The 64343-nt window shown below is 38.1% G+C and overlaps 2 protein-coding genes across 2 annotated transcripts; one reads left to right on the forward strand and one right to left on the reverse strand.

Moving 5' to 3' along the window:
- Positions 1-6527: 6527 nt before the first annotated feature.
- LOC131601660 (uncharacterized) lies at positions 6528-59351 on the reverse strand. Its single transcript, XM_058873526.1, has 3 exons — positions 59003-59351; positions 56382-56569; positions 6528-43775 (listed from the first exon to the last, which is right to left on the reverse strand). The coding sequence occupies exon 3, from the start codon at positions 22874-22876 to the stop codon at positions 21632-21634; it is 1245 nt and encodes a 414-aa protein (XP_058729509.1). The 5' UTR covers positions 22877-43775; positions 56382-56569; positions 59003-59351; the 3' UTR covers positions 6528-21631.
- LOC131604658 (uncharacterized) lies at positions 32151-36320 on the forward strand. Its single transcript, XM_058877088.1, has 4 exons — positions 32151-32679; positions 32712-33612; positions 36127-36184; positions 36231-36320. Exons 1-4 carry the CDS (start codon positions 32151-32153, stop codon positions 36318-36320), a joined length of 1578 nt encoding a protein of 525 aa, XP_058733071.1.
- Positions 59352-64343: the final 4992 nt, after the last annotated feature.

Raw genomic sequence — 64343 nt, forward strand, 5'->3', positions numbered from 1 at the left:
TGGCACCCTTTGTATCCATGGTTATCCATGGGCTCTTAATTTCTTAGCTCACTTGTTTGAATCGTTTGATTTGCTTGAAATGCTTGTATGTGGTTTTAAACATTTTGTAAAGAATTAACTTTGTAATGATCCTTGTGCGGATGTATACAAAGTGTTTATCTTTTGGAAGATGTTTTGATGGTTTGAAAAAGATCTTTAACCTTGTAATTATCCTTGTTTGGATTTATACAAAATATAGTCTTTTGAAATTTTGTTTTGGAAAAACAATGATGTGTGAGAACTTTTGTTGTTTTTGATTTTTCTCTTATTTGAGCAAGCAATTAGGAGGTCTACCCTAAGTTCATAAGGTCCTTTCCTATTTCTTTTAGAAAATTTTCCCTAACTGGATACAAACAGAAATTTGAATTGCATTTAAAACAGTATGATTGATTTGAAAAGAGTAACAGGGATTACCCTAAGAGGTGCAAGTGTGATTGTGTTTTTTTCCAGATATTTTTGTCTTTGAGATTAGTGATCTAGCGCTTCAATTTTTATTCTTGTCATACACGCAGTTTTATATGTACAGGAATTAAAGTGCGGAAATGTAAAATGCGGAAAGTAAATCTACGCTATTACATCGATTGTGCGAGAAATTTAAACTACGCTATTTACATGAAATTTGCAACCTAATACACTTATCTAAGAATTTAAATTGCAATAAGATAAAGGGAAAAGATTTTTTTTGGATTTTTTGGATGGTGTTTTAACTAAAATTAAAAGCATAATTAGTCTAATTAAAAGGCTAAAAGTTAGAAATAAAAGTTAAACCTAAGAATTAAGTCTAAAATATGTTCAAGTTGCTTGTTAATTAATTTTAAAATAATATTAATTTTTTTGTGATTTTCGAAATTGTTTTTGAGGTTATTAAGTTAATTAACATATAATTATGCAAATAATTATACACATAAATTAAACTTAAAGAGAAAAATAATCTAATTATGTCCAAAATTAGTCTATAATATATAAACTAAATTTACTAAAAGAAATTATTTTTTCTGATTTTTTGATAATTTAGAAATAATTAAAAAGCAAATATATAAATATATACTAATTAATTAAACAAAATATTTTAATTATAAAGAAAAATAAAATATTTTTGGTCCATAAATTAAATTATCATTTTATCAAATTAATAGTAAAAAGAAAATATTTTTTGGGTTTTTGAAAGTATTTTTAATTAAAAAAATTTTAAAAGAAATTAAATGAAATAAGAAAAGTAAGAAAATAAAATGATGTTGGGATCCTGTGTGGTGAGGTCCTGAAGGCATATGGTGTGCCAGCACATTTGGTTCTTTGGATCTGCACATATCAAGATCTGATGGTAATTGGGGAAGGTGCATGGTAAGATCCAGGGGTTTACACTCGTATAACCTTTCAGGATTTTGTGAGTCAAACGTGGGACCCAGCAAGCCACGTGCAACCAATAGCGAGAGGAGAGAGGGAAGTCTTTGGTTGACCGTCCAATGAGCTCATTTGCAGGTGCCACGCGTGCAAGTCAAACTTTCCGCCTGCACTATTCATCATCCCTAACCTATTTCCTGCGGATTTAGCTTCGAAAACAGCTACGACTTTACTTGCGAATTTTGCTTCTTTTTTTTCATGCTTCTTAAAACCTGCAAGAGACGATCTGAAACAAACAACTAAGCACCCAGATTAGCTAATTAACATGTTCTGAGTTCACTGGTGGTATTAACTCTTCATGAAAACGCGTGTAAGTATCAAAACGAAGAAATTGAAGATTAGAGCTTCAAAAATGGCACATGATGTTATAGGACTTAAAGCTTACATGTGTTACGTTGGATCTTCCCTAATTCATGTTAGGAACTCATAAAAATCATTATATTACATTGAAAAGGATTAGAACATGAGATTGAGGTGATCTGAACCTACTCTATATTAGCCCAGGAGGAGATTGAGGTGATTATTTTGGGTTGATATGAGCTTTTACAAAGAAAACGAAAAATTGAAAGTATGTGATATTTTTTTGAAGTTTTGGTGAGTTTGTTGCAAGTTCTTTGGAAATCTTTTCCTCCTCCCTTTGATGCTGAAGGATGCATGCTATTTATAGGGAAGATTGAGTGCTGATAAACTCAAGCAACCAAGCCTAGTCTTGCATACTTGAGTGCTTTGAATTTTTGAACATTTTCATTAATGGAAACCTTTGAAAAACTTGGCCATGGCTTCAAATTTCTTCAACCACTTCTGCCACTCCATTGCTCAGAGTTTTCTGTCCCCTTGAACCAATCTTGAGCTACTAGAAGCAAAGACTTTGGCCATAGTTGAATTATTTCTTTTTAATTTTATTTTAAATGAATAAAATTAAATCAAAAATGAAATAAAAACCTCATGGGCTTAAGATTGGTCGTGGATGGCCTTAAGCAACTTAGAAACATGTTTGGATCACAAAATATTAGGCCCCTTTGGAAAAAAATCAAGTTTGATCAATGTTGGTTTCATGTATTTTCCCAAAAAAATGGCCAACTTCAACAAGGCATAACTCCCTCAATTTGGATCATATAAATGTGTTCTTGTACTTTTTGGAATCCTCAAGATGTCCTCTACAAGCCACTTTGGAAGCTTTTTTGCATTTGGAGAAGTTATCTTGATGATATGGGCTTTGACAAAAAACTGCTTTTTGTTGACCTTAAAAAGGACCTGTAATGTTTTGGCTTGCTGCTCTCAAATGGTGGATCATATGATCATGGGACCAATTGCATCTTGTAGATAATTGAAAATCCTTCAAAATGAGCTTTGGTTGGAATTTTTCCGATGTTCCATGAGAGAGTTATGGCCGGTCAAAGTTCAGTTGACTTTTTAGAAAAAAAACCCTAATTTTGAAACTTGGAGTTTTGTCGATTTCTGAACTTTTCTTGATGAATTATGATCAACCATTTATCAAATGATGAATCTTTTGACAAAATATGGATGTTGACAAAAAATTGCATTTTTGACTGTCTATTGACTTTTTGGTCAAACTGGTCGTCTGTTGGCCGTTTGAGCTGTTGACTGTGCGTCCGAGCGAATCGAAGTTTGAAAATTTGTCTGGTGGTACTTTGAGACACATGGAAATCCATGAAATCCATTTGAGGTCTCAAAAACTCGTTCTCCTGAAAAAACAAAAAACCCTAGTTAGGGACTGTTTGTGTAGGAGACAGTTAGGCGTACCTGATTTTTGTGCAGTGTTGAGTCTCTGCTGATCATGTGATTATTAGGAGACATCTAGAACAAAAATCTTGGAAATTTGAAGTTCACATCTTGAGGTGCGGCAGTTGAATTGGCTGTTGATACAGATGCGGAGAATTGCGCTGATAGCGGGTTTGACTGGTAACTGGCAGTATAATCTGAAACCCCGGACTCTGCGCCTGCAAATTTTAATTTTGTACCAACTGCGTCAGCATTATTTATCTGAAAATAAATCTCAAATAAACAGTGTATGAAGTGATAAACAGTATTTGGCGTTTATGTAAGAATAAATTCAACAGCGAACCAAACTACTGCATAAAAATTTCTAAAAATTGAGTATTCATAAAATCAGGATATTTATGAAATAAAAATCCAAGATTGTATAAAACTTCAAATTTTTAGACAGAAGTCTGTTGACTTCTCTTTGAAAAAAAGACGCGGGCAAATTTTGGGGTATAACACTTCTGATCTGATTCTTCATTATTCTTTTGACCTTTAAATTTACGCCACATCGGATTACAAATTATTCTACGAATATCCTGTATCTGTTGAGTAACAAACTGAATCTTCCTTCCAGTTCTGCGGGCGCGATGTCATGAGTTGATGTCATGACATTCCATATAACATCTTGCTTGTACCTGTTTTGTTCTTTTTATATTTGCGAGATTACACTTGTATTATGTTTTACTGCTATTATGTTTTAGCCAAACATAGTGCCAATCAGCCAATAAAAGCACTAACAATCTCCCCCTTTGGCATATTTTGGCTAAAACTAAACATTCATTAAAAATGCAGCAAAACACAAATACTTCAAATTTCAAGACAACAAGGAAGAACAGAATTTTACATTCTCAGAATTGGGCTTTACCTTCTGTTCTTCAGGACTTGATCCACATCATAACATCTTCAGTCTGCTACAAAATCCTTTGTTTCTTTTTACAGTAGCAAAATCAGAAGATGATATTCTCTCCCCCTTTTTAGACATAATATGACAAAGAATAAACCGATGTCATAATATGCAGTGGAACACCTTCATGCAACGCTGATGAACACGAGGAAGACGATGGGAGAAGACCTTTGTCTTGTGTAGCAACCTGCCCTAAAAATAAAGATTTAGAGTCGCCACCTATTCTACCAGGGAGAATAGGAAACCCTACGCAGCTAAGAGACCGGGAAGGTGTTAGGCACCCTCAACCCTTTCCTAAGGTTTTGTGTTTAAGGAAAAGGCTTATGGCTAAATGTTAAGGTTTAATAGCTAAGGAAATGAACAGGGGAAAAGTGAGATTTTGGGGAAGGGGACTCGCCTTGGTTATTCAAGTGCCTACGTACCTCCTTATTGAGGATCAGAGTCTACGTAGTTCGGGCACAGGGTTGTACGCCTTTAAATTTGATATGATATGGTTTGAAGGCTTTTTGAATGGCCTACCGTAGTTTTGAATTTGTGTTTTGCAAGGCATTTTGAATTGCCTGATCAAAGGGATGAAAATCCGTAGTTTGATTTGAAGTGTTTTGAATGTTTTAGATTTGGGCGTACAACCCTCGTTTGATGTGTTTTCGTTAGGTGCGATGATCAATAGATTTGATCATGATAATTAACGAATTAGATAGGGTATCGCTGGTTATTCTGACCGATTGATTCGGTCGTCACGAGCAGCAAATAAATGTATTTTAATAATTTCAATTATTTATCATTATCCCTCATAATCAATAGGTTTGATTATTACACGATAACAAATTTCATTATTTGTGTTTTATTATTGGATTTGATTAATTAAATTAATCGATTATTAACCATCGCGACTAATAGATTTAGTCGGAACGAATAATAAATTAAAGCCTAATATCTTTGGCCAAATGGCCAGTGGGATTGGGCGAACCCTAATGCATGGACCATCTTTCTAGGCTTCGTGTGGGTTTTTTATAACAATAAAAATTAATTAAATCAATTAAGTCGAATAATCGACATAATCGAATAATCGGAAAAATCCTAAATCCTAATTTAATTTCCTAATCCTAATTATATTCTAATCTTAATTAAATAAGTTCATTGAATTAAACCTAATTAAAATAACAATTTAATCTAATAATAATAATTAAGTAAATAAATAAATATATAGAAACCTGGCTTCGGTCATGTGTTACTGGCTTCTGGGTGTCCATGATACACCTCCAGTCTTGCATGCGTCAGGTCTAAGATGATAAGGATCCAGTGGTGATGATTGAAGGCGCATGGTGGGTGTGGGAACGTTCGCGAATACCAGATCCTGTGGAAAGTCACTCCAAACAGAGAAGTAAAAATATTTGTTGGAGCCAAGGATCGATTCGGCGCTCCGCCGGTTTCCAAGGCATTTCGCTAGCCATCTGATCCACGTGCGTTTGTTGTACACTAAGTGAGAGCCACCGAGTCATATGCGAAAATAAAATCTCTGGACGGTAAGCGCGCGCGCAAGAAAGATTTTTTGAATTGGCCAATAAGCCGGTGCCACCGAGTCTTCTTCTTCATCCTCTACACCCAGAACCGTCTTCTTAGCCCTAGCCCTTCACCTACGGTTTCTGTCTGCTGCCATAGCCCCTGTCAAATGCAAAAAACACCATACGCAACAGAAAATTCAATACAAAGCGACGATTCAACTTGGTTAAATCCCACGAACACAACAGTGGTCCTCGTTTGATCTAATTTCTTTCATATCAAGAACCCCTAATTCAAAGCTTGGGACCCTGTCAATGGCGGATTCCCTACCTTGCAATGAAACACCAAATTGTCAATCCAGAAACGTTCCTTACAATCATACAAACTCAGACATAATTAAAAACCATTCATGACATCTAATTTGGCATAATCGAATGTAACGTTTTCTTGACAAACTGTGACCTATATGCGATAAATTCGAGCCTGTTAGATGCCTCTAGAGGATGAGTCTGCTTCAGGGATACTCCAAGGACGTATTCTAATCCTCAAAACCAAGTGCATCGCCCTGCAACCATAAAAATCAAGTTTCAGTTTTCCTTCCTTTTCTTGAATTCGGCCATAGCTTTTTAGAGGCCAAAAAACCCCTCCTCTGCGCATTAGGGTTCCAATACATATATATTGGATGAGTTTTAGGTTATTGCTTGGATCCAATTTCCATGTTTTAGGGGGATTGACACTTGATTGAAAATCACCATTTAAACTTTTTAAATTTTGGTCTAATTTAATTCTTTTCTCTCCAATCTCCCTTAATTACAAATTTTATCCTAATTATGTTGATATAGTCTTGATATCTTGATCACATAATAGACTTTAAAGCCAAATCTTTGATTTTTTTCCCAATATTTATTTTAATTAAATTGAATTTAAAATGAATTAAATCAAGATAAATAAAATAAATAATAAAATGGCATGGGATTGGGCCAGGAGTCTTCTAACAAGATTAGAATCATGTTTGGATCCAAGAAATATGGGCCCATTTGGAGAATTTTCAATTTTAGTCAATATCTTCTTCATGCGTTTCTCCGAAATTCGACCAACTTCTAAGCTTTGTATCTCCTTCAATTTTAATCATATGAATGCATTCTAGGATTTTTTAGAAAGCTCAAAGAATCCCCTAAACGACCTTTTTGGTTTCTTCTCGATTGGATCTTCCATGCTCAAGTTATGAGCTTTGACCTAAAAGGTGTCTTTGTGGACCTTTTTGGAGGACCTATAATCTTCTGCACCATATCTCTCAAATGAAGCATTTCTGGACTTGGCTTGTGAGAGACAAAATTGTAGATAATCCAATTTCCTCTAAAATAAGCTTTGAGTGAGAAATTTATGATACTCCATGTGGAAGTTATGACCAGTCAAAGTTGAGTTGACTTTTCCTATAAAAAACCCTAATTTGAACCTTTTGAATTTGTTCATTTCTGAGTTTTTATTAATGGATCATGGTCAATCTTTGATCAAATGATGAATGTAACCTCACATACTTGATGTCGACCAAAAGTCTTAAAGTTTGTCTGTATTTTGACTATAGTTGACTTTTAGGTCAACATAGTCGACTATTGATCGTCTGAGCCATTGAGTGAGAAATCCTTGGGATTAAAGCTTGATAATTGACATGGAGATACCTTGAGACATATGAGACACCTTGAGATCCATTTGAGGCCTTAAATATTCAAACTCCTTAGATAAATAGCAAACCCTAGTTTTGAATAGGAGAGAGTGACTTGAGAAAACCCTCGAACCTTGAGTCATTGTGTCGCACGCTCGCGAAAAATGAACAGAGTCGCCACCAATATATTTATCCCATAAGGGAAAGGAATATCAGGAAACCTAACAAAGGAAGGAACAGGGTCTTGCGACCAGAGAATCTAGGTACGGGAGTCGGTTACGCAAGGGGAAGGTATTAGCACCCCTCGCGCCCATCGTACTCGATGGTATCCACCTATGTTTGTTTCTATCTAATGGGTGTATATCTATGTCTAAGTCTAAATGCGAATGAATGCAAAATGTAGGGAAAATAAAGAATTGTACTCGCACGGGCCCTACCCCGCTGCCTACGTATCCTTTTCAGGAATCAGAGTTACCGTAGCTCGGCTAAAGATTTTCTGTTTGTTTTTGTGTTTTTTAATTGGGCGGAGTCAACGTTCACGTTCTTGCATAAGGGAAGACCTACGATGCGTACGAACAGAAATGACATTGCCATTAGGTGCCAACGAGGCAAAAGAAAAAGAAATGATTGGTTTGTGTCTTTTAGGGTAGATGAGTGGTGAACAGTTCCCAATGCCGGGCCACTCACCACTTTCTCTACTTTGCCTTAGTCTGAACCATTGTTAGGTGTTTTAAGTGTTTTTGGTTGTGTATTTTTTAAGGGAATTTACTTCACGATTCGAATCACATAAAATGTATAATGATCGAGAAGCAGATTAGGGAATGAATCCCACTCACTTCTATCCCATTATGTAATGTTCGAGAAACAGATTAGAGAATGAATCTCACTCATTTCTCTCCCATTAATTAATGTTTGAGAAACAGATTAGGGAATGAATCCCACTCGTTTCTCTCCCATTAAGTAGTGACCGAGAAACAGATTAGGGAATGAATCCCACTCGTTTCTATGCCACTGAGCGATTGAGAAATAGATTAGGGAATGAATCCCACTCATTTCTCAATCACTTGTTTAATGTGATTCGCATCTTCCGTTTATTAATGTTTTAAAGAGTTAAAAAGAAAAAGAATGCAATAGGGAACTAGATCTAACATTCTAACCTATGTTATTCTAATCTACAAATGGCCCTAAGGTCGAGGATAACTATCCTATCTCGATTCCTCTTAACAAAGAAGGAAGAGTCTAAGGGAACATGGCAAGCAATAGTAAGGAGTAAGCAACATCAAAGCAAGAAATGAGAGGCTAAGCATGGAAACAAGAGAGGGAAGCCCCAAGTCAGTAGCAAAACAAGGGATTGAGTGTCCCAAATCAAATACAAAAGCATCACGGTATCATACAAAAATATCCACAAGAAGTTACCAAAGTACCGCATGCGTCGTTACTTATCAATTAGCGGACAAACATCAATTAATCAAAACAAAAGCAAGTGAACACAATGAGCTAGGCCTCAATTCAGTAGCAAACTCAATCATCTAGTTCTAATATCCTATATTAATCTATATTAGTCAATTAGCATGAAGCAATACGAAACTCTAACCAAAACTAGACAACACTAGGTTAATACTAGCTAAACGATTTCAAATTGTGAATGAAGTTAGAAACATGTAATCAAATGGTACAAGTCAGTAGCAAATAGCCTCTACTAGATGCCTAAACAACCACAAAATCATGCCGAAGAGTTTCACACAAAATTACGGGTCATTTGTACAAGTTACGGTGCAATCGTCGACCAAAAACAAGTTATTTACATGTGAGAAAGAAAAATCGAGTAAAATGGGAAAACATGATCTAAAATTTTCAATTCCAGGTCTTAGGACCTCTAAACATCCCTAATCATATGTACAAAAAGGAACCGACATTATTGCATGAATGCATTTCAATTTGAGAGCACAAACGTCACAATTGTCTATTAGAAACGCGTGTTAATCGAGTCAAACAACGCTAACCAAATACCAATCAAAACAAAGAATTAGGAGTTCATATTTTATACACAACATCATGGGTTAGTCTACAGAAATCATACAAAAATTGGTAGTTAAATTCTGATCCTAAGGTGTTAAACGAAATTACTTTGCAAAACATAGCAAAACCGAAAGAAACACGAACGTACCCAAGTAAATGACTTATTAAAAATGCACAACTAATTTCTAAAAAATCTACAAAAATATCACAATTATGTACACACAAAATCCTACTTAAAATCTATTTTTATTTATTTTTTATTTCAGTGGAAACTGAATTACAAGTCAAAATTTAGAGAAAAAAACAATTTCTAAACATTCTCAAAATCTGTCAGCCAGGGGGGTAAGAAAGTAAATTCAAAAATGAGCTGTATCCTGATTATTGGCGCAATGGGCCTAAATACTGGGGAGTGTAGAAAGAAAAAGTACGAGGCCCATATGCGAATGGCTGCGTGGTCCAGACATCAATAACCCAATCCTCCCCTTTGTTTGATTTTAATTTGTTCATTTCATATGGGTATGTCACGTTTATTAATTAGACTATAGTCTGAAAAAAAAAAAGCATGACACATAGTATTAACCTTATATCAATTGGACCCTTATTATTTAAGTCACAAGATGACAAAATGATATGCTCAGCCAATCATAACACGCCACAGTGCCATCCCTATCATAAGAATAAAACAAACGTTGCAACTAAATGGGAGCCTCAGCCAGAAGAAAGGTGCCACGTGGGCAAATATGAGTCAGAATGCATGGAAATCGCGTGGCGGCCGGAGATGACTTTCAGTCGTCTTCTCCGGCGAGAAACACTACCGGAGTTCAACAAAAATGCAGAAAATCTCATGACCGGTATCATTTGACTCGGAATTTGCCACTGAGTTCAAATCTGTGCTCGGTTTTATCTCAATCGCACTCTAACAACATGAACAGAAGCCACAAGATTATGCTACAACTCACCGGCTTTCACGAAACGATCTTAAACTATCCTAAACGATTAGCACAACTCACAGGATCAAGATACACTGAATATATACAAGGAAACAAGCGCGTATACTGTAAATCAATTGCAATCGAAATCTGAACAAGCAACGCAGCTAACAAACACTATACGAACCTAACATGGAAGCTAAGGGTTTAGAAAGATCCAGAGATCACACCTGAGAGAAATTAACGTTTCCAGAAAGCTCCTCTACGCTCTGTTGTTCTTGACGTGAGTAGCGATGATTCTAGTCGATGCGAACCGTTTCGTTTTGCTTTCTTTGATTATGGCGGTTGATAGTGATCGTTTGGAGTTGGTTTGATGATGGTGAAGGTGGTTACGGTGATGACGGTGGTGGAAGAGGGAAGGCGAAGGTGGAAAGTAAAGATGAATGATGGAAGCGTTTTGTTGATATGGTGGTGGTGGTGGTTAAGAGTTTGTTATAGTTTGTAACCAACTCTCGGGGGGTGTATGAGGAGTGAGAGAATAGGAGAGAGGAGAAGAGATATGGCTGTGAGAAAGGTGGAGGAAATGAGCGTGTGTTTCCCGATTTGTGAAGAGTTTTTGGCTTTATATGGTGAGTGTGTAGGTAGGTTATGGTGTGGTGCGTTGCATTAGATCTCTCCTCCAAACTTAATGAGCAAGAGTTTCTTCCCATGGTAATTTTGTTCATAGCTTTTTCAAATATATGGTATGCATGGCTACTTGTAGTAAAATGCATTGATGACATGCTGGGCTCCATACATGCCATGCCATGCATAAAATCATGTTGCCACCCTACCTTTGAGAATCACCTCTGAAGCAGACTTTGAAGCTATACATCTCTTGCCATGGCTCATGATATGACTCATTCTCGAGCTTGTTACGAAGAGGACATGAGATGGACTGACTTTGATGTTTGGAACTTGATGAGATGAGGTTTATAAGTATGAGAAATATGGCCCTGAACTTAGAACATTAATGCTGCCAATGCCTCATGCGTGTGTGACAGGAGTTTGGCTTACGTCCCAATCGAAACGTGGCTTGGCGATGGCATGACTTTAGACTCATGTACCTCATTCTATACTTGGTCAATTTCCATGATCATTGTCTTGTTGTGTAGGGGGCATGGGAGAGATTATATTGCCATTGAGTTTGATTTAAATGAACGCTTGTAACTTCCAGCCAACGAGTTTGAAAATGGCACGTTACGTGCTTGATGAAATGCCTGGCGTATGACTAAGACTCTGGCCCAAACTCTTGCTCACGCGTATCTTGGTGAGGTCACGACTTTGAATATCTCCAATTTGTTCAATACTTGCTCAATCGACTCAATTCTTGTTTTGTTACATAGAGGACATGGCAAAGAATGGGAGCATACCAAGTTTGCTTCCATGGAATTTTTATAGAACTCTAAAATTGGCTTGAGATATGGCACACCACATGTTTGTCAAAATGCTTCACGTATGACCAAAAATCTGCCTAGTTGAATGACTTGAACAAATGCATTTCTTCTAACTTCAAACCAACATAACTCTCGAATCAAGCTCCAACTGGAAAAACTCCCAACTAGAGAATTGTAGAGGGCTATGATTTGAACACTTTTGATGTTGAGCTTGTCTTAAAATTCTGTCGTTTTCAACATGATAATCGAACCTGAAGTCAGCTGCCCAGCCAATTGGAAATTCACTCAAAAATTCTTTAAGTATAGAACTTTCCTCTTTTGGCAAGTTCCCATTTCAACTAACTTTCCAAATTTGGCAGTTTTGATTATTTCTTGATTCTTCTCATTTCTTTGACTTTATTTGACCGGTTTTCCACCAAAAGTCAATATTTGAATAATTCTTCTGATTTTGACCCAAAAGTCAACTGTTCTGATTTTCTCTGATTATTGATGAAATTCCCGATTAAATTTTCTCCAGTCAGATTCAGTCAAACGAATGTGTCCTATATGGTCAATATGAAAGCTTCTCACTCACAAGATCCGTTCTTGATTAAACGTTGACCAGAAAGTCAACTGGTTGACTTTGGTCAAAGAAACCCTAATTCAGAATAATCAGATAAGCATCAAGCTTGTATTTCCCAACCAATGCCTTGACTTGAAGGTGAGAAAACCACTGATTCAAGAGTGCCCTCAGAAGGATAGTGCCACGAGACCAGACCTCAGATCCTCATATTTAATCAGGAGTTCTTTGCCATAAAGGCTCTTTTCTTTCAAGTCTTCGATTGGTAACCATGATATGAATGCATGAGTTGAGTGACCTATATGAAACATGAATGTAAACCAGATAATTAAGGGTAGGACAAATTTGGGGTATGACACATTGGAGATGAAAAGAGGAGGTCAAATTTTGGGGTATGACATCTTGGAAGACCAATGGTGGCATAAGAGACCCCTTCCTTTATCTTGAACCAGAAACCAAATCATAGCTTAGACCCTGAGAGACGACTTGAGTGAAAACTGTCCACCGGTCCTAGTAACTCATAACACAAATCACAATTGTGTTCATAACTCAGATCACATATCACAACGATAATAGTTCCTATACTGAAGGTTGTATATGGTGGAACATCGTTGTTGTTATTGAAGAAAAATCCATGGTAGAGACCATCAACATCCCTAGCCCGTGTTTTTCTTTTTCTGAAGAGGTTTTGGTACAGCAACCCATCACAATACCAAACCCAGACACGACTCATAAGAACACATACGAACGACATCTTGAGAGAGTTTGATTTCTGTAATCCATGGAGATGCCATTATATAGCCATTGGAGATTATAGGAAATATCGATGGTCTTTGGTCTTGTTCAACGGTCAAACGGTTAATTAGGAAACAGTTCCAAAAGTAATTACTCTTTCCACAACAGTTTTTGACTGTTTTTCTAATAGGAGTTATCTTGAAATACCAGTGCATGCATAGTCATTGATTGTACTTTACACCGACCACTGATGTGTAGATAAACTTCAAGACATATTTCCTTGTTCGACTTAGAAGATTCAATGTCTTTAGACATGTCATGACATCCTGTCAGACATTGTCACTTTTCTTCCTTTTAAGAACATAGCTCAAGATTCTTTAAAAGATTAAGACAAAGCATCCTACGGACCAAGTAACAGACTCCCCATTTACTCACTAGACATAGACATAGACTTCTGTTGTTCTGAACACCTTGAGACTGTTAGACATACAGCTACCTCATTAGTGTAGAGAAGGGATTGTGGTTTCCAGTTGCACATGGTTAGATTTAACCATTGACAAATAACTGACAAAAATGTCACATTTTCTTCACGATGTTAAAGTATTTTTAACCAAGAAACTTTTCTTGACAAAAGAAGTTACTCCCCCTATCTGAGATAGTCCGAGCTTCTTCAAGGAATAAGCTTGAAATGATGAATGGAAAATATAAGACGCATCTTCATATCTTCAAGAGCCGCACCCTCTGTTCAACTATCCTGCTGAACACACTCACTATAGCAAAGTTGCTCCTTTACATTAAAAACTTACACCAGAAGTAAGATGTCATAACATTGTGTCTGACATTTGTACTACTAGTTTTTTTCACAAGGTTCATCTCTTTCTTCAACATACCCTTGTCTACTAACTTATCTCCTCCAGAATTGATCAACTGATGACCTTTTGATACTAGAAGCACGCACAGAGAGGTTGCCACAATCTCAACATACAGAACTGCCACTTCTTGAACTTTGTTGAGCATAACCTTAGTTAACATAACCAGATTGTAAAGTTTATAAGATTCCCCAACTTTTAATTACCCCTAAACAGGAGTCAATGATACCTGGGATCACATATGTTTAGTTAACATAACCAGATTGTAAAGTTTATAAGATTCTGTAAAGGAACAGCTAACACTTCTAGACCTAATGTTATAAACGATGTCATAACATCCAAGAATGAACAAACAATACAATGCAGAAGACAAATAACACAATTAATTGTTAACCCAGTTCGGTCTAACTACCTACTCTGGTGGCTACCAAGCCAGGAAGAAGATTTCACTATCAGTAGTACTATTTTATGTAAACAACTTCAGGTTTACAGATAAACAACCTCTGGTTTACCTAGTCACTACCCAATGCAACCTTTATCTCAGATATCCATCCAAGACAAGAGAACCTCTGCTCACTCCCAAGTGATACCTAACTGTTACAACCCTGCAACAACTATTTACACAATTAACAATGAACAATAACTTGATCTTGCCTCACAGCTTCAATCAAGAATAAAATACTAGTCTCTTACCTACAGGTTTCGAGTGAGAACAATCACTTCTCTTACCTACAGGTTTCGAGAAGGACATGGCAGCCATCCCACAACCTGGGCGTTCTACCTATAGAAACCCTAATGACTACATCTTTTATAAACAAGGTTTTCTATATAAAACTAGGTTACAAAGATTTCTATTTATAACCTATTCCCAATTGTACTTGAGCTTACAAATCGCAGCACTCCTTGCTGTTACAAATCTGCAGAAATCTTCTGCTACAATCAAGGTCTTTTTAATCATGAGTTTCCTAATTTATCTCCTAAATTAGAAACTGCTGAGTCTTCAATCTTCTGATCTGATTATTCTTAAATCTTCAATCTTCTGATCTGATTCTTCGATATTCTTTTGACCTTTAAATTTGCGCCACATAGAATTACAAAATATTCTACGAATATCCTGTATCTGTTGAGTAACAAACTGAATCTTCCTTCCAGTTCTGCAGGCGCAATGTCATGAGTTGATTTCATGACATTCCATATAACATCTTGCTTGTACCTGTTTTGTTCTTTTTATATTTGCAAGATTACACTTGTATTATGTTTTACTACTATTATGTTTTAGCCAAACATAGATGCCAATCAGTCAATAAATGCACTAACACATATGACCATGGTATAAAGCCGTCATTCTCTTTTCTTCTATCAAATTCAATTGATCAAACCTGCTCTGACACCATTCAGCCTCAGATAACCTGGTTTCCATTAAAACTCTCAATGATGGAATCTCAACCTCAACGAGGAGCACTGCTTCCATACCATTGTCGCACGCTCGCGAAATATAAACAGAGTCGCCACTAATATATTTATCCCAAAGAGGGAAAGGAATATCAGAAAACCTGGAATGAAGAAAGGATAAGAGAAGGTCTTTCGACCAGAGATCAGGTAAGAAGTCGGTTACGCAAGGGGAAGGTGCTAGCACCCCTCACGTCTGTGGTACTCCACAGGATCCACTTATGTTTGTTCTATTCTAAGGGTGTATAAATCTAAAGCTTAATGCTAAGGGAATGCATGCAAATGAAAGAAAAAGAAACACGGGGAAAATAAGGTTTATAAATAATTGTGCTCGCTTAGGCCCCGCGACCTAATGCCTACGTATCCTTTTCAGGAATCAGAGCGCCGTAGTTCGGCTCTTTAGTTTTTGTTTGTTTTTGTGTTTTTTAGTGGACGAAGTTACATTCGCACTCCGCTGCTCGACCTCTGGAGTCTTAAGCTGGGAATGGAGCGGAAATAACGTGTCCGGTTAGGAGAAAAGAATGCCCTGAAGGCAAGGGAAAGAATGCCTCGGAGGCAAGAGAGAAAAGAGATTGGTTTGTGTCTTTTATGTGTGATTCCATGATGGACGAAAACCTACTACAAGGCATCGCATCACTTCCTCACTTTGATTAGCTCTGAACCTACTACAAGGCGCCGCCGTGATGAACGCACCACCAACGACCTCTCCTTCCTAATTTCGAGTTTAGCCTAACGTGATTCCACATTAATCTCTCGTTCTCACTCTCTAATCCTCAAAACGGAACGAACAAAAACCTAAGTGATATCAACCGGTTTACACAACAATTTCGATCCAATTAGAAGCTACCACCATAGGGATTTTGGTCAACAGAACAAGCTCTAGCACCTCGTAGATGAGAAAGAATGCAAGAATCGGAAAGTTATAGTGTTTACCTGGAGAGTATGAAGCTCGATGATAGTTATTGAGGAAAACCAGAGGGGAGAATCAAAAGCTCTTCAGTGTGCGCAATTGATGAATTCTTCAGGTGATTTCTGAGTTCTTTAACTTCTTCTCTTCGTGAACTCCTTCTTTTTCTCTTTTTTGATTCTTCTTTTCTCGCTATGCTTCTGTGTGATGGACGGCGTTATGCGGTGTTATTGAGAGGAAGATTGATGCGTGAGGATGATTTGATTTGAAGTTGATGAAGATTGATGAAGGAGATGGAGCGTGAGGTATGAAGTTGCAGTATGAAGGTGAAGGTAGCAAGATGGAGGTTGAAGAGCTTTGAAGTGATGAAGATGGTGGCGATTTGAAGGTGATTGAAAATGGTGAAGAAGCTGAGAAATTGGAAGAATGGTGGAGGGTGAACAAATGGTCGAGAGCTCATGAGAATGGTGGGGAACCTGTTATATAGAGGTTGGTTAATCCTGTTTTTCTGTTAAACTGTTAGTTATGTGTTATCCTCTGGAAGTTTCGGTTAGCAAGTGGTTAGAATCAGTTACAAAGTTGGTTAGGGTGGTTAGTAATTCTGTTAGAGTTTGTAACTGAATCGGTTATAGGTTGTTATAATTCTGTTAAGAATCAGTCAGCATAATTGGTTAGGAAGGTTTAGAGTGGTAGGGACTGATTTAGAAATAGAATGGAGGTTAGGAATAGTGAGGGGGTTGGTTGAAAATCTGTTATAGGTTAAAATGGAAATAGGTTAGAGGTAGTTATAATTCTTTTCTGCTGTGGCTCTGTTTTGTGGTTATGCTGGCTGATTGGTTTTGGACAGAATTAAATATACATTTGGTTTCCTTCATGCTTTGCCTTGAACTGATCTTGGTTAGTAGTATTTGGTTTAACATTATGAATGGATTGCATCACTTGAATTTGTTCTTCTGCAGAATGATGTGAACATGTATGTGTATTGTGACTTTGATATATTTTTTTTGATAATGACGTATGTTCTGATTTGATTGCAGGTTAACTGAAGTACTGTTGTGAAGTGAGGTTAGAAATTGATGTTGGCAACACACTTTTAAGAATGGTCATAGATTATAAAGTGAAGTTTGGAGCAGTGATTTGAAGATTTAGGAACAAATGATTTCATGTATAGAAGCAATGTAGTAGCATGAGGTTTAGATTTCTAGATGTGTATTTTTTTTGTAATATGACTTGGACCATGGCATTGTATGAACATGTATCGTTATTTTGTTTGAACTTTGAGGTGGGTGAAGCTTGTAATGATAATGATGAATCTTAAGAGGCCAACTATGAGCAAATCTTGTATGTGATAATGATGAATCTTAAGAGGCCAACTATGAGCAAATCTTGTATGTGAAACTTGTATGGAGTTTTGAATGGGATGAAAAGGAGTTGGATAGAATTTTCTTGAATCATATTAGTATAAATCTTGAATGAAGACCTTTGAATCAAGCTTGTGCTCCATAATAATTAAATTCAAATTCAATACTTAATGTCTTGATCAAATCTAAAATCCATGATATTTTGTATTTGAAGCAAACTGGATATATATGAGACTTTGGTTTGAAGCACCAAAAGATAAATGGACTCATTATAGCCTTACCGCACAAACTAGGGTTCATTTCATGTGCCTCAAACAATTGTATGAACCCCTTAAATTGGTGATAGATAGAATCAGATAAATAGAGTCAGAGAATGACTTTTATTCAGCATATGAATAGTTATTAAGAGCCATAAAGGAGTCCTTACACCCAAGATCCTCAATCTTACTTCAAATTATTAACGAATGCGTGATTTTATTGATGACCCAAAAATGCAAATGAATGAGATATGTAAGCCAATTAAGAATAATTAGATGGGCAAATTTTGGGGTGCAACAACCATAAACCATAGAAAAGGGAGTTTCCCCTATCGAAGTACGAACGGATATACGGTACCCATGTAAAGCAAAAGGGAGCATCTCATGCTAGTCCTTGTACGTAACAACCATCTTCAGAACAATCTTCTTGATATTCTTGTTAGACGCTTCTACCACTCCATTCATCTTTGGCCGATAGGGAGAAGAATTGTGATGTTCAATCTTAAAATACTCACATAGTTCCCTCATCATACTGATATTCAGATTTGAACCATTATCGGTAATTATCTTGCTAGGCACACCATATCTGCTGATGATGTTGTTCTTGATAAATCTGACCACAACCTGCCTAGTCACATTAGCATATGAAGCAGCTTCTACCCACTTGGTAAAATAATCAATTGCTACCAGAATGAATCGATGTCCGTTCGAATCCTTGGGTTCAATCATCCCAACCATATCAATGCCCCACATAGAGAAAGGCCATGGAGAAGAAATAACATTGAGAAGTGTCAGAGGCACATGAATCATATCTGCATACACTTGACACTTGTGACATTTCTTTACAAACTTATAGCAATCAGATTCCATTGTCAACCAATAGTAATCTGCTCGAAGCATCTTCTTAGCCATTGAATGTCCATTGACATGGGTAGAGAAAGAACCTCCATGAATTTCATGCATCAACATGTCTGCTTCGTGTCTATCCACGCATCTGAGCAAAACCATGTCATAATTTCTCTTATACAAAACATTTGCATTGATGAAGAAACTATCATGAAATCTCCTCAGAGTCTTCTTATCCTTATTGGATTCCCCAAGTGGGTACTCTTGGGTCTGAAGAAAATGCTTAATATCATAATACCAAGGTTTTTCATCTTTTACTTCCTCAACTGCGAACACATGAGAAGGTATATCAAGACGCCTGATTGTAATATGAGGTTCCTCATTATGGAAATTCACCTTGTACATGGAAGACAGTGTGGCCAAAGCTTCAGCCATCTAATTCTCATCTCGAGGGATGTGGTGGAATTCAACTTTGTTGAAAAATGTCAACAACCTTCTGGCATAATCTTTGTAAGGGATCAAGCCAGGATGATGCGTTTCCCATTCTCCTTTAATCTGATTAATCACAAGCGCAGAATCTCCATAAACATCAAGAATCATAATTCTCAAATCAATAGCTTCTTCAAGTCCCATAATGCAAGCTTCATATTCAGCAATATTATTTGTATAATCAAAGCATATCCTTACAGTAAAGGGAATATGTGAACCTTGCAGAGTGATAATAACATCACCAATACCATGCCCATGAACATTAGAAGCTCCATAAAAAATTAAGCCCCATTGGGATCCAGGTTCTAGTCCTTCTTCTGGAAAAGGTTCATCACAATCTCGAGCTCTCAAATACATCACATCCTCATCCGGGAAATCCATTCTGATAGACTGATAATCCTTAATTGGTTGGTGAGCAAGGTACTCTGCTAACACACTTCCTTTCACGGCTTTTTGAGCGCGGTATTCAATATCATATTCAGATAACATTTTCCAGCGAGCAATCCTTCCAGTTAATGCAGGATTTTAAAATATGTACTTAATATGATCCATTTTGGAAATCAATAGGGTGGTGTGAACCAACATATACTGTCTCAGTCGGCGAGCAGCCCACGCCAAAGCGCAACAAGTTTTCTCAAGCAGCGAGTATCTTGTTTCGCACTCGCTAAACTTTTTTCTAAGATAGTATATTACATACTCTTTTCGACCAGACTCGTCATGTTGACCCAACACACATCTCATTGAATTCTCAAGCACTGTGAGGTACATAATCAGAGGCCTTCCTTCAACTAGAGGGAGAAAAACAGGAGTTCAAGCAGATATTCTTTGATATTGTCAAAAGCTTTTTGGCAATCTTCATTCCACTCACATCCTTGATTTTTCTTTAACAACTTGAAAATTGGCACAGGTAGTTGTCATATTGGTGATGAACCTAGAGATATAATTCAAACGTCCGAAGAAACCTCTTACTTGTTTCTTAGTTTTTGGTGCTGGAATCTCTTGAATTGCTTTAACATTATCAGGATCTACTTCAATTCCTTTCTGACTGACAATGAAACCCAACACTTTTCCGGAACGGACACCAAAAGTGTATTTGTTTGGATTCAAGAGGAGACGATACTTCCTCAAACGCTGAAACAACTTTAAAAGATCCTCCACGTGCCCCTCCTCTGATCGAGACTTGGCATTCATGTCATCCACATAAACCTCAATTTATTTGTGCATCATATCATGGAAAAGAGTGGTCATGACCCTTTGGTATGTCGCGCTAGCATTCTTCAACCCAAAAGGCATTACTCTGTAACAGAATGTTCCCCATGGTGTGATGAAAATTGTCTTTTCCATGTCCTCAGGTGCCATCTTAATCTGGTTATATCCTGAGAAACCATCCATAAAGGAGAAAATCTCAAACTTTGTCGTATTATCTACCAACATATCAATGTGAGGTAGAGGAAAATCATCTTTTGGACTGGCCTTATTCAAATCTCTATAATCCACGCACATATGAACTTTCCCGTCCTTCAGAACAGGCACAATATTGGGAATCCATTGAGGATATACGGAAGTGACAAGGAAGCATGCATCTATCTGCTTCAAAACCTCATTCTTAATCTTCTCCGCCATATCAGGATGACTTCTCCTTAGCTTTTTCTTAAGAGGACCGCATTCAGGTTTCAACGGCAAACGATGCTCCACAATATCTGTGTCCAACCCAGGCATATCTTGATAGGACCAAGCAAAAATGTCAACATACTCTTTAAGAAGCTCTACCATCCTCTTCTTAACATCTTGACCAAGTAGTTCCCCAATCTTGACTTCCTTCTTATCCTTTTCAGAACCCAAGTTGATGACTTCTAACGGCTCTTTATATGGCTGAATGGTGTCTTCCTCGTGCTCAAGCAATCAGGAAATCTCGTCAAGAACACATTCTTCACTTTCTTCTTCCGCCTCATACACAAGACACTCGAAGTTGGGAGAGGGTGTAGGGTCATTACTTTCAACGGTTTCATTGATTAATCTGCACAAGTGATTATTATTTCAGGAAAAGGAAAGAACATATGCAAACATGTAATCATGCAAATTATGACAAACATATTTTTAAGGTTTTTTGTGTTACCACTTTCTAGAAAAAAAAAAGCAAAAAGATAAAAAGCATATATATGCAGAAACAAATGACTTTTATTGATGATTTTAATGTTTGAAACAAACAGGAAAAGCCCCAACAATGTCACTTTCACCTTGGGAAAAGTGAAAGGATTTTGAAAAACATAAAAAACAAATTACTTTGAAGCATGAGTACAATCTGGAACATCCACGGTGATCCAGTTCTTGATCAGCTTTCCATGAGTCACAAAGTTTGGCATGCTTAGCTCGGATATAGGAACCTAACACTACAAAAAATCTCCTGATAAGGGCGAAAAGCAGATTCTGGCTTCATCATAGACTTGTTTGAGGAAGAAAATCCCAAACCATCTCTATTCTTATTCTCTTGAAAACTCACTACTTGTCCCCATACTCCTGAGTGTCCTTTCTGAACCACCTGCTGCATCTTTGAAGGACGCAATGGAGGCTTCATCTTTATTGAACTCATCATTATCAGACAGGGCTTGGAACACAGTTCCAATGATAGCTTCATTAGCTTCAACAGTACGGTATGAAGATAGATGACTAATCAACAAAGCTTGTTCTCCATTCATAACAACCATCTTTCCATCCTCCACAAATTTCAATTTCTGGTGAAGAGTAGAAGTAATTGCCCTAACTTCGTGGATCCATGGGCGTCCCAACAAACAGCTATACGCAGGAAATATGTCCATCACTTGAAAGGTAATCTTGAAGATAGACAGGCCAACACAAATGGGAAAATCAACTTCCCCCACTACTGACTTCTTTGATCCATCAAAGGCCTTCACAATCACATTGCTATATCTCATTGGTGTGTCTCCATAAGAAAGTTTAGCAAGAGTAGATTTTGGCATAACATTCAACGATGAACCAGTATCAATCAACACATTTGACAACAAATCCTCTTTACAACTAACAGAGATGTGTAAAGCCAAATTATGATTTCTTCCTTCCTGAGGCAAATCTTCATCACTGAAGCTCAAATTGTTACACTCAGTAATGTTACTCATAACCCCTTTAAACTGATCCAATGTCACATCATGATCCATGAAAGCTTGATCAAGCACATTCATCAAAGAATCTCTATGAGCAGGAGAACTTGTCAACAATTCCATTATAGAGATCTTATAGGGAGTACGATGCAACTGATCCACAATCTTGTAATCACTCATCTTGATACGCTTCAAAATCGCATCCATCTCTTTTCCTGAAGACGACCCATCATTCACTTTTGTCGCATCACTAGTAGTCACAGGCACTTGAGTGGGATTCTTCTGAATATCCACAACTACGTGGGGTTGAGTGAAGACTCGCCCACTTCTAGTCATTCTACTGACATTTTCTATATTCTCAACAGAAGATAAATGCTTAATCTCTACTTCTTTTCCACCTTCCAGCATAGGAGCATTGTACCTATATGGCATAACTCTGTCAGAATTATAGGGTACAGCTCCAGGCAAACATATCACAAGTGTCTCTACAGCAGCTTTTCCATAATAACCAATTTCTACACTTTCTGGTATTTCAAAATACGGCTCAATCACATTGACATCATCTTCATCTCTGTCTCTAAGAATCTCAATGAGCCCTTGATCCAACATCTCTTGCAAATCCCTTCTCACAACATAACATCCTCAAGAGTTGACTGAACAAATTCTACAAGCATCATGATTATGCTCATAATGACTATATTCACACAGAGTGGCGTGCATATCTACCAACAATCCTCTGATGTGTTGCACATGATAAATACGATACTTCCCAGGACATCCATACACCATATTCACAGCAGATACTTCATGAGGAGGCAAAGGATTATTTTGCACATTAGGACCAATATCACGGAATGAGAGCATACCAGAACGGATTAATCTCAAAACTTCATTCTTTAGAGGCCAATAACTCTCTAAGTCATGCCCAGGGGCATTCTGATGGAAAGCACAAGTAGTGTCAACTTTGTACCACCAAGGGAGCTTCTCAAGAACAGGAGGTGGTGACCTTGTCTGAACCAAATTCTTACGAATCAGAGCAGGGTACAATTCTGTGTACGTCATAGGAAAGGGATCAAAATTAATTTGAGGAGACGGATTTTGTCTTGCTGGCTGTTGATTAGCAGGAGCCAGAGGAGCTGAATTCATAATGGGAGTCACTGACGCCACTTGTTAAAGTTGACTTCTAGATCGACTATTCCTTCCATGAGAAACAGCATTAGCATATGATTCCTTCTTCTTTTGGAAAGACGAACCATACTTCTTTGCATTACGAGACGGATTGTCATTCTGAGCCACACGACCTTCTCTTACAGCTTCTTCAAGCCTGACACCCATACCCACCATTTCACTGAAGTCCACAGGAGCACTTGCAATCATCCTCTCATAGTAAAACGGACCAAGAGTCTTCAGGAAAATCTTAGTTATCTCTTTCTCTTCCATCAGAGGAATCACTTAGGCGACTACTTCACGCCATCTCTGAGCATATTCCTTAAAGGATTCCTTTTCTTTCTGCGTCACAACTCTCAACTGATCTCGATTAGGAGCCATGTCTACATTGTACTTGTATTGCTTAACAAATGCCTCAGCTAGGTCATTAAAAGTGCGAATATGGGTGCTATCAAGGCCCATATACCATTTAGAAGCAGCTCCAGTCAAACTGTCTTGGAAATAATGGATCAACAGACGCTGATTATTAGTGTGAGTGGACATCTTTCTTACATTCATCAGCATATGTACCTGAGGACAAGAATTTCCCTTATACTTCTCAAATTTCGGCAACTTTAACTTAGTAGGTACTTTCACATTGGGAACAAGACAAAGATCATGCACATTCTTTCCAAACAATTCTTTTCCTCGAAGGGATTTCATCTCTTTCTGCAATTCTTCAAACAGATCCTGGAAACCATCCATTCTGTCGTGAATACCCAAACCTTCACTTGGCGCAACATCATAAATGTGCTCTGGGACAAAAGGACCAGTATGAACAATTGGAGGTGTAGTGACCATGACAGGAGTCAGAGAACGAGTCATCACAGGAATAGAAAAATAACTTTCAAGCATACCCCAGGGATATCCATTAGGCATACGTTGTTGACTAGCAGCAGCAAGATTTGTAGGAATTGTTGCAGCAACCATCTCAGAGATCATAGTGGTCTGACTTTGTGGCTAACCTTGAGTTTGAGCATTGGAAGGAAGAGGAACCTGATTCTGATTCTGATTCTGAGCAGCCATCAATGTCTCGACTAGAGCAGTGAGACGCTCCACCCCAGATCTCAAAGTAACAACCTCTTCACGTAACTCACGGTTCTCTTGTTCAAGACGTTCCATCTTCTTTTTGCAGTTAGCTCGAGTGTTATACCGGTGAGACAACTTGATTCTGTATGAAGAACATTGAATAAGACCTCGGAAATACTCTCGAAAGCAAGACCAAAATGCGGAATTTTGCATGAAATACAATGCAAATGATTTTTTTTTTATTTTTGATTGGTTTTCACAGAACTTTACCACATTAATTGTAAAGATCATAAAAATACAACATATATAAAATACAACTAAAAAACAAACTTCTTTCATTAATAACGGAAAGGCTTACAAAATGTTGAAAATACAAGATTACAGAATAAAACTAAAAGCTAGAAGAAAACACTTCTGATGAAGATCCAACTCCTTTTTGCAACTTCCCCGCGGAGCTTCTCCAACTCATCTTCATAAAAGGCCTTCATATGAGTCTTCTCGACCATCAGCTTATCTGCAACTTCCTTCCATGCAACTGAATCTTCCTGACTATCAGAGGAAAATAAATCCTCTTGTTGTCTCTTCTGCTTCTCGCCATGTTGCTGAAGTAGCTCTTCCTGACGACGAAACGACTCTGATCATGCTTTTCTATCAACCAACCATCCTGAAGATAAAGCATGTCGTCTTTTTCTTTCAATTGCTTCTTCAATTCTTTATTCTCGATCTCTGAAGCATAAAACTTCTTTTCCTAAGTATCCCTTTCCAATTTCACCCTAGCCATGAGCTCTCGATACTCTTCCCTACTCTCAATGGGAATAGTGGAAGATGATGATGGAGCAACAGGTAGAGAGGGCTCCTCGAGTAAATAAGGCATCTGAAGAGTATGAGCTCTAGCTTGAACCCAATTAGTGTAGTCGTTAAGAGCAACACATTGATTCTTTCCCAAATCTCTCTTCCTATCAATATTGTGCCAAGCACGCACAAACCGATTTCTCATATCCGAATCTCCATCCTTATTGTGATAAAAGATTCCTGACACAAGAATACTAGCAGGTCACTCCTTCATGGGGTAACTAAATTGACGCCACACAAGAATAGGGTTGTAGGTTATTCCCCCGTGTATACCAAGAAGAGGTACATTGGAGAATTCTCCAAAACTATCGATAATTTCACCAATGTCATAAGCAGGATTGTACCAATGAATAATACCATCAATAAGAGGCATAATCTTCCGAGACCATCGGAGACCATCAGGATTGCTCAAGAAATTCCTAGTCTGAGGTAAGTGCGAAATAAGCCACTTACAGATCAAAGGAGTGCAACAGTTGATACTTCCATCTTTCTTGTCAGTCTTATGTGTCATACCCCAATTTTTGACCTAAGATACCACCTCATATCATTTGCATGTGCATCATTTGCATCTCTAACAAACTGCATAGCTTGTGTTTTCTACTTGTGCTCAGCAGGGTTTAATCAAGAAATCACTCATCAGTACAAGCAACAACCAATTAGGTTTTTGTTCTCCCTTCATCTCAAATGAACCATCTTCATCAACAATCAATATTTGGTCCTCAATGATTCATTTTAACAAGCTCCAAAGCTCTGAATCGACCAAATTAGGGTTTTGACTGAAGACAGCATACTCCTGACTTTTGCTCAGAATTTGACCTAATAGCTTGGGACATGACCTCAAGAACCCAAATGCATCATCTTTGTATATGTTGTTGATTGGCTGTAATTTTTGGTAAAACTCATTGTGATATTATCATGTCAAAACTGATGTCATGACATGCATTTTACTGTAGTGAAATCTTTATTTGTGCAGGCCTTTACCTGATGTCAAGGCCGATGTGATGACATCCGTAGCTGTTACATCTTATTCTGTTACTAATTCTGTTTGTGTGATCTGTTAAGATCCTATGCGCCTTACTTGGAAATATTGGACTGCGCCTCACTTGGAAATATTAGATTATGATCTGTTTGATCTTTTCAAGGACGTCTTTAATTCCTCTTATTTTGGTTCCTTGATTTGTGGAAATTAGTTTAATTAGGTTAAAGACTAATTTGGATCCAAGGCCCAGCTGCTGCGTTTTGAAGGCTATATATATTAGGAAGAAGCTGCAGCCCGTGTACAGTTTTTCTAAGAGAAGTTTTAAGAGGTTTTCGTTATTAGGGTTTTTAAGTTCTAGCTTTCTTGTGAGCCAAACAATCATCATGATCATTGTCTTGGTCTAGGTGTTTTTGTTTGAGTTGTAAGAGGTACTTGAAGCTTTTAAGCAAGAGTATCATTGTTCTTGATTGAAGCTTTTAAGCAAGATCAAGTTGTGTCCTTGAAGTGTGTCTTCTATTCATATTCGTTGAGTGTTATTCATCACTGCTGTGATTGAGGGGGAGTGAGTGGAATCTTTGATCTAAGTAGTATTAGGTTGAAGTTGCATTGGATAGATATTAAGTGAAAGGTGTAATATTGAACTGTATTACTCTAAATTGATACTACTTATAGTGGACTTCCTCCCTGGCTTGGTAGCCCCCAGATGTAGGTGTGTTTGCACCGAACTGGGTTAACAACTCTCTTTTGTTGTTTGTTATTTGTTTGTTTCTTTCTTGTTCATTGGTTTAAAATTATTCAGATAGTAGTGTCGTGACATCCTATTCGACATCAAGTATCTGACTCCAAAATTTCAATTGGCATCAGAGCAGGCACCCTGCCTGTTTTTCTTACTGGGTGAGATCTAGGGACAGCACTTTCTGGTACTATGGACAAGGAAGGTGGTGGATTTGTGAACAGACCACCCATTCTGGATGGATCTAATTATGATTATTGGAAACCTCGTATGGTGGCTTTTCTGAAATCCTTGGATAGTAAAGCATGGAGAGTTGCAAACAAAGGATGGGAACATCCTGTCACTACTGGAAAAGATGGCAAGTCATCCCTCAAACCTGAGGAAGAATGGAGCAAAGATGAGGAGGAGCTGGCTCTTGGCAACTCTAAAGCTTTAAATGCTCTATTCAATGGAATTGATAGGAATATATTCAGACTAGTACACCATTGTGAACTAGCCAAAGATGTTTGGGATACCCTCAGAACTACTCATGAAGGCACTTCCAAAGTTAAGATGTCAAGACTTCAGTTGCTAACTACAAAGTTTGAGAATCTAAGGATGAAAGATGATGAAAGTATTCATGAGTTTCACATGAATATACTTGAAATTGCTAATACCTCAGGAGCTTTAGGAGAAAAAATGTCTGATGAAAAGCTAGTGAGAAAGATCCTTAGATCCTTGCCGAAGAGATTTGATATGAAAGCCACAGCTATAGAAGAGGCACGGGATATCAGCAATATGAAGGTAGAAGAATTAATTGGATCTCTTCAAACCTTTGAGATGGGGATCAGTGACAATACTGAAAAGAAGAATAAAAGTCTAGATTTTGTGTCCAACTCTCAAGAAGAAGTAGAGGAAGGTAGAGAAGAAAATCTATCTGAATCTATAGCCATGCTTGGAAGACAATTTAACAAGATTATGAGAAGAATGGATCAAAAGTCAAGACCAAATGTCAAGAACATATCATCTGACACTAACAGATCCTATGACTCTAGCAGAAAGGTAAAACCTGAAGAAAAGTACAATCAAGGCAAAGGAATTCATGTCATGGATGTGAAGGATATGGACATATTAGAGCTGAATGTCCCACTTATCTCAAGAAACAAAAGAAAGGACTGTCAGTCTCCTGGTCTGATGAAGATTCTGAGAGTGATTTTGAAGAAGAATCTGCCAAACATGTCACAGCCCTTACTGGTGTTTGTGTCTCTGATGAAGATTCTAGTGAAGATGAGCTAACATTTGAAGAATTGGCAGCATCTTACAAGAAGCTATGTATCAGAAGTGCTGAAGTCTGTCAACAAGGTGAAAAGCAGAAGAAATACATAGTCCAGTTGGAGGCTGATAACACAGGGCTTCGTGAAACTATATCTGGTCTAAACAGTGAAGTTACCATGCTAACATCCAAACTTGATCAGATGTCAAAATCTGTCAAAATGTTAAGCAGTGGTTCTGATATGTTGGAAGAGATTTTACAGATTGGAAAGGGTTCAGGAGATATGTCTGGTATAGGATTTGTTGGTGCAAAGAAACATCCTCAAGCTAGTAGTAATGCTAAACCAGAATCTAAGATGTTGAACCCGATGTCAAAACATGTGACTCAACATCATGACAAAAGTAAAATGAAGAGGAAATTTCAAAGATGGAGATGCCATTACTGTGGTAGATTTGGACACATTAAGCCCTTCTGTTTCAGATTATATGGATACCCAGACCAAGCTCCATACTACAGACCCAAGCAGATCATGCCCATCAAGAAGCAACAGTGGACACCTAAAAATATGGCTTTAATAGCTCATACATATCTCAGAGTATCAACCAAAGAAGATTGGTATTTTGACAGTGGATGTTCCAGACACATGACTGGAATCAAGAATCTATTAGTAGATATCAAAAACCATTCTACTAGCTATGTAACTTTTGGTGATGGAGCTAAAGGAGAAATCAAAGGGGTTGGAAAACTAGACTGCTCAGGAGTTCCAAATCTGGAAGGTGTCTTGTTGGTCAAAGGCTTGACTGCTAATCTCATAAGCATTAGTCAACTTTGTGACCAAGGATACCAAGTTAACTCCACTAAAGCTGAGTGTGTGGTTACTAATGAAGGAAAGGAAGTAGTAATGAGGGGAGTCAGATCCAAAGATAACGGTTACTTGTAGGTTTCTCATGAATCTAGCTACTCAACTGTATGTTCTAAAGAAGAAGAAGCAAAGTTGTGGCATCAAAGACTTGGTCACCTTCATCTAAGAGGTATGAAAAGGATTATTTCTATGGAAGCTGTGAGAGGAATTCCCAAGTTACAAATTGATGAAGGAAAAATATGTGGTGAATGTCAGGTAGGAAAACAAACCAGGATGTCACATCCAAAGGTTAGACATCTAACTACTTCCAGGGTTCTAGAACTGCTTCATATGGACTTGATGGGACCTATGCAAATGGAAAGTCTTGGTGGAAAGAAATATGCTTATGTGGTTATGGACGACTACTCCAGATACACTTGGATAAACTTCATCAGAGAGAAGTCAGATGTGTTTGATGTATTCAAAGACCTGTGTCAAAGAATTCAAAGGGAAAAGGAAAATGATGTTATGAGAATCAGAAGTGATCATGGAAAGGAATTTGAGAATCAAAAGTTTGCTGATTTCTGCTCCTCTGAAGGGATACACCATGAATTTTCATCTCCTATTACTCCACAGCAAAATGGGGTTGTTGAAAGTAAAAATAGAACCATTCAAGAATCAGCCAGAGCTATGATTCATGCTAAGAAACTCCCTATTTATTTATGGGATGAAGCCATGAATACTACCTGTTATGTTCATAATAGAGTTACCTTAAGGAAGGGAACCTCTACCACTTTGTATGAGATCTGGAAGGGAAGAAAACCCACTGTCAAATACTTCCATGTGTTTGGTAGTAAGTGTTACATTCTTGCTGATAGAGATCACAGAAGGAAGATGGATTCCAAGAGTGATGAAGGGATTTTTCTGGGCTACTCTACAAACAACAGAGCCTATAGAGTTTTCAACTCAAGAACCAGAATAATCATGGAATCCATAAATGTAGTGGTTGATGATGTTCACAAACAAGCAGATGTCACAGATGATGTTGGAACATTCTGGGAACCCGCAGCTGAAGGATCTAAGAAAGAAGATGATTGAAGTCCTACTGTTACAGAAGTTGAAGCTGAACCCTCTAACAAAGGACCCTCTATAAGAGTTCAAAAAGATCATCCTAGTGAACTTATTATAGGAGATCCCAACAGTGGAGTTGTTACAAGGTCAAGAGAACAGGTCTCAAACTCCTGTTTTGTATCAAAAATTGAACCCAAGAATGTTAAGGAAGCATTGACAGATGAGTTTTGGATTAATGCTATGCAAGAAGAACTAGGCCAGTTTGAAAGGAATGAAGTATGGGAGCTGGTTCCAAGACCTAAAGGTACAAATGTCATTGGAACAAAATGGGTTTACAAGAATAAGTCAGATGAACTGGGAACTATTATCAAAAACAAAGTAAGGCTAGTTGCTCAAGGATACACTCAAGTTGAAGGAATTGACTTTGATGAAACTTTTGCTCCTGTTGCTAGACTTGAGTCAATTAGATTGTTGTTAGGAGTTGCTTGTATTCTAAAATTCAAACTATACCAGATGGATGTGAAGAGTGCTTTCTTAAATGGATACTTGAGTGAGGAAGTTTATATGGAACAACCTAAAGGCTTTGCTGATCCAAACCATCCTGATCATGTGTACAAACTAAGAAAAGCTCTTTATGGCCTGAAACAAGCTCCTAGAGCTTGGTATGAGAGACTAACTGAGTTTCTTACTAGTAATGGTTACAGGAAAGGAGGGATAGATAAAACTCTTTTTGTTAAAGATGAAGGAGGAAAGATCCTGATTGCTCAAATCTATGTGGATGATATTGTGTTTGGTGGGATGTCAGACAAGATGATTAGACATTTTGTTGATCAGATGCAATCAGAATTTGAAATGAGTCTAGTTGGAGAATTAACTTACTTTCTTGGGCTGCAAGTTAAACAGGTGGAAGACTCAATTTTTCTCTCTCAGAGCAAGTATGCCAAAAACATTGTCAAAAAATTTGGGATGGAAAATGCTAGTCACAAAAGAACACCTGCACCTACTCATTTAAAATTGTCCAAAGATGAAAAGGGCACTAATGTTGATCAAAGTTTGTATAGAAGCGTGATAGGAAGTCTGCTGTATCTCACAGCTAGTAGGCCTGATATTGCTTTTGCTGTTGGGGTGTGTGCTAGATATCAAGCAGAACCCAAGATCAGTCACATAAATCAAGTCAAGAGGATTCTGAAATATGTGAATGGTACTTGTGAGTATGGTATGCTCTACTCTCATGGGTGTGAACCAATTCTCACTGGATATTGTGATGCAGATTGGGCTGGAAGTGCTGATGACAGAAAAAGTACGTCAGGAGGATGTTTCTTCTTGGGGAATAACCTTATCTCATGGTTCAGCAAGAAACAAAATTGTGTATCCCTATCCACTGCAGAGGCAGAATACATTGCAGCAGGAAGTAGTTGTTTTCAGCTTGTTTGGATGAAACAAATGTTAACAGAATATAATGTCACACAAGATGTCATGACATTATATTGTGACAACCTATGTGCCATTAATATTTCAAAGAATCCTATCCAGCATAGTAGGACCAAGCACATTGATATTAGACATCACTTCATAAGAGATCTTGTTGAAGATAAAGTAATCGCCTTGGAACATGTTGCTACTAACCTTCAACTGGCTGATATTTTCACAAAAGCTTTGGATGCTAATCAATTTGAAAATTTGAGAAGTAAGCTAGGTATTTGTCTTTGTGAGGAATTATAGCAATTAACCATTTGTGGGGCCAGTAGTATTCTATTCTCCAAATATTTGTTATCATTGCATATTAAAGTGTATTTTCCCCCTCACTTTCACTCCTTCCAAACGGTCCCTATTCCCACAAATCCTATTTTCTGCATTCACTCTACCTCACCGATTTTCTGCATTCACAAACCCTTCCCCATCGTTTCATTCCTTCTCAGCATGTCTCAGATTTCTCCTTCAAAGAAGACGACTTCCCGCTCTGAAACAGTATCCGATTCTAGGGCACCAAATATGGTGAGTGATCAGGATGTTGTGATGAATGTTGTGCCCTTGAACACGGTTCCGGCTACTGATCCTGTTAGTAGTATACCAAGAAAGATACATGCACGAAAATCGACTGGTGGGTCCGTTCCAGAAACTTTTTCTGCTAGGGATAAAGAGGGTTCTGCATATGTCCACAATGCGATCGCAGGTCTTGTCACGAGAATCTTGAATGAAGGTCACAAGGTAGAAGGAATATCTGTTCCTTTAGCCCAAGCTTATGCTCCTGAGAACAGCAAAGACAATCAAGTTGATGCTAGCAAAGATCATGTTGATGTTGAGACATCTGAAGCTAACAATGTTGAGACTTCTGATGCTAAAGATGTTGAAACATCTGGAGCTAAAGATGCTGCGATTCTTGAAACAGAGAAAGCTGAAGAGGTCACTGCTACTTCTCCTAAAGAGAAGCTTACTCGCCCTATTGACAGTGTAAATGATGTGGTGGATCTGGAAATCTAGATGATCCTATTGACATTGCTGATGATGACCTCATCTCTAGCATTTCTAACAGAGTCAAGGCTCGAAGGGGACAACAGGTTGATGATCAACATCTTCCCAAGACTAAAGTTACTCCTCTAAAGAATGCCACCAAAGAAAAGATTAAGAAGGTCCCTGCTGAATCTTCAAGAACTGGGAGCAAGGTTGCTGTGAAGAAGAGGAAAGAAAGAAGTGTTTCTGACTCAGAGGACAATGTCCTAAGTGATGTCCCTGACATCCCTTCAAAGAAGAAGATTGCTGTCACCAAATCCTCCACAAAGGTTCGTGATGTTCCCTTGGACAACATTTATTTGCACTATGCTTCAAATGCTATCCAGTGGAAGTTTGTTTGTCAGAGAAGACTGGCTCTGGAAAGAGAGCTTGCAAATGATGCTCTGGAATGTCAAGAGGTCATGAAGCTCATCAAATCTGCAGGTTTGCTTAAAACTGTTACTCATCTTTCTAAATGCTATGAAATGCTCGTGAAGGAGTTTATAGTAAATTTGTCTCAAGATTGTGCTGATGGGAAAGCTGAGGATTTTCATAAGGTGTATGTTAGAAGAAAATGTATAGATTTCTCCCCAACTGTTGTCAACCTCTATCTAGGTAGGGATGATGAGGCTCAACCTGAGCTTGAAGTGACTGACAATGAGGTGTGCAAAGTTATCACTGGTGGTAAGGTTAAGAAATGGCCCATAAAGAGTAAATTGTCTGCTAGTCTTCTTAATGTCAGGTATGCTTTGCTGCACAAAATTGGTGCTGCTAACTGGGTGCCTACCAATCACACTTCTACCATTGCTGTTGGCCTAGGTAGATTCATATATGATGTGGGAACCAAGACAAAGTTTGATTATGGAACTTACATATTTGATCAAACTATGAGGCATGTTGGTACCTCTGCTACCAAGCTACCCATTGCTTTTCCATCCCTGATATGTGGGTGTCGCACGCTCGCGAAAAAGGAACAGAGTCGCCACCAATATATTTATCCCATAAGGGAAATGAATATCAGAAAACCTAACAAAGGAAGGAACAGGGTCTTGCGACCAGAGAATCAAGGTACGGGAGTCGGTTACGCGAGCGGAAGGTATTAGCACCCCTCGCGCCCATCGTACTCGATGGTATCCACCTATGTTTGTTTCTATCTAGGGTGTGTACTATGCCTACCTATATGCAAAAGAAATACGGGGAAAAGAAGGAATATTTACAAATGTGCTCGTTCAAGCCCCGCGACTTAATGCCTACGTATCCCTTTCAGTTATCAGAGCGCCGTAGTTCGGCTCCATAGTTTTGTTTGTTTTTGTGTTTTTTAGTTGGGCGGAGTTAACGCTCGCGCTCTTGCATAAGGGATCGACCTAGGATGCAATGGAGCGGAGATAACAATGCCCTTAAGAAAAGAGGGAAGAGAGAGGATTGGTTTGTATCTTTTAAGGGTAATTCCATGATGACGAAGACCCACTACAAGGATTCGCATCACTTCCTTACTTTGTTTTAAATCTGACCATTTATTAGTGTTTTGAGTGTTTTTGGTTGGTGTCTTTTAAAGGGGAAATTATTCGTGACTTAGATCATACCGAAAGGATTTTGTTTGTTCTTTGAATATTTAGAGAATGCACATCGAGGTCTACACCACAATCGATTCTCTAAATGACGGATAAGAAATACATCAAAATCTACATTCCAATCATTTCTTTTCCGTTTAGTAGAAAAGAACGTACATCGGGGCCTACGCCCCAATCATTTCTTTTCTACTACGTGGGGAAGAACGTACATCGGGGCCTACGCCCCAATCATTTCTTTCCCACCATATATCAGAAGTGTGACAGTATGATCTTTGTCAGGTTTTTATTAAGTATTTTAAAAGTTGAAAAGAAAAAGAGAATGAGAAGGGAACTATTCCTAAATTCTAGTCTAAGTTGTCTATACAAGTCTAAATCCTAATGTTAACATGGTAATGGGATATATTCTAAGAGGAGCATTAAAATGATATTAACAAAATGGACCAAAAATATGGCCAAAAGCTAAGCAACAAAATCTCACAACAATTATACAAAAATTAACATGTAAATGATACAAAAGCAATTCAAACATTAGTGCAAAAATTAACCTAAAAAAATACTACTATTTTTATGAGTTTTTTGTTAATAAGGGAAATCTAATTCAAGCCTAATTATACTAACATCTATTAATCCTAAAACTAACATTTTTATTGTTTTCTATGTCATTTAATTACACCAAAAAATGATGGAGAACAAACTAGTTAAAAAACACTAAATCTAACATGAATTATGCACACAGGGGGTTTAAGTGTAAAACAGTGGTGCAGTCAATAGATCTGCGCACAAGGCCCAAAGAAGTGGCCCAAAATGGTTGTTTTTGTATAGTTTTTCAGAAAGCACAAAAATGCAGGGAAATGCAATGGGCTAAAGGGGGTGCATGAACAGAGATTCGTGTGAGAAGCCCATGGAGTATGATCCAACAACAATTATTTTCAGATTTTATTAAAAGTTAAAAAAAAACAATTAATTGAATAAAGAAAAATAAAAAAAGAAAAAAAAGGAATAATTGAGATTGGGATTAGGGTTACCACGTAACGAATGTTCAAGTTCCTCTTCCTTGGCCGAAAACGACGAACTCCCTCGAATCTCCCTCGCCGAAAACTCTCGCAGCGCCACCGTGATGACTACGGCACGATGGTCTTTGTTCTCTATTCCGCTCACACTTTCCTTCTCCGAGCTTGGTTATCTTTCGGTTCGAACTCTCACTCAGTCTGTCTCCGATTTGAACCTCTGGTGTGAAGATTGAAGCAAAGAACGAACGATCAGAGGGGAGACTCCGAAGCTTGTTCGCGTGCGAAATGAACGCAGGAACACGATGGAGTTCTTCCGGTGAGTTCTGAGTTCTCTAACTTCTTCTCTTCGTGAACTCCTTCTTTTTTTCTGTTTTTGATTCTTCTTTTCTCGACTTCTGAATATTTGCGCTTTCGTTGTTTGTTGTTGATGAAGATGAAGATGATATAGTCTGAAGATTGGAGATGATTGTTGGATGTGGATATCGATGCAGGTTGATGACGATGGTACTCTGCAGTGAAGGTTATGGAGATTTTTGAAGTGTGTGATTGAAGATGATGAAGGGATGAAGGTTCAGATTAATGAAGATTGGAATGAAGAAGCTAGTTGAGAGAGTTTGAAGATTGAGAGTGGAAGTGAAGGGAAAATGAAGAATGGTTGAGGGTGAGATGGCGTGAAGCAGCGAATGGTGGTGAAGAAGATGGTGAAGAATCTGGAAGAGAATGAAGGTGATGGGGGAAGAATGAATCGAGAGAATCCAGAAGAATGGTGGGGAAGCTGTTATATAGAAGTTCTCAGGTAACTAATCTCTGATTTTCTGTTGTTAGATTTCAGTTACAAATTGGTTATGAATCTGTTATGAAGGGGTTAGAATCAGTTATATCTGTTAGAATTCGTCAACTAAAATGTTAGTTGGTTTTGAAACTGTTAGGAAGTTAGTACTGAGTTGGAAGTTAGTTACGAATCGGTTAGAGGGTTGGTTGTTATTTCTGTTAGATGGTTGTTGCTGTTGAAAGTATAGAAAGTTAGGGTGGGTTCTGTTAAGTTTTGGTTAGTAGAAAGTGTTGGTAATTGGCTATGGTTTATAACAGTTAGAAGTTAGTCATGTGTGTATGAATGCTAACTTTTGAATGTTTTTGGATCTTGGTTTGGAATGTGGCATATATGACACAAGGCTGCGGACTTGATTAGGTTTTGAATACTGACTTGTCTTCTTGCTGGATTTTTTATGATAATGCAGGTTCCCCGATTCCGAATCATTTTGAATTGTTGGAGTCGCGGCTGAGGTTTTGACCGGCATGTACTCTTGCTGGATGTGCAGGGCTGACATGGGTGCTATTGTTAGCTTTTGTTTGTTATTTTTGAATTGGTTTTTGGTCTGACTTTCGACATTGTGCAGGTACGGTTTGAAGACTAAACAGCTCCGGTTTTTCTTGTGGTTTGAAGTATATTGCAGCCGGTTTTGAACCTTGTTTGGAACGGGACGAGAACTTTGGAGAATGGACTTGGAATGATGATAGCATAAGCGAGAGCTTGGCTGCCAGTATTAGGCTTTTTCGAACGTGGCTCGGTTTCTATCGTATTTAGTGCAGAACCTTTTTTACAAGCTGGAAATAGGTTCCAATGATCAAAATTTTGTAATTTTCTTATACTGTTCTTGCATAATAATACCCTTTAGTATTATATGGAATTGTGATGAAACTTGGTATGCTAATTTAGAGATTGTGATGTAATCGGGACCTTGCATAAGCTCTTTTGGTATTGGAATCATCCATGTAATTTTTCCTTCTTTTTTTGTGTAAGAATGTAATAAGTGCAACAGTGCTCGCTTAAGGATTTTTTTGAATGATAATTTTGAATACAGTTGTGGGATATTTGAATTATGAGTGAATATATGAAGTTGAACCATGTTGACTTGAGTGACATTTCCTTTGTATGTTAAATGAACTTAGGCATCTTGAGATCATGTTTTACGACTTTGCATCATGGCGATTTGGACTTGATGAATGAAGTCGGTGAAAACTTTGAATGCTATTTCAATTCTCAAATGATCCTGAATTAAATCTCCAATATAATTCACCTTGTATTGCAATCAACAAATAATTGGGAGAAATGATAATCCCTTGATCGAAGACAATTCACAACCTCATTTCTTGCACCGTGAGTCTTAGCTTGAACCAAACTGTCTTGAAAGAAATTTGAATAGTAGAATCAATCATATCATCGAATCAAATTCATCCTCAAATCATTGTGAATCTAATTCAATCTCAATTCCTTGATTCAAACCAAACTACCAACAAATTGAACATATAGTAGTGCCTTGAATACAATGCTCTCTTTAAGCTCATAATCTTGTATCATGATTCGTTCTCTTTGCACTCCACTTCACAAACCCCTTGATTCAATGATTACAAACGGAATATCCTGAGGAATCCTTTGGATGAAGACAAGACTTGAAGCATAGGGGACCATCCTAGTATAAGTCTGGTGAACCTTAGTGGATTTAACAAATTCCGACGCCGCGCCTAATAACCATTATCCTCTTATTATCCTCTTGGCCTTGATGAATCTTCATAGAGGAAAACCCTTGTAACTTCAGGAGAAAGAAATCCACAATGGCTTCCAAGATCCTTGTTTCAAATGCAAAATTATTGATCAATGATGCATGATGTGTTAGATGACTTAAGGAGGTATGTACATGAGATTATGAAATGCATAAGCCTAAACCAGATAAAAGTTAGGGTTAGGACAAATTTGGGGTATGACAGTTGCCCCTATTTAATCGTCTTAAACCTGAAGGTGAGATTGGCGCTAGCCTTTCGAACATTCAAGGTAGAAGAAGATTAAATATCAAGACCAGAAATTTGTCCTAGAGAGAAGATGGTGTAAGTGTTATCTTTATTTTTGTTTTGATATCTGCTGGGGAAAGAGAATTTTTGTTTTTCTGGTGGAGAAATATACAGTGAATAACTGGATTTGAATGGTGATAGCTTGTAACGTAGCAGTGGTGCCAATACAAGGTTCTCAAAGGGAATGATTGTATGAGACAATGACTGAAAGGAGATAGATCTATTGCGATCTACGACTCAACATCGAAAGAGGATCTCGTACGATCTTCAGAACTGAAAGAAAAAGATCTCGTGCGATCTATGACTCGAAACTAGGGTAAGATCAACGGACCTACGACCCACAGGGATTGAAAAATACGAGGATAAGGTCGACAGGCCTACGATCTATGACTCGAAACTAGGGTAAGATCAACGGACCTACGACCCACAAGAATTGAAAGAAGGAATAAACATCAACACTGGGGTTGGAGGACATCAACGCTGAGGTTGGAGCGTATCAACACTGAGGTTGGGAGACATCAACACTGAGGTTGTGAAAGGGAGTCGTCGACACTGAGGTCGAGGACATCAACACTGAGGTTGGGACGAGAAAAGATAAACATCAACACTGAGGTTGTAAATGACGATTGGCATCGACACAGAGGTCGGTGAAGGAATGATAGGTATCAACACTGAGGTTGGACAAGAAAAGTATAGACATCACCACTGAGGTTGGAAAAGAAAGGTATCGACACTGAGATCAAGGGAAGAAAGAATTAATATCAACACTGAGGTTGGGGATTGGGAATTAGTTTTGAAATGGTTTGCCAGGACGGAAGGCAAAGGATACACAACACGGGGGTTGGATCTAAAAAGTTTTCCCGTACGGGGGAAGAGATCACAGAGACTAGTGACGACTAGACTCGATCAAAAGACATCGGTAAACATTGGAGATTCACGGAGATGCTGATGCTGGCGGAGCATAAGAATTACATTAATCCCTCAGGCCAAAGGCGGGGTGTAACTCTTCAAGAGCGGCAATCGTTCGAATTGCCACACACTAAGTACGATTATTCAAACGATTGAAAAATGAGATGGGTTGAATGCCCACCCTTATTCGCACTCTAATCTGCGCGCAGCATACGGGAAATAACCTCGGAGACAACGATTCTGACGAAGAAAGACATTGCATCCGATCCACATTGGAGAGGGAAGATGAGATTTCTTTTGGGGATTGAGGATACCAGGTATTGGCACCATGGTTTGAGGAGATTTGTGATGTAGTAACAGATATCAATCGGAGTTTGTAAGGACAACATTTTATGTGGGGAAGTATCATTGTCTTGATTGAATGTTGATTTGTATTATCTGGCTTATGCTTTGTATGCATGTTTGAATTTTTCTATGGCGTAATGTTCCATTTTGATGGATATGCTACGCTTTTGAGGATGCAATGTTATATGCAATGGAAACTATATGCAGAGTGCCAAATAAAGGCCTCGGTGAGATAGAGAAGCAGGATCATTGGGGTCCCTTGCTTGTTGTCTTGAGCTACCAATATGAATCGGTATTGGAAACCCTGCAGCACCAAAGATCATTGGAAACTGCACTGAGGATTGAAACGTAGCTTTGTTGGGGAGGAAGTGACTTCTTCTGACTTTCCCTACATCTTGAATTGCTTGGGGATGGTGAGCTTGAGGAGATTCCCTCGATTCACCATGTTGAGGATGAGAAATCCATACAAGGAGACCAGGTTGGGGAAATGGAACCGAAGTTCCAGGAGAAATAAACTCCTATGATCATGGAGAGACAATAAAACTCAGAAGATTGTGGCCCAAGATTCGCGAACTATGAAGGAATTTGCCCCAAAGGATCCTTGGAGAGATTTGTCAAATCTCGACGTAACTACCCCAGATTGGTTGAACCCAAGAGAGATTCCTCGACTTGATTGCCCCAGATTGACCAACGGTGAATGGATGCCTCGGTTGACAGAGTCTTCATACAACTTGCCCCTCGGAGTGATCAGCCTTTGAAGTGAATGGCTCATGGAATCGATCAACTTTTTTTGCAGTTGTTCATTGTTCGATCTTCCTTGATGCCACGTGTTTGTTCACAAGTAAAAGATATTTGTTTTGAAGATGATAATCCTGATGCAATGCTTATGCTAGCTTCGAGATCAAAGTTATTAAAACAAAGTTGCGACATTCAGTGTTTGAATTATTTGTCATATCGATATCAATATAAATGGTAAGCAAATATCTAGGAGTCAGTTTTACACAACTTGCCTTTGAAATAAACCCTGCTTTAATTAGGTCTTTTAAGGGTTGTAACGTGGTCTGGTTCACAGTTTTAGAAAGAAAGGATTTAAGGCTCAAAGTCTAACCTAACCCACCCATTCTTCGTGATGTTCTCCAGTCCTAAGTTCAACTTAACCTGGTACGAGCGTTCATCCTTCAAGAGGAGTTTGAGATGATTGAAGAATCAATGAAGTATTTGGAAATGGCAGTCACTTTACCTTTCGATTTGGTGTCTGATCACACGACTTTGTTCTTTCGATGAGGATCTTTGTTTTGTAATCCTCGTTTTTCGCTTCTGCTTTTTTTTTGTTTCCCTAACTTTTGCCTGGACAAATTCTTTTGAATTTTATTTTGAAGTCCAGCGGGATGCCCTAATTTTTGCCTAAGTCACTTATTATTGACTTAGCGGGCTCTTTTTTTTATTCACTTTTTCTTGACAAGTCGTGTGATCCTGAATCTCTTATTTGTTGGAGGTGATTGTGACTGCCTCATTCTTTGATTGATGAGGGATTACCATTGTGATATTGACTTTCCTCAAACTTTTGAAAGATAACCATTGTTGTATCCTTAGATGCACACTCCTGATGAATTTTGAATGCTCGATCAGGTTAATTGAACGCTACCCTGCCCCTGGGTTAAATGTGAGGGTTTTTTTTTTGTATGAAAAAGAAACTCCTACTTCGAGGCTCAAAGGGGTTAACGAGGGTTGCACTCCCTTATATCTCCAGTGTTTGGGGATCTGAAACAATGCCTGTACATCCTCAGCGGGGTTTTATTCAAAAGCATACAATTAGAGATTTTGCGTTTTTATTTTCATCATTCTCCTTTTGATGTTTTTTGCTTAATCAAGAGTTTGATATCGATAGACAGAAAGATACGAGTGAACACGAATGGATTGATTCGAAACTAGCATATGCAGTGCATTTTTTTATTATCATTAAAAACAAACAAGTTTTACATGAAAGTAACACTTAACAAAACAAGGAAAATTACAGATAAAAATGCATAAATGAATTGATGATTGCCATAGTAGAGGAGGCTTGACTCCGTCTGGACTTATTGATCTTGGATACCTTCTACAGTTCCTTCCAAACACTTTAGATTACTTCAAAAGAAGACTCAAACGGAGTCACCCAAGAGTTGTAAATCTTTGTCTTACTTTAGGGATTCGAGCAATGCGAGTGATGCAGTGCTCAAGATAAGAGTACGTCTTGCTTATCCCTCAATCGGGAGCCCCATGAACCTTTCAATTTATGTGAAGACCATTTGGAGTGAATGATATTGCTTTGGAGTCAATGAGATCTTGGACTTTGTGTTTCAAAATATTACAATCCTCAGTTGAATGTCCAGATGCCCCAGAATGGTACTCACACTTGGCGTTTAAGTCATATCCTTGAGGAATCGATGTTGGAGGGGGCTTAGCCTCCCTTAGTTCGACCAAGGATTCATTGAGTAAATGAGAGAGCAGTTGACTATAAGTCATAGGAATCGGGTCAATCTTTCTTGGTGGTCTTCTCGGCCTTCGTGGACCTTGTTGTTGGTAATTTTGGTGATAGTTAAGAACATGAACCTGAGGATAAGCAGGGAGTTCTTCTTCTTTATTCTCTGAAATTGCATCTGTTTCACTTTTCTCTTCTTCTGTGAATTCGGAAGCATTGGCCATATCTTGGATTTTACCCATCTTTAAGGCGTTTTCAATTCGTTCTCCTACGACAACCAAACTTTAGAATTCGGAGGAAGCACACCCAATCATCATGTTCAGATAAGGATCTTTCAGAGTATTCATGAACATGTCTACAAGCTCTCGTTCCAAGAGTGGAGGTTGGACTCTGGAAGCTAATTCTCTCCATCTCTGTGCATACTCTTTAAAAGACTCATCAACCTTCTGAGTTAAACTTTGGAGTTGTAGTCTAGTAGGAGCCATATCGCTGTTGTACTTGTAATGCTTGAGAAAAGCCTCTGCTAGTTCATCCCATGTGCGGACATGGGTTCGTTCGAGTCGTGTATACCACTCAAGGGATGCCCCACTTAGGCTATCCTGAAAGAAGTGCATCAGAAGCTTATCATTTTCTGCATACGGAGCCATCTTGTTGCAAAATGCCTTGATCTGACTCATCGGACAAGTGGTACCCTTGTATTTCTCAAAACTAGGGACTTTGAACTTAGCGGGAATCTTGATATCAGGCACTAGGCACAAATCAATAGCATTCAAACCAGAGGAGCTTCGACCTTCTAAAGCATTCAATCTTTCTTCCAGGAGATGGAATTTTCTCTCATTTTCCTCGATCGGGAACTTAAAAGTTTCAAGTTCAGAATCGTTCTCATGATGTGAACCCTCCTTATTAGGAACTTCCACGGGCACAGGTTTTGATCCCCCATTAGCAACAGTGGTCGGAGTACCATTAGCCAACTTAGCAACACTTTGTCTTAGCTCTTCTTGCCCTTGAATAACAACATGGAGAGTCTCCAAGAGTTGGGTCATCCTCTCCCTCATAGTATCCATGTCCTTACGAAGTTCAACCTGATTTTGTTCAAGACGGTCCATGATTCTCTTCTGTTTAATCCTCGTGTGATACAGATGTAGGGAAGTCAAATTTGTTGATGAAGCAGAAATACTGTTGAAAGGGACCCCAATTAGTTTATGATAGAACTATGAAATGTATGATAGTATGAATGCAATGTTTCATTTATGAGAGATCCTAAAGTCTTTTCATACACATTTGTCCTTCTTTTTTCTTTTTTCTTTTTTCTTTTGGAATCAAAGCTTTTTTTTGTATAGAGTCTCTTTTCTTTTCTTTTTTTTTTCTTTTTCTTTTTTCTCTTTTTTTTGAAGTAGACTTTAGAATCCCCCATAAATGAAGTAGATAAAGCAATGATGTTATGCAATGCAACAACAAGGGATCAAGGTCCATATAATCTTAGTAACCACTGTACAATCCTCTGAATAACTGATATAGGTCAGATGTCATGAGATCAAAGGTCCGACATAGGTACCACACAGCCATAGGAACAATAGTCACCAACAGAACAGAATAGTCACCAACAGAACAGAATAGTCACCAACGGTACCTGTCATGTATATCCCTCCCCACTCACAGGTGTAGTCTAGGTCAGGGTAGGTCAAAATGGCAACCAGCGTTATCAGTCCTCCTGAGGCACCACCATTGTTGCATATACATGCCAACGGTGATACCCCATTTGGACCTCGACTGGGCGTGGGTCTCATGCTCGCACTAGACAAGACCTGACATCTCATCGGCGTCATGACTATCCACTCTATCCTAGGTGTCCTATGTGTCAACTCTGGCCTGGGTATTGGGCCTTTTACCTCATGGAAACATCCCACCCAACCTGCAAACAGAGAAAATATGTGGCCCCCACGGGGATCCATAATATAGTCCAGAATACGAGAAAGTAAATATGATATGCAAGCAGAAAATGAACATGATATGCAAACATATGTATACAGGATGTAAACATATATACAGATAAATAAACACCCAATAAAAGAAACAAACAAAGGCTAGGATCGACTCGCTAAGAATAGACCAGCACAGGTCTATACATCCCCAGCAGAGTCTGTGGGTGTCGCATGCTCGCGAAAAAGGAACAGAGTCGCCACCAATATATTTATCCCATAAGGGAAAGGAATATCAGAAAACCTAACAAAGGAAGGAACAGGGTCTTGCGACCAGAGAATCAAGGTACGGGAGTCGGTTACGCGAGGGGAAGGTATTAGCACCCCTCGCGCCCATCGTACTCGATGGTATCCACCTATGTTTGTTTCTATCTAGGGTGTGTACTATGCCTACCTATATGCAAAAGAAATACGGGGAAAAGAATAAATATTTACAAATGTGCTCGTTCAAGCCCCGCGACTTGATGCCTACGTATCCCTTTCAGGAATCAGAGCGCCGTAGTTCGGCTCCATAGTTTTGTTTGTTTTTGTGTTTTTTAGTTGGGCGGAGTTAACGCTCGCGCTCTTGCATAAGGGATCGACCTAGGATGCAATGGAGCGGAGATAACAATGCCCTTAAGAAAAGAGGGAAGAGAGAGAGGATTGGTTTGTATCTTTTAAGGGTAATTCCATGATGACGAAGACCCACTACAAGGCTTCGCATCACTTCCTTACTTTGTTTTAAATCTGACCATTTATTAGTGTTTTGAGTGTTTTTGGTTGGTGTCTTTTAAAGGGGAAATTATTCGTGACTTAGATCATACCGAAAGGATTTTGTTTGTTCTTTGAATATTTAGAGAATGCACATCGAGGTCTACACCACAATCGATTCTCTACATGACGGATAAGAAATACATCGAAATCTACATTCCAATCATTTCTTTTCCGTTTAGTAGAAAAGAACGTACACCGGGCCCTACGCCCCAATCATTTCTTTTCTACTACGTGGGGAAGAACGTACATCGGGGCCTACGCCCCAATCATTTCTTTCCCACCATATATCAGAAGTGTGACAGTATGATCTTTGTCAGGTTTTTATTAAGTATTTTAAAAGTTGAAAAGAAAAAGAGAATGAGAAGGGAACTATTCCTAAATTCTAGTCTAAGTTGTCTATACAAGTCTAAATCCTAATGTTAACATGGTAATGGGATATATTCTAAGAGGAGCATTAAAATGATATTAACAAAATGGACCAAAAATATGGCCAAAAGCTAAGCAACAAAATCGCACAACAATTATACAAAAATTAACATGTAAATGATACAAAAGCAATTCAAACATTAGTGCAAAAATTAACCTAAAAAAATAATACTATTTTTATGAGTTTTTTGTTAATAAGGGAAATCTAATTCAAGCCTAATTATACTAACATCTATTAATCCTAAAACTAACATTTTTATTGTTTTCTATGTCATTTAATTACACCAAAAAATGATGGAGAACAAACTAGTTAAAAAACACTAAATCTAACATGAATTATGCACACAGGGGGTTTAAGTGTAAAACAGTGGTGCAGTCAATAGATCTGCGCACAAGGCCCAAAGGAGTGGCCCAAAATGGTTGTTTTTGTATAGTTTTTCAGAAAGCACAAAAATGCAGGGAAATGCAATGGGCTAAAGGGGGTGCATGAACAGAGATTCGTGTGAGAAGCCCATGGAGTATGATCCAACAACAATTATTTTCAGATTTTATTAAAAGTTAAAAAAAACGATTAATCGAATAAAGAAAAATAAAAAAAGAAAAAAAAGGAATAATTGAGATTGGGATTAGGGTTACCACGTAACGAATGTTCAAGTTCCTCTTCCTTGGCCGAAAACGACGAACTCCCTCGAATCTCCCTCGCCGGAAACTCTCGCAGCGCCACCGTGATGACTACGGCACGATGGTCTTCGTTCTCTATTCCGCTCACACTTTCCATCTCCGAGCTTGGTTATCTTTCGGTTCGAACTCTCACTCAGTCTGTCTCCGATTTGAACCTCTGGTGTGAAGATTGAAGCAAAGAACGAACGATCAGAGGGGAGACTCCGAAGCTTGTTCGCGTGCGAAATGAACGCAGGAACACGATGGAGTTCTTCCAGTGAGTTCTGAGTTCTCTAACTTCTTCTCTTCGTGAACTCCTTCTTTTTTTCTGTTTTTGATTCTTCTTTTCTCGACTTCTGAATATTTGCGTTTTCGTTGTTTGTTGTTGATGAAGATGAAGATGATATAGTCTGAAGATTGGAGATGATTGTTGGATGTGGATATCGATGCAGGTTGATGACGATGGTACTCTGCAGTGAAGGTTATGGAGATTTTTGAAGTGTGTGATTGAAGATGATGAAGGGATGAAGGTTCAGATTAATGAAGTTTGGAATGAAGAAGCTAGTTGAGAGAGTTTGAAGATTGAGAGTGGAAGTGAAGGGAAAATGAAGAATGGTTGAGGGTGAGATGGCGTGAAGCAGCGAATGGTGGTGAAGAAGATGGTGAAGAATCTGGAAGAGAATGAAGGTGATGGGGGAAGAATGAATCGAGAGAATCCAGAAGAATGGTGGGGAAGCTGTTATATAGAAGTTCTCAGGTAACTAATCTCTGATTTTCTGTTGTTAGATTTCAGTTACAAATTGGTTATGAATCTGTTATGAAGCGGTTAGAATCAGTTATATCTGTTAGAATTCGTCAACTAAAATGTTAGTTGGTTTTGAAACTGTTAGGAAGTTAGTACTGAGTTGGAAGTTAGTTACGAATCGGTTAGAGGGTTGGTTGTTATTTCTGTTAGATGGTTGTTGTTGTTGAAAGTATAGAAAGTTAGGGTGGGTTCTGTTAAGTTTTGGTTAGTAGAAAGTGTTGGTAATTGGCTATGGTTTATAACAGTTAGAAGTTAGTCATGTGTGTATGAATGCTAACTTTTGAATGTTTTTGGATCTTGGTTTGGAATGTGGCATATATGACACAAGGCTGCGGACTTGATTAGGTTTTGAATACTGACTTGTCTTCTTGCTGGATTTTTTATGATAATGCAGGTTCCCCGATTCCGAATCATTTTGAATTGTTGGAGTCGCGGCTGAGGTTTTGACCGGCATGTACTCTTGCTGGATGTGCAGGGCTCACATGGGTGCTATTGTTAGCTTTTGTTTGTTATTTTTGAATTGGTTTTTGGTCTGACTTTCGACATTGTGCAGGTACGGTTTGAAGACTAAACAGCTCTGGTTTTTCTTGTAGTTTGAAGTATATTGCAGCCGGTTTTGAACCTTGTTTGGAACGGGACGAGAACTTTGGAGAATGGACTTGGAATGATGATAGCATAAGCGAGAGCTTGGCTGCCAGTATTAGGCTTTTTTGAACGTGGCTCGGTTTCTATCGTATTGGGTGCAGAACCTTTTTTACAAGCTGGAAATAGGTTCCAATGATCAAAATTTTGTAATTTTCTTATACTGTTCTTGCATAATAATACCCTTTAGTATTATATGGAATTGTGATGAAACTTGGTATGCTAATTTAGAGATTGTGATGTAATCGGGACCTTGCATAAGCTCTTTTGGTATTGGAATCATCCATGTAATTTTTCCTTCTTTTTTTGTGTAAGAATGTAATAAGTGCAACAGTGCTCGCTTAAGGATTTTTTTGAATGATAATTTTGAATACAGTTGTGGGATATTTGAATTATGAGTGAATATATGAAGTTGAACCATTTTGACTTGAGTGACATTTCCTTTGTATGTTAAATGAACTTAGGCATCTTGAGATCATGTCTTACGACTTTGCATCATGGCGATTTGGACTTGATGAATGAAGTCGGTGAAAACTTTGAATGCTATTTCAATTCTCAAATGATCCTGAATTAAATCTCCAATATAATTCACCTTGTATTGCAATCAACAAATAATTGGGAGAAATGATAATCCCTTGATCGAAGACAATTCACAACCTCATTTCTTGCACCGTGAGTCTTAGCTTGAACCAAACTGTCTTGAAAGAAATTTGAATAGTAGAATCAATCATATCATCGAATCAAATTCATCCTCAAATCATTGTGAATCTAATTCAATCTCAATTCCTTGATTCAAACCAAACTACCAACAAATTGAACATATAGTAGTGCCTTGAATACAATGCTCTCTTTAAGCTCATAATCTTGTATCATGATTCGTTCTCTTTGCACTCCACTTCACAAACCCCTTGACTCAATGATTACAAACGGAATATCCTGAGGAATCCTTTGGATGAAGACAAGACTTGAAGCATAGGGGACCATCTTAGTATAAGTCTGGTGAACCTTAGTGGATTTAACAAATTCCGACGCCGCGCCTAATAACCATTATCCTCTTATTATCCTCTTGGCCTTGATGAATCTTCATAGAGGAAAACCCTTGTAACTTCAGGAGAAAGAAATCCACAATGGCTTCCAAGATCCTTGTTTCAAATGCAAAATTATTGATCAATGATGCATGATGTGTTAGATGACTTAAGGAGGTATGTACATGAGATTATGAAATGCATAAGCCTAAACCAGATAAAAGTTAGGGGTAGGACAAATTTGGGGTATGACAGTGGGATAATCCTCAAGCAATACCCTAGAATTCTGAAAGCTAAAGACTCTGTGTGTAAGAGGGAGAGTGCTTTGTCCTTCCACTATAAGCTGCTCCAAAGGTCAGATGACATAACATCTGCTGGGACATCACAAACCAGCAAATCTGTGAACAAATCCTCTCTTATTGCTGAGCTGAAAGAGACTAGTAAAGAGTTGGACAATAGGAAGATGAAGCTTGAAAAGCTCATTCAAAGACTTGAGCAGTCTGCAGATGATGATCATGCTGGTGGAAGTGATGGTGAAACTAATGATGAAGAAAATGGTGCTGATAGTGGTGATGATGAAGAAGCTGAGGATAATGAGGGTGCTGAAGAGACTGGGAGTAGTGATGCTGGTGAAGAGACTGGTGGCTCTAGTGATGAAGAGACTGGTGGATCTGACAATTAGCCCTACTTCATTTATGTTGTTTTCTCTTTTGACTGACTTGGTGTTTCTCTTTTTGTACTTTTGTTTTGGTTTGGCTTCCTTTTGTGGCTAAAAAGGGGGAGTAATGGATATTTTCTGGTTTCTGGTCTCTGACAATGGATATTGGTATTCTGTAACAGATGGTTAAATAGCTGTTTTCTGGTTTTTCTGGTGATTAAACAAGCTGGTTGTTGTTTCCCTTTTGCTACAGAATTTATTTTTCTGTATTCTTGGTGTTGTGATCTGCTGCTTGTGCTCTGATATTATATGGTTACATCTATCCTTGTTTTAGCCAAAAATTTGCCAAAGGGGGAGTTTGTAGATGTTGTTGATTGGCTGTAATTTTTGGTAAAACTCATTGTGATATTATCATGTCAAAACTGATGTCATGACATGCATTCTACTGTAGTGAAATCTTTATTTGTGCAGGCCTTTACCTGATGTCAAGGCCGATGTCATGACATCCGTAGCTGTTACATCTTATTCTGTTACTAATTCTGTTTGTGTGATCTGTTAAGATCCTATGCGCCTTACTTGGAAATATTGGACTGCGCCTCACTTGGAAATATTAGATTATGATCTGTTTGATCTTTTCAAGGACGTCTTTAATTGCTCTTATTTTGGTTCCTTGATTTGTGGAAATTTGTTTAATTAGGTTAAAGACTAATTTGGATCCAAGGCCCAGCTGCTGCGTTTTGAAGGCTATATATATTATGAAGAAGCTGCAGCCCGTGTACAGTTTTTCTAAGAGAAGTTTTAAGAGGTTTTCGTTATTAGGGTTTTTAAGTTCTAGCTTTCTTGTGAGCCAAACAATCATCATGATGATTGTCTTGGTCTAGGTGTTTTTGTTTGAGTTGTAAGAGGTACTTGAACCTTTTAAGCAAGAGTATCATTGTTCTTGATTGAAGCTTTTAAGCAAGATCAAGTTGTGTCCTTGAAGTGTGTCTTCTATTCATATTCGTTGAGTGTTATTCATCACTGCTGTGATTGAGGGGGAGTGAGTGGAATCTCTGATCTAAGTAGTATTAGGTTGAAGTTGCATTGGGTAGATATTAAGTGAAAGGTGTAATCTTGAACTGTATTACTCTAAATTGATACTACTTATAGTGGACTTCCTCCCTGGCTTGGTAGCCCCCAGATGTAGGTGTGTTTGCACCGAACTGGGTTAACAACTCTCTTGTGTTGTTTGTTATTTGTTTGTTTCTTTCTTGTTCATTGGTTTAAAATTATTCAGATAGTAGTGTCGTGACATCCTATTCGACATCAAGTATCTGACTCCAGAATTTCAATCTTGACCTAATCAATTTGCTCAAGACATCTCCCACACAAGGATTGATCAACAGTGAAATTTCAGGTCATCACAATGGAATTTTGAACTATCAGGGACTGAAATCAGGGATCACATTTGGGAAACCCTTAAAGGCTCCAGGGCATCACTCAAAGGGTTCAATCATCTTCAAATAATCCCTATGTCAATATCCAATGGAAATTGTACTTCAATTCAAGAGCCACAGTCATCAATTTCATCAGGTTCATAATTAGGGTTTTTGACCTAATTCATCTGAACAACCGACTTTTTAATCAGGAAATGGTGCCACAACTCAAACCATGGCTCAAGATCCTCTAATACCTCAATGTGATCCATTCATACCATTCATTTGGTGAGGATAGCTTGATTCACCTGAAATCTCCAGAGACGCGATTCACTTGAAAAAGTCAACTGTACAAGATTACCCTTGACTTTTTGGAAATTTGGTCAACCATGACTTTTGAAGTTTTAAATCATCAATATATGATATTTTAAGTCATTTGATCAAGAAAAATCAAGAAAATCAATCAAGAATCAAAAAGTCAAAAGTTTGACTTTTCATACTTAGAAAATTTTCTAAGTGTTTTCAAGGGTTTTTTTTCCAAACTTTGGAAGGGAATATCTCAAAATTTCACCTACAAACTGAAAAAAACTTCCAAAATGAAAGTTGTAGATTTTGATCCAATGAACAACTTTGTCACATATAATTTTTTTCCACAAGATTAACCATTTGAGAGATATGGAGCTTCAAAGTTGGTATCTTTTGAAAAATTCACTAAAAACTTCAATTTTTTCAAAGTTCATGGATCTTTTTCACCCATTTCCTTAAAGATCTTGAAGAAGCTTTCAACTAGGGATTTGAAGTACATAACAAGAGCTTTCCAAAATGATCAAGAGCATGAAAAATTATGGAGTGGAGCTATGGTTTTGAATTTTTGTCATTAGAGGTCCTTATGCTAATATTTCAAACCATTTTCACAAAGTTATGAACACTATATAACCTATAATGCAAGCAATGACCTCTTGCAACTCCAAAGGGCAAGTTCCAAGCATTAAATATTGGATAGGAAAGAATCTCCAAGCACTTGAGATTTTTAACCATGGTTAAAGGTTTTAACCTTTTGCATTTAATGCAAAAGATGTCATTTTATCTCTTAATGCCAAATCACCAAAGATATTATCAACTTGCAAAGCTTGAAGTTCAGAATTCTTGGCCTATAAATAGAGGTTCAAAATCCATTCATTCTCACACCAAAACTTTCCAAAGCATAGGTTTTCTCTTTCTTTCTTAAGTTGCAAGTTTCATAGTTTACAAAGAGGTAGAAATCTCAACCTCTAAACCATTGAAGTTCTGGCCAAGATGGTGGCTCCAACAACTCATAAACATCATATGGGATGTTTTTGATCCTCTCATACACCCCAAAAACACCTAAACCTCAAAATCACTACCTCACTTCCATATATGCACATAATAAGCCTTATCATGCCAATTTTCATTCTAGCTTATTTTTGTCCAAGCTAATCATCCAAACACATTCCATATACCATATATGAACTATCCCAGTCATCATCCATGACCTGTAACACCAGAATCATCAAATTCGATTCATACTCCAAGGCTCTGCAGATCGGGTTCCATGGCTTTGCTCAGGTGAATTCAGATTGTTCCAAGCATCCAAACATGTTCCATAAGGTCCATTGAAGCTGTCCAGATCAAGAAACAACACCTGGAACCTCTCATTTGCAGAATTCGATTCTCAGTTTTGCCATTTTTCAAGGTAAATGCTATGAACTTCAAACTCCATCATACATGCATCATAAAAGAAAAACTGCTTTGCCATCTTGTTTCTGCACTATAATGGATCAATAACCCTCAATCAATTGCATCATAACTTGCACATACATCATTTCACGATCAAATTCAGTTTTAGGGTTCTTCATGTTCATGCGAAAATTGATTGTCTTAGAGTGAAAATAAATGAATTATGAGGGTACCATCATGATCCTTGTGAAAAACCGGGTGAGATAGACCCTTCACTTGATCAATATAATCCAGTTTTAAAGATTTTCAAAAATCAGTTAGGGTATTGTTCTTGGCGCCAGATTTGGTTTGAAAAATTCAAATTCTTGATTTTAAATATAATTAATTCAACGCGTGTATATTACAAGCCACAAGCGTGGCTCAGTTGGCTTTTGTTTTAAGTAGTGACCTCAAGGTCACGAGTTCAACTCCCTATGGGACCAAACCCTTCTTTTTATCACTTATTTTCTTTGGTTTTTTACATAACTTCATTTAATTAATTAACCAACCAAATCAATTCATTTTAACTTCATTTTTTGTACACTTCTCATTTAACAGATATATTTTATGAATATAAAAAAAAAATCCCAAAAAAAATATTTATTTGATGCATTTTTATTAGGTTTAGAATGACTTGTTTTTAAGTGTTTTTTAATACTTTAAAATAGTTTTTTTCACTTGATTTTCAAAACCTAATCACTTGTAAATATTTTGTGATCAAACCCTAATCACTTGGGTCTTAATTAAGCATAAACTTTGTCTTTATCTTAATTAAATTGACCTTTCTTTCAAAATTCAAATTGTTTTTCAATAAAACGATCAATCTTTTTCAAACGACAAACCTCGCACTTTTTAACAAAACAATCAACCATGTTTTATGAAATAAAACATGGGCCTCCTTTAAGGTATAAGTCCCAAGCCCTTTTGTAAATATACATTTACATAGCCATGAATAAACTCAATGGGCCTCTCCCCGAGTATAAGTCCCGAGCCCCGTGTACATAAACTGATCATCCTTACAGGTATATTTCTTTCATAAACTCCATTGTACACACACACCTTGTTCATCTTTGTTCATGTACTTGTTCATATTTGTTCCTACTTGTTCATATTTGTTATCATGTTATATATACTTGTTCAACTTAGTACAACACCAGGTTCCCCATAGCCTCCTATTGGGCTTCGTGCAAAGAATCTCCCTAGTTTAGGTTAGGACATAGAGTATGGTTTCCCGGTGAAATCGCTCTAAGAGCTCAAACCAACTATACCATGCCTCCTCTTGGGCTTCATACAAACGACTTGTCCCTCCCATATCCTCCTCTTGGGCTTACAATACAAGGACCCTCGATTGTCCCTCCCATAGCCTCCTCTTGGGCTTACAATGCAAGGACCCTCGGATAGCCTCCTCTTGGGCTTCGTACAAGGACCCACGGGCTTCTTAAAAGCATCCCCAATATCCAAATCAAATACCCTAGGAGATTAGACATATATCATCTCTATGATAGGAGTATCTCTTCTATATCATCACAAACAATTAAAACTCAACTTTTTTGCCACAAGGCTGGATAATCAATCAAACCTTTTGCCACAAGGCTGGCTTATCAAAACTTTTAGTCACAGGGCTGGCTTATCAAAAGTTTTTGCCACAAGGCTGGCTTATCAAAACTTTTTGCCACAAGGCTGACTTATCAAAAGTTTTTGCCACAAGGCTGGCTAATCAAACTTGTTTTTGCCACAAGGCTGGCTAAACAAAAACATCTTTATCATTCTAAGAACCATAAGTGGCACAGCCCAAGTCTTATAATGAAAAGATTTCAAACAAAAATTAAACAGATGTATGTGATGATATAGATTAGATACATCGAGCATTAAGATGACGTTTGTCTCTTATCCTTTGCTTCCACTAGCATAAGTGGGAACTACGATTGCTCTGACTTTCTCAACATCCCTTTGAGAATACGTAGGCATAAGGTCTTATCCTTGGCGAGCAAGACTTCTCCCTCAAACCACTCAAATCTTAGCACCCGTAGACCCCGAGCTACAAATGCTCTGATTCCCTCTAAGGGATATGTATGCAGAAGATTGCGATGATCTTTGCAAGCATAATCAAACAAACACCTTAGGTCCCACATATCTCACAACAGAAAACCTCCCTAATAGCATAGAATGAAATACACAGACAAACATAACAAAGAAACCTATAGAGTACTATAGATACGTTGGGTGCTAATACCTTCCCTTCGTATAACCAACCCTCTTACCCAAGATCTCTCCCCCACTTTTGCATTGCTTTTAATTTTGTGTTATTTGCTTTGCATATCTTTTAAGGTTATTGCAACTTTTTTCCTTTTCCTACTTTGGAAATAATAAAAAGTTTGGTCGTGACAAAAAAACAAAATCATTTTCTTGAGCACTCGAGCCCAAAGAAGGTATCAGGTGTCTCATCCCGATTTTCACGCGACAGAAAAATGGCGACTTCACTGGGGACCGATTAACTTTTTATTGTTTCCAAAGAAAGGGTTAATTCTAATTGTTATGTTTTTCATTTCAATTCTTGTTACATGTGTGGTTCTATTACTTGTGTGGTTCTGTTACAAGTGATACATTATGGACAAATCCTATCCCGGATTAAGTACACAAAAGAAAAGAAAATTTTCCAAAAAAAAATTTAGAGAATTTTCTTTGCAAACATTATAGGATTAAGTTATGGAGTGGGTAAAAAGGCATACCAAGAAGTACGGTTTCAAAGCACCTAATGTGGAAAGACTGAGAAAGTTGGCATCTTTTGTACAAGATCCTTCCGATTTTAGGAAAAGCCATGGAAAGCTTTTGCCTATCTTAAACACTCACATAGATGAAGGACTTCTCAAAACTCTGGTTCAGTTCTATGATCCCGTCTACCGATGTTTCACCTTTCCAGACTATTAGTTGGTACCAACCTTGGAAGAATATGCCAATCTTTTGGGTATTCCTGTGTCTGACAAAATACCTTTCAATGGTTTGGAAGCCATTCCTAAGTCACAAGTCATTGCAGCAAGTATCCACTTGAAGAAATCTGAAGTAGAGAGCAATTGGACTACCAAAGGAAACCTTCCGGGTTTGACTTCGCAGTTTCTAATAAAGAAAGCCTTTGATTTCATCGAAATTGGTTGCATGATAGCTTTCGAAGCTATACCAGCCTTGCTCATCTATGGGTTGGTTCTGTTTCCCAACTGTCGCTACCGCGAAAATTAACAGAGTCGCCACTAACATATTTGTCCTAAAAAGGAAAGGAATGCCAGCAAATCACAAAACAACGGTCTCACGACCAGAGAAAAAGGGTAAGGGAGTCGGTTACGCGAGGGGAAGGTGCACCCCTCGCACCCATCGTACTCAATGGTATCCACGCATGTGTCTAAAACTATGGGTGTGTAACAAATCTACGCTAATCTGGACTAAAATGAATGCAGAATGTAGGGAAAAGAAAGGAGTTATGCTCGCACGGGCCCTACCCCGCTGCCTACGTATCTGTTTTGCAGAATCAGAGCTACCGTAGCTCGGCTAACTAGTTTCTGTTTGTTTTGTGTTTTTTAGGTGAACGAGTTACATTCACACTCCGCTGCTCGACCTTTGGAGACTTATGCTTGGGAATGGAGCGGAAATAACAAGCTCTTAAGAAAAGAAAATCAAAGAGTGTGGTTTGTGTTTTACAGAATGCATGAGGAAAGCCTAAGCTAAAGGGGAAAGCTTTCTACTTAATGTTGTCATAGAAAGGGTACAAGTCTAAGCTAAGGTAACAACCTATGGGGGAAAAGGCGAAAGCAAACAATAATATGACACAAACGAGCTCCGCTCATAAAGCAAACAAAACGAACGGTACTGACCGAGTGGTAGAAAAGCGGTCCCGCCATAACCAAGGGGAGCGAATCACCCGAGTCAACCAAGCATTAGACCTCGCGAAAATGATCGGGCCATAGACAAGAGGAGCGGATCCCTCTCAGCAACCAAGCCGTCACGGATCGGAAAGGAAAACGGTGCGTGCGTACACCGAGCGTCAACGCCGAGCGACGCGAGCTATAGGAAGTGCGGGGGTCCGGCTGCATGAACCATTTTCCTGACATATTCGATAACAAGATCTTGTGCTGGTTCGGAAGCAAGCGACGCGTAGCGTGCGCATACCGAACGGACTCGATGAGACTGGGCGGGGGTTGATTGCTAACCCTTTCCGCATGCCTTCCATGAGGACTTAACGGAGTGCCATATAGGACTTATTACACCGTGACTCCCTGCCGCAAAGCACAAATGTAAACATACCAACAAAAATAGAGCCTCTTTCGAGGGCTTGGCCAGATGCATGTCTAGGTCCTACTTCTCATGTTAAAGGATGATGCGAGAAAGCGATAAAGTGCGAGAGAAATAAAATGAAACGAAATCAATACCAAACGAATGATGATCCGTAAGCTAAAGCGAAGAGAGCGAGTAAACTAGGATCCCGCGAGCGAGCTAGCAAAAGCAACAACAAACATGTCAGCACTCCGATTAAAATTTGCATAAGCAATCAAGAGTCGGCGCGATGAAGGTAAATCACGCGCCAACGTGTGCATCGGGCACAACGAATATCATACACCTGCAAGGGAAACGGAAATCCAGTCAAACAAGCATAATGATAAAGGATGCGTGTAGAAACGCGAATCAGAGAAAGGATAAATGTCGTGTCCCCCAAATAAAGCGGAACACGAGAGCGGGTATCGACCTGAGCCTCCATGTTGCCTTGCATACTAGCACACACGTTAGAGATAACAAGACACCGCAATCGGAATTGCGTTATTGAATTATAAGCTACACCGAAAATGGACAACGAAACAGAAAGTGAACGCATAGCGAAAGCAAACAAGACAGCAACGTGGAATAGTATTCAAAAGCAAATCAAATATGTACACTAAAACTACGAAAGTCAAAACAAGTATTTACATGCACAACGGTACACCGAAACGGCAAAACCGGATAAAAACAGTGAAAACTAAACTCGTCAGAATTAAGCCAAAATTTTATGGTAGGCTAGAAACGTGCCAAAGAACTCAAATATGGAGTCAGAATTTACAAAATCGGCCCGGAAGCACGACTTTCGGAACAGGGGCAGTAGCGAAAACGGTAAAAATAAAGTTGGCCGAAACCGAAAATAAACTGTACAAACAGCTCCGAAAATATTATTGCGTTTGAAAAACATTATTTACATGCTCAAAAACGTCCTAAATCAAACGTTATGAGAAATTTGGTAAAGCCGACATACCGCGCGCGTAAGCTCAAAACAAGTAGAAATGCACCAAACAAGTGAAACAGAAAAATTTCAGCACCTCTAACACATCTATTATCACTTAATCAAACCATACAAACACTTGAAATCAACCAACAACCAAACATATCAATTTTCATGTCAAAAGTGCAACAAAAGGACCAATTTTCATGAGTTAAAAGGATGGAAACATAGTGCAATGGAGCCATGGAAAATTCTGCATAATAGTGATAATAAAACAGTCCCCAAAATACCTTGAAATCACATTTAAACATCACACAAAAAACTAGAACCCAAACACAGTTTGTTTATATATATTTCTCAAACATTTTTGTGAAGTAAAACTCAAGTACTAGCATGCTTTAATCACCACCATGACTCAACCTATGCCACATTTATTCATCATTACCAAACAACCAAAACTTCCAACAATTAGTACCAAACATGTCAAGCATTATTCATCAACCAACCAATCTAATACTCGAAAATCCGCACGAACATGAATCAAACAAACTTCCAGCACTTCATTCCTTTAAAACACACTATTTTCCAACCAATTTTCATGCTAAAACTTCATCAATTAGTAGCCGAAATTTTCAGCACTTAAGCACTTATGTCAACATGTTTTTTATGCATTTTCAAAGCACCAAGGCAACATCAAAACATCATTGAATTTCCAGCAACAATGCGTCATCAAAAAGTACCAAAAGTCAATAGATCAACACAAAATTCCAGCATTAATTCACTTGTGTTACCATGCTTTCTTATGCACTTTAAGATTCCAAATCAACATTCAAACTCACATAAAATTTTCAGCACCTTATATTAGTTCAAATTAGCAACAAGAGGCAACAATGTCCTTATCGATTAATAACAAGCAATATGAACAAACACCAACACATATATCATCAACCTTATGTCCAACTTGTACACCAATTATCATGTCTATGCCAGTCTATAATTTCAAGAATCATCACTACTTATCAATATTTATCTCACATAACTTCTCTCTTCAAGAATCAATGATTATCCATAAAACTCAAATTCAAGAATAGAAGCAATAAAGACAAACACCAGTAATCTCCAAATTTTAGCTTTCAATGCACATCTATGATCATGATTATACCCTTTTTTTAGATTTTTGCAAGTTGGAAAATCAAAATACAATAAGAAAATTAAAACAAGTATCACAATCTGCACATGCTTCATACTGATAACCGTCCCTTTTCTAATCAAAACAGATCCTAAGTCTCGTTTGGTTATACTATTTCACCACTCTAGGATTAAATGTTTTCTTTGATGAATCCAAACGCGGCCTTAAATCAATTTCTACATCTTAATCAAATTCACGTACACAGCCATCTTAAAGAAGAAGAACAAAAATACGGAAAAGCACTAAAGGCCTAATGCCACTTCACGCCACCGATCTAACTTAAACGTCCAAACCACGCTTCCAACTTTTTCGACGACGAAGACCACCGTCTACGGTGGTGTCGGCGATGCATCGAAACAAGACGAGAACAAAATACACAGTTCCGATGGAAATTGCACGTAGGTTTAGGATCTACATTTCTTATTACTAAATCCTACTCAATCATGACTTAAAACAGCGCACGAAAGTAACAAACAAGAATAAGAAGTTTAACAGCAAGATCTAAGTTACGTCAATGCATCGGATGAGGACCTCAGTCGCATATAAACTACACGATTCTTAGCACAAATCGAACCTAAACATGCAATACACATAAGAGATTACCGAGATCTTACCGGAACGGAAGATAAACCTTGTGTAGTTCTTCGGATAACTCTACAATAGCTCCATAAATCTTTGAGGACGATGAAGAATGCTCCGAAAACTTCGAATCTTGATGGAGAGTAGGAGCAATCGGAGAGAGAATCGAATTTGAACTTCAATCTGTAGATGTTGTTGATTGGCTGTAATTTTTGGTAAAACTCATTGTGTTTCTATCTTGTCAAATCTGGTGTCATGACATGCTTTCTACTGTTGTGAAGTTTTTCTTATGCAGGCCTTTACCTGATGTCAAGGCCGATGTCATGACATTCGCAGCTATTACGTTCTTTTCTATTACTATTTATGGTTATGTGATCTGATAAGATCCTATGCGCTTTATTTGGTAATGTTGGATTCTGATCTGATTCAAGGACGTCTTTGTTGGTTATTATTTTTAGTTCCTTGATTTATGGAAATTAGTTTTATTAGGGTTAAAACTAATTTGGATCCAAGGCCCAGCTGCTGTGTTTTATGAAGGCTATATATTCTACGAAGAAGCTGCTGATCACGTTAGGGTTTTTGGATTGAGAAGCTTTGAGAGTTCTTTGTTTTTAAGTTTTGCGTTCTAGCTTTCTTGTAAGCCAAACAATCATCATGATGATTGTCTTGGTCTAGGTGTTTTGGTTTGAGTTGTAAGAAGTACTCGAAGCTTTTAAGCAAGAGTACTATTGTACTTAATCAAAACTTTTAAGCAAGATCAAGTTGTGTCTTTGAAGTGTGTCTTCTTCTGTTATTAGTAGAGCGTTTTTCATCACTGCTGTGATTGAGGGGGAGTGAGTAGGATCTCTGATCTAAGAAGTTTTAGATTGAAGTTGCATTGGGTAGATATTAAGTGAAAGGAGTAATCTTGATCTGTATTACCTTGAATTAATATTACTTATAGTGGACTTCCTCCCTGGCTTGGTAGCCCCCAGATGTAGGTGTGATTGCACCGAACTGGGTTAACAACTTTCTTGTGTTGATATTCAGTTTACTTTCTGTTCATTTGTTTAAAAGCATTCAGATAGTAATGTCGTGACATCCTGTACGACATCGCGTGTCTGAGTCCAGAATTTTAATTAACATCAGAGCAGGCACCCTGCCTGTTTTTTTTACTGGGTGACATCTAGGGACAGTATTTTCTGGTACTATGGACAAAGAAGGTGGTGGATTTGTGATTAGACCACCCATTATGGATGGTTCCAATTATGATTATTGGAAACCTTGCATGGTGGCTTTTCTGAAATCCGTGGATAGTAAAGCATGGAGAGCTGTGAACAAAGGATGGGAACATCCTGTCATTACTGATAAAGATGGCAAGAAAACACTTAAACCAGAGGAAGAATGGGACAAAGATGAGGAGGCATTGGCGCTTGGCAACTCTAAAGCTTTAAATGCTTTATTCAATGGAATTGACAGGAATATATTCAGACTAGTACACCAGTGTGAACTAGCCAAAGATGTCTGGGATACCCTCAAGACTACTCATGAGGGCACCTCCAAAGTGAAGATGTCAAGACTTCAACTGCTAACTACGAAGTTTGAAAATCTAAGGATGAGAGATGATGAAAGTATTCAGGATTTTCATATGAATATTCTTGATATTGCTAATACCTTAGGAGCTTTGGGAGAGAAAATGTCTGATGAAAAGCTGGTAAGAAAAATCCTTAGATCCCTACCTAAGAGATTTGATATGAAAGTTACAGCTATAGAAGAGGCACAGGACATCAGCAAAATGAAGGTAGAAGAGTTAATTGGATCTCTTCAAACCTTTGAGATGGGGATCAGTGACAATTCTGAAAAGAAAAACAAAAGCATAGCGTTTGTGTCCAACTCTCAAGAAGAAGCAGAGGAAAATAGAGAAGAGAATCTATCTGAATCTATAGCTATGCTTGGTAAACAATTCAACAAAATAATGAGAAGAATGGATCAGAAGCCAAGACCTAATGCCAAGAACATCTCATCAGACACCAGCAGATCTTATGACTCTAGCAGAAGAGCAAAACCAGAAGAAAAGTACAATCACAGCAAAGGGATTCAATGTCATGGATGTGAAGGGTATGGACATATTAGAGCTGAATGTCCTACTTATCTCAAGAAACAAAAGAAAGGATTGTCAGTCTCCTGGTCTGATTAAGAGTCTGAGAGTGATTTTGAAGAAGAATCAGCCAAACATGTCACAGCCCTTACTGGGGTTTGTAATTCTGATGAAGACTCTAGTGAAGATGAGCTAACCTTTGAAGAACTGGCAGCCTCCTACAGAAAGCTGTGTATCAGAAGTGCTGAAGTCTGTCAACAAGGTGAAAAGCAGAAGAAATACATAGTTCAGTTGGAGGTTGATAACAAAGGACTTAGTAAAACTATATCTGAACTAAACAGTGAAATTATCATGTTACAATCCAAGCTTGATCAGATGTCAAAATCTGTAAAAATGTTGAACAGTGGCTCGGATATGTTGGAGGAGATTTTGCAGATTGGAAAAAGTTCAGGAGATATGTCTGGTATAGGATTTGTTGGTGCAAAGAAACATTCCCAAGATAATAGCAGAGCTAAACCTGAAGCTGAGATGTTGAAACCAATGTCAAAACATGTGACTCAACATCAAGACAAAAGTGGAATGAAGAAAAAGTTTCAAAGATGGAGATGTCACTACTGTGGAAGATTTGGACACATTAAGCCCTTTTGCTTCAGATTATATGGATACCCAGATCAAGCTCCTTACTACAAACCTAAGCAGATCATGCCCATCCAGAAGCAACAATGGAAACCTAAAAATATGGCTTTAATAGCCCATACATCTCTTAGAGTTTCAGCCAAAGAAGATTGGTAATTTGACAGTGGATGTTTCACACACATGACTGGAATCAAGAATCTGCTTGTTGATATCAAGAATCACTCTACTAGCTATGTAACCTTTGGTGATGGAGCTAAAGGAGAAATCAAAGGAGTTGGAAAACTAGACTGTTCAGGAGTGCCAAATTTAGAAGGTGTTTTGTTGGTCAAAGGCCTGACTGCTAACCTCATAAGCATCAGCCAACTCTGTGACCAAGGATACCAAGTCAACTTCACTAAAGCTGAGTGTGTGGTTACTAATGAAGAAAAGGAAGTAGTAATGAGGGGAGTCAGATCTAAAGATAACTGCTACTTGTGGGTGTCCCATGAATCCAGCTACTCAACTGTATGTTCTAAAGAAGAAGAAGCAAAGTTGTGGCACCAAAAACTTGGCCACCTTCATCTAAGAGGTATGAAAAGGATTATTTCTCTGGAAGCTGTGAGAGGAATTCCTAATCTACAAATTGATGAAGGGAGAATATGTGGTGAATGTAAGGTAGGAAAACAAACCAGGATGTCACATCCAAAGGTTAAACATCTGACCACTTCCAGAGTTCTTGAACTGCTCCATATGGACTTGATGGGACCAATGCAAATGGAAAGTCTTGGAGGAAAGAAATATGCTTATGTGGTTGTGGATGACTACTCCAGATACACTTGGGTAAACTTCATCAGAGAAAAGTCAGATGTGTTTGATGTTTTCAAGGACCTGTGTCAAAGAATTCAAAGAGAAAAAGAAAATGGTGTTGTGAGAATTAGAAGTGATCATGGAAAGGAATTTGAGAATCAAAAGTTTGCTGAGTTCTGCTCCTCTGAAGGAATACATCATGAATTTTCATCACCTATTACTCCACAGCAAAATGGGGTTGTTGAAAGAAAAAATAGAACCATTCAAGAATCAGCCAGAGCTATGATCCATGCTAAGAATCTTCCTATCTACTTCTGGGCTGAAGCCATGAATACTGCTTGTTATGTCCATAATAGAGTTACCATAAGAAAAGGAACCTCTACCACACTATATGAGATCTGGAAGGGAAGAAAACCCACTGTCAAATACTTCCATGTGTTTGGTAGTAAGTGTTACATTCTTGCTGATAGAGATCACAGAAGGAAGATGGATTCCAAGAGTGATGAAGGGATCTTTCTGGGCTACTCTACAAACAGTAGAGCCTATAGAGTGTTCAACTCAAGAACCAGAGTAATAATGGAGTCCATAAATGTTGTGGTTGATGATGTCCACAATCAAGCAGATGTCACAAAAGATGTCGGAACATTCTGGGATATCACAGCTGAAGGATCTACAAGAGAAGATGATTGCAGTCCTACTATCACAGAGTCTGAGACTGAACCTCCTAACAAGATTCCATCTATAAGAGTTCAAAAAGATCATCCTAGTGAACTTATTATAGGAGATCTCAACAGTGGAGTTACTACAAGGTCAAGAGAACTAGCTTCAAACTCTTGTTTTGTGTCAAAAATCGAACCTAAGAATGTTAAGGAAGCATTAACAGATGAGTTCTGGATTAATGCCATGCAGGAAGAATTAGGTCAGTTTAAAAGGAATGAAGTATGGGAGCTGGTACCAAGACCTAAAGGTACTAATGTCATTGGAACAAAATGGGTTCACAAGAACAAGTCAGATGAACTGGGAACTGTTATCCGAAACAAAGCAAGGCTAGTTGCTCAAGGATACACTCAAGTTGAAGGAATTGACTTTGATGAAACCTTTGCTCCTGTTGCTAGACTTGAGTCAATTAGATTACTGCTAAGAGTTGCTTGTATTCTAAAATTCAAATTATACCAGATGGATGTGAAGAGTGCCTTTTTGAATGGATACTTGAATGAGGAAGTTTATGCGGAGCAACCTAAAGGTTTTGCTGATCCAAACCATCCTGACTATGTGTACAAACTAAGAAAAGCTCTTTATGGCCTGAAACAAGCCCCTAGAGCTTGGTATGAGAGACTAACTGAGTTTCTTACTAGTAATGGGTACAGGAAAGGAGGGATAGATAAAACTCTTTTTGTTAAAGATGAAGGAGGGAAGATCCTGATTGCTCAAATCTATGTGGATGATATTGTGTTTGGTGGGATGTCAGACAAGATGACTAGACATTTTGTTGATCAGATGCAATCAGAATTTGAAATGAGCCTAGTTGGAGAATTAACTTATTTTCTTGGGCTGCAAGTTAAACAGATGGAAGACTCAATCTTTCTCTCTCAGAGTAAGTATGCTAAAAACATTGTTAAAAAGTTTGGAATGGAAAATGCTACTCACAAAAGAACACCAGCTCCTACTCACTTAAAATTGTCCAAAGATGAAAAGGGAACCAGTGTTGATCAAAGTTTATACAGAAGCATGATAGGAAGCCTGCTGTATCTCACAGCCAGTAGACCTGATATTGCTTTTGCTGTTGGAGTGTGTGCTAGGTATCAAGCAGATCCCAAGATCAGTCATATCAACCAAGTCAAGAGGATCCTGAAATATGTGAATGGTACTTGTGAGTA

The sequence above is a fragment of the Vicia villosa genome, linkage group LG5 (genome assembly GCF_029867415.1).
Source record: "Vicia villosa cultivar HV-30 ecotype Madison, WI linkage group LG5, Vvil1.0, whole genome shotgun sequence".
In the NCBI taxonomy this organism is placed as follows: domain Eukaryota; kingdom Viridiplantae; phylum Streptophyta; class Magnoliopsida; order Fabales; family Fabaceae; genus Vicia; species Vicia villosa.

Coding starts and splice junctions, on each gene's coding strand:
- LOC131601660 (XM_058873526.1), bottom strand. CDS start 22,876: ATGTTGGATCAAGGGCTCATTGAGATTCTTAGAGACAGAGATGAAGAT.
- LOC131604658 (XM_058877088.1), top strand. CDS start 32,151: ATGTCTCAGATTTCTCCTTCAAAGAAGACGACTTCCCGCTCTGAAACA. Junction 32,680..32,711: donor GCTTACTCGCCCTATTGACA/GTGTAAATGATG, acceptor CTGGAAATCTAG/ATGATCCTATTGACATTGCT. Junction 33,613..36,126: donor ATATTTGATCAAACTATGAG/GCATGTTGGTAC, acceptor TTCTGTTGTTAG/ATTTCAGTTACAAATTGGTT.